This window comes from Triticum aestivum, chromosome 1B (genome assembly GCF_018294505.1).
Source record: "Triticum aestivum cultivar Chinese Spring chromosome 1B, IWGSC CS RefSeq v2.1, whole genome shotgun sequence".
In the NCBI taxonomy this organism is placed as follows: Eukaryota; Viridiplantae; Streptophyta; class Magnoliopsida; order Poales; family Poaceae; genus Triticum; species Triticum aestivum.
Window position 1 is genome coordinate 650,080,894 of NC_057795.1, and position 72,089 is coordinate 650,152,982.

Sequence of the window (72,089 nt, forward strand, 5' to 3'; positions counted from 1 at the left end):
AGTAGATATGATCAACATAGTGATGTTCACCATTGAAAACTAATCCATCTCACATGATGATCGGACATGGTTTAGTTGATATGGATCACGTGATCACTTAGATGATTAGAGGAATGTCTATCTAAGTGGGAGTTCTTTAGTAATATGATTAATTAAACATTAATTTATCATGAACTTAGTACGTGATAGTATTTTGCATGTCTATGTTGTTGTAGATAGATGGCCCGTGCTGTTGTTCCGTTGAATTTTAATGCGTTCCTAGAGAAAGCTAAGTTGAAAGATGATGGTAACAACTACACGGACTGGGTCTGTATCTTGAGGATTATCCTCATTGCTGCATAGAAGAATTACGTCCTGGAAGCACCGCTAGGTGCCAAACTCGCTGCAGGAGCAACGCCAGATGTTATGAACGTCTGGTAGAGCAAAGCTGATGACTACTCGATAGTTCAGTGTGGCATGCTTTACGGCTTAGAACCGGGACTTCAACGGCGTTTTAAACGTCATGGAGCATATGAGATGTTCCAGGAGTTGAAGTTAATATTTCAAGCAAATGCCCGGATTGAGAGATATGAAGTCTCCAATAAGTTCTACAGCTGCAAGATGGAGGAGAACAGTTCTATCAGTGAGCATATACTCAAAATGTCTGGGTATAACAATCACTTGATTCAACTGGGAGTTAATCTTCCTGATGATAGTCATTGACAGAATTCTTCATTCACTGCCACCAAGCTACAAGAGCTTCATGATGAACTATAACATGCAAGGGATGGATAAGACAATTCCCGAGCTCTTCGCAATGCTAAAGGCTGCGGAGGTAGAAATCAAGAAGGAGCATCAAGTGTTGACGGTCAACAAGACCACCAGTTTCAAGAAAAAGGGTAAAGGGAAGAAGGGGAACTTCAAGAAGAACGGCAAGCAAGTTGCTGCTCAAGTGAAGAAGCCCAAGTCTGGACCTAAGCCTGAGACTGAGTGCTTCTACTGCAAAGGAAGTGGTCACTGGAAGCGGAACTTCCCCAAGTATTTGGCGGATAAGAAGGATGGCAAGGTGAATAAAGGTATATGTGATATACATGTTATTGATGTGTACCTTACTAATGCTCGCAGTAGCACCTGGGTATTTGATACTAGTTCTGTTGCTAATATTTGCAACTCGAAATAGGGACTATGGATTAAGCGAAGATTGGCTAAGGACGATGTGATAATGCGCGTGGGAAATGGTTCCAAAGTCGGTGTGATCGCCGTCGGCACGCTACCTCTACATCTACCTTCGGGATTAGTTTTTGACCTGAATAATTGTTATTTGGTGCCAGCGTGGAGCATAAACATTATATTTGGATCTTGTTTGATGCGAGATGGTTATTCATTTAAATCAGAGAATAATGGTTGTTATATTTATATGAGTAATATCTTTTATGGTCATGCACCCTTTAAGAGTGGTCTATTTTTGTTGAATCTTGATAGTAGTGATACACATATTCATAATATTGAAGCCAAAAGATGCAGAGTTGATAATGATAGTGCAACTTATTTGTGGCACTACCGTTTGGGTCATATTGGTGTAAAGCGCATGAAGAAACTCCATTCTGATGGACTTTTGGAATCACTTGGTACTTGCGAACCATGCCTCATGGGCAACATGACTAAAACGCCGTTCTCCGAAACAATGGAGCGAGCAATAGATTTGTTGGAAATCATACATACTGATGTATGTGGTTCGATGTATGTGGTTCGATGAATGTTGAGGCTCACGGCGGGTATCGTTATTTTCTCACCTTCACAGATGATTTGAGCAGATATGGGTATATGTACTTGATGAAGCATAAGTCTGAAACATTTGAAAAGTTCAAAGAATTTCAGAGTGAAGTGGAAAATCATCGTAACAAGAAAATAAAGTTTCTACGATCTGATCGTCAAGGAGAATATCTGAGTTACAAGTTTGGTCTTCATTTGAAACAATGCGGAATAGTTTCGCAACTCACGCCACCCGGAACACCACAACGTAATGGTGTGTTCGAACGTCGTAATCATACTTTACTGGATATGGTGCGATCGCTCTTACTGATTTACCGCTATCATTTTGGGGTTATGCTTTAGAGACGGCTGCATTCACGTTAAATAGGGCACCATCTAAATCCGTTGAGACGACACCTTATGAACTATGGTTTGGCAAGAAACCTAAGTTGTCGTTTCTTAAAGTTTGGGGTTGCGATGCTTATGTGAAAAAGCTTCAACCTGATAAGCTCGAACCCAAATCAGAGAAATGTGTCTTCATAGGATATCCAAAGGAGACTGTTGGGTACACCTTCTATCACAGATCTGAAGGCAAGACATTCGTTGCTAAGAATGGATCCTTTCTAGAGAAGGAGTTTCTCTCGAAAGAAGTGAGTGGGAGGAAAGTAGAACTTGATGAGGTATCTATACCTGCTCCCTTATTGGAAAGTAGTTCATCACAGAAATCTGTTCCTGCGGCTCCTATACCAATTAGTGAGGAAGCTAATGATGATGATCATGTAACTTCAGATCAAGTTACTACCGAACCTCGTAGGTCAAACAGAGTAAGATCCGCACCAGAGTGGTACGGTAATCCTGTTTTGGAGGTCATGTTACTTGACCCTGACGAACCTACGAACTATGAGGAAGCAATGATGAGCCCAGATTCTGCGAAATGGCTTGAGGCCATGAAATCTGAGATGGGATCCATGTATGAGAACAAAGTGTGGACTTTGGTTGACTTGCCCGATGATCGGCAAGCCATCAAGAATAAATGGATCTTCAAGAAGAAGACTGACGCTGACGGTAATGTTACTGTCTACAAAGCTCGACTTGTTGCGAAAGGTTTTCGACAAGTTCAAGGAGTTGACTACGATGAGACCTTCTCACCCGTAGCGATGCTTAAGTCCGTCCGAATCATGTTAGCAATTGCTGCATTTTATGATTATGAAATTTGGCAAATGGATGTAAAGACCGCATTCCTGAATGGATTTCTGGAAGAAGAGTTGTATATGATGCAACCTAAAGGTTTTATCGATCCAAAGGATGCTAACAAAGTGTGCAAGCTCCAGCAATCCATTTATGGACTGGTGCAAGCATCTCAGAGTTGGAATAAACGTTTTGATAGTGTGGTCAAAGCATATGGTTTTATACAGACTTTTGGAGAAGCCTGTATTTACAAGAAAGTGAGTGGGAGATCTATAGCATTTCTAATATTATATGTGGATGACATATTGTTGATTGGAAATGATATAGAATTTCTGGATAGAATAAAAGGATACTTGAACAAGAGTTTTCCAATGAAAGACCTCGGTGAAGGTGCTTATATATTGGGCATCAAGATCTATAGAGATAGATCAAGACACTTACTTGGAATTTCACAAAGCACATACCTTGATAAAGTTTTGAAAAAGTTCAAAATGGATCAAGCAAAGAATGGGTTCTTCCCTGTGTTACAAGGTGTGAAGTTGAGTCAGACTCAATGCCCGACCACTGCAGAAGATAGAGAGAAAATGAAAGGTGTTCCCTATGCTTCAGCCATAGGCTCTATCATGTATGCTGAAAGAACATGCGGTGCCCCCATGTTTGGTTTTGGTAATTGATGACAATCTCTATGGACTAATGGTTGCCTTGAGTTATATTTGAAGGTTTTGTCCATAGGCTTTTCTTAAAGTCCATGTGCTGGTTTCAAGGAGTTTATGAGTTGACCAAGGTGCTATTAAGGAATTATCCAAATATTGGTCATGTGAGTGTTGAGCTTATTGCAAGCATGTCTTGAAGAAGAAGATTGTGTGATCATTCATGTTTACCTTCAAGACATCATCCAAATGAAGAGAGTTGGAAAGATTCAAGGTTGATCAAGACTAAGTCAAGAGTGAATCAAGTTGATCAACTCACAAAGCGTAGAAGATGTACCGAGAGGGATCAAGTGATCCCATGGTATGGTAAGAATTGTCCATTGCACTTTGTGTACTAACCCATGGTCTATGTGAGAGTTCTATGTGGGGTTAGGTATGTGTCCATGGGCTTGCGTCAAGAGGAAGATATCATACAACCCATGGAAAGGATGACATCAAGTGGTGATCGTCATCATGATTGCCGTGTGCAAGTTCAAGTGGAGCATCACGAAGAGATCAAGTGCTTGAATCTTGCCATCCTTTGTGGTGTCAATGGTCTTGTGAAGATGTGCCGAAGAGAGGCTCACCCATAGTGGAGTATGGGGGAGCAATCATCTAGTCTTCATCGAGCCAACGCAATCAAGAAAGGTGGTCCAACTTGAGGGAGTCAAGATCGTCATCATCTAGCTCAAGTGGACCATGTGCAAGGCAAAAGTTTGCCCTTGATAGGTTTTCTATTTTACCGGTCTCGTGGTGGTAGTTGGAAGACCGGGTTATAGGATCGTTTGTCGTACTATCAAGGGGGGCTCTCAAGTTGGTAGCTTGATCGTATCGTTAGTAGAGAGCTCAAACCATTGCATCCTTGCATCATGTTTCTTGGTTCTTGTTTGGTTCTCTTTGTGAGTCTTAGAGCTTATGGTCATCTTGATGACAAGCTTGAGTTCATCGAAAACGGAGTTCGCATGCGTCTTCTATGATGTTTTCGGTGTTGGAGGTTTTACCGGTCTTAGGAAGGGTTCTCACCTTTTTCTTATGGGCCTTTTCTAATTTGCTTCTTATTGATAGTTCTTTCAAGATTGTGTTAGCCCTTGTCGCTAGCTTTCCAACAAACTTGGTTTATTGTGGCAGTTTTAGTGTTCTCAAAAGGCTGCAGCGGTACTACCGCGAATTGGAGCGGATGTAATTTTTTACTACCGCTCCAGAGCGGTACTACCGCGGCTCCTATAGCGGTAGTACCGCTCCGGACCAAAAACTCGTCCCAAGTCCTGCGGTGGTAGGCCCGGATGTATTTTTTTAGTACCGCTTGCAAGCAGTAGTGCCGCTACCCTTTGCGGTAGTACCGCGATCCCTAGCGGTAGTACCATGAGGATGAGCGGTAGTACCGCTCCGGCGGTTCTACTGGCCTTTTGCCTCCTCGTTGTTATTTTTCAAAGGGGTACTACTGCCCTAGCGGTAGTACCGCTTCTTGGAGCGGTAGTACCGCTCTGTGCGGGCTGTGAGCATAACGGTTGGATTTTTCCCCACCTATAAAAGGGGGTCTTCTTCCCCATTGAACCTCATCCTTTGATCTCGTGTTCTTCCCCCATTGTTGACCTTCTTCGAGCTTGCTAACTCTCAATCCCTCCATGGATTCTTGCTAGTTTTTGAGGGAAAAGAGAGAGGAGATCCAGATCCACATTTCCACCAATCACTTTCTCCTCTATGTGAGGGGAACCCATTGGATCTAGATCTTGGAGTTCTTGGTGTTCTCCTTCTTGTTCTTCCTCTCATCTTCCTCCCTAGCATTAGTTGCTTCGGTGGGATTTGAGAGAGAAGGACTTGGGCACTCCGTGTGCCCTTGCCATTGCATTTGGTGCATCGTTTTGAGTTTTCCACGTGATACGTGGAAGTTACAAGTTGAGAAGCTTATTACTCTTGGGTGCTTGGTACCCTTAAGCTTGTTACTCTTGGGTGTTTGGACACCCTAGAGCTTGTTCCTCTTGGGTGCCTTGGCGTTGTAGACGGTTGGTGTTGTTCGGAGCTCAATCATTGTGGTGTAAAGCTCCGGGCAAGCGTCGGGGTCTCCAATTAGGTTGTGGAGACTGCCCCGAGCAATTTGACGGGTACCGGTGACCGCCCCCAAGGGTTGCCAAAGTGTACGGGTTCGGTGACCCGCCCCCAAGGGTCGCCATTTGTACGGGTTCGGTGACCGCCCTCAATGGTCCCTTAGTGGAATCACGACATCTTGCATTGTGCGAGGGCGTGAGGAGATTACGGTGGCCCTAGTGGCTTCTTGGGAGCATTGTGCCTCCACACCGCTCCAAACGGAGAATAGCATCCGCAATGGTATGAACTTCGGGATACATCGTCGTCTCCGCGTGCCTCGGTTATCTCCTCCCTGAGCCCTTTACTTATGCACTTTACTTTGTGATAGCCATATTGTTCTTTGTCATATATCTTGCTATCACATAGTTGCTTATCTTGCTTAGCATAAGTTGTTGGTGCACATAGGTGAGCCTAGTTGTTTTAGGTTTTGTGCTTGACAAATTAACCGCTAGGTTTATTCCGCATTTGTTCAATCCTAACCGTAATTATTTTAAAGCGCCTATTCACCCCCCCTCTAGACGACATCCTCGATCTTTCAATTGGTATCAGAGCCTCGTCTCTCTTTGTTGGGCTTAACCGCCTAGAGAGTAAAGATGTCGACTAGGAGATTAGTATTCTCCGACACACTTAGTTTCGATGGCACAAATTTTGATGTTTGGGTAATTCGCATGCTTAATCTCTTTAGGGTCATGGACCCAAATTTAGAGCGAATTGTAGATATGGGTTTTTCTCCTCCAAAGGATTCCCAAAGATTATCTTTAGAGGATGAGAAAAACTCTTATCTCAATGCTCAAGCTTCTAATGTGCTTTTAGATGCTTTGAGAAATGTAGTTATATTTCAACTCATGCCGTTCCGGGATGCTCATGAGTTGTGTACAAAGCTTCAAGATAAATATGGCGTGTCCAAGATTTGTAAGGATGATTGTTCTCCCTCCACCTCCGGCCGTGTTGTGTTCTCAACTTATTCTACTTCACCTACATGTGGTTTGCCACAAGGTAATGACATGGTGAGTAGTAGTGTTCATTGCAATGATGATAATGGGCTTATTGTTCATAATCCTTCATCACTTTCTTATTGCAATGCTTCATCTTTGGACTTTAACACTTCTAGCACTCCAAATGTTTCACATGCTTGTGTTGATAGTCCTTGCATATCATGTAGAAATTGCTTGACTAAATCTCATGATGATATGCTTGCTATGTCTTGTTGCCATGATAAAAATGCATCTATTTCCTTGAATTGTTGTGCTAACAATGTAGAGGAAACCGAACACTCCATGGAACAAGATGTGGTGTTTAATGGTGCCTCAAGGGATCCTACATCATCATCTATTGTTTTTTGCCTTATGGCTAAGGCGTCAAAGGTATCTCCTACTTTGTACCCCAATATGTCTCTTGATGATGATGTTGATGCTAATGATGATGAGGATAATGATGAAGAGAATGATAATGTTGCCTCCTTAAAAACTAAGGGGGAAATGATTTTTAAAGCTCTTCATAAAAATAAAAATGCTTGTTCCAACTTCATGGAAATAATGTCCATTGCCATTGATGGCAAGAAATACATTGAGGAGTTGGAATCTCATCTAGAGCCAAGATCTTCTGTGCCGCCCACCTCCACGTCACGCCTTGGCCTGGCCACAGAAGATCCAACATCTGCCACCAACAGCGAATCTGCTCCGGGATCGCCGAGAACTCCTGTAGCAGACCAGTCTTCAGGATCGTCTGTGACAGTTTCTGATGCAGTGGTGCAGCAAGTTCAAACCCCGTCGCGTACAAGGTTAAGAGCGGGTGTAATTCAACCTGTTAATTATAAAGTTAGGTTTGGTTTAACCTGCTCCACAGGAGAACCTAGTATGTTTCAGGAAGCATGCAAAGATGCAAGGTGGAGAAAAACTATGGAAGAAGAATTCCAAGCACTTCAGGAAAATAAAACCTGGCATCTAGTTCCTTCAGAACAAGGTAAAATTTTGATTGATTGCAAATGGGTATTCAGAATAAAGAAAAAGTCAGATGGTACTGTAGACAAATATAAGGCTAGACTTGTTGCAAAGGAATTCAAACAGAGATATGACATAGACTATGAAGATACGTTCAGTCCCGTTGTTAAAGCCGCCACTATACGTCTTGTTTTGTCTATTGCTGTATCCAGAGGGTGGTGCCTTAGACAGCTAGATGTGCAGAATGCGTTCCTTCATGGTGTCCTGGAAGAGGAAGATTACATGAAACAACCTCCTGGTTTTGAGGACAAAAGCAAACCTTTTCACATATGCAGGCTAGATAAGTCTCTTTATGGACTGAAACAGGCTTCTAGGGCATGGTATTCTCGGTTGAGTTCAAAGTTACAAGCGCTTGGTTTTGTTCCTTCAAAGTCTGACACATCCTTGTTTATTTACAATAAGTCACATACTTCTATTTTTGTGCTTATTTATGTTGATGACATTATTGTTACAAGCTCATCAAATGAAGCAGTGACAGCCTTGTTGAAGGATTTAAATTCAGAGTTTACTCTTAAGGACTTAGGAGATTTGCACTTCTTTCTTGGCATAGAAGTTAAGAGAAACAAGGAAGGTGGTCTTCATCTGTCACAGGAAAAATATGCAACTGATCTTTTGAACAAAGCTGGCTTGGAGGGTTGTAAATCATCATCAACTCCATTATCTAGCATAGAAAAGTTGTCTCTTGCAGAAGGAGAACTCCTGGATCAGGAGAATGGCACCAGGTACAAAAGTTTGGTTGGTGCACTTCTGTATTTGACCTTGACTAGACTTGATATTTCTTTTGCTGTGAACAAAGTTGGTTAATTTTTTAATGCACCTACAACATCACATTGGACAGCTGCCAAACGCATACTGAGATATGTGAAGGGTACACTAGGGCTTGGTTTGACTTTTTGTAAGTCACCGTCCACACTGGTTAGTGCTTTCTCTGACTCTGATTGGGCAGGTTGTTTGGATGATAGAAGGTCTACAGGAGGATTTGCCATATTCCTTGGACCCAATTTAATTTCATGCTGTGCAAGGAAACAAGCTATAGTGTCAAGATCAAGTACTGAAGCAGAGTATAAATCATTGGCAAATGCAACGGCAGAAATTATATGGGTTAAGTCCATGCTTACAGAGCTTGGAATACATCATTCTCCACCTCCATGTCTTTGGTGTGATAATCTAGGTGCCACGTATCTTTCAGCTAATCCTGTTTTTCATGCATGGACTAAGCATATTGAGATTGATTATCATTTTGTGAGGGAAAGAGTTGCAAGCAAAGAACTGGAGATACAGTTTGTACATTCAAAAGATCAAGTTGCTGATGGTTTTACAAAGGCGCTACCTACAAGGGCGTTTGAAGAATTCAAGCGTAATCTTAACTTAGTAAAGTTCTTATTATGGGAGGGTGTTAAACGTATAGGTTCAGGAGATGTGGTGCGCCGGTTTATCTGGCTGATATTGTTGTAACTAGAGATAGTTTAGATATTTTCTTATCTCTATTTTATACCTCCTGTAATCTCCTATACGGTTGATCTCCAACAACCTTTTCTTGTAACCTAAACCACAATATCAATATATAACATGTGGGCGCTCATGTATGGGCATTGAGACGCTTCGATACAATCTCACATTCCTTGCCCTTCGTGCTACCCAATTTCACACTAAGAATCTCTTAAGTCATGTTTATATACACTTGCTCATTTGCTTGTGTGTTAATTCATTCTTCAATCAGTCTTCAGATTAATTGAAGAAAATTATATTGTTAGTATTCATCTATCTTTCTTTCTTCTATGGTGTTATTCTGAATAATCAATGTCTCTCTTCTCAGTTTTTTCAGTGTCTCTTTTTACCATGTCAGTCACTGAAGAAAAGTGTACTTGTAGTCCCCATTCGTTGTTTCATCAGAGTCCTTTTGAGCAATCTTTCCTTCTTTTTTCTTTCATTCACTTTCGTTAGTCTTGTGGCTGTTCTCCCTTTCTTTGTTTAGTCCTTCTCATTTTTCTCATACTGTTTATTGAAAACTTTTCGTTTACTTCTTTCTTTTTCTTGTCATTGTTCTCCTTTCATTCTTCAGTTTTCATTTTACCTTCAATCCCTTTATTCTTAGTTTAGGCATTTATTCCAGTATCATTCTTCAGCCATTTGTTTATTCAGTTTGTTCATTCTTCATTTTGTTTTCTTCAGTCGATGTTTTTTTCACTTTAGTAACTTTCTTTGGCATTTTGCTTGCTTCATTCACCGTCTTTTAATTATTTAGTCATATTCTTGAGTTTTCAGTTTATCTCACCTTTTGTTTTTTCTCTTTTTTGTTAATTATTCAGTTTTCATTGACTCTTACATTTAGCTTTTTCTCAACTTCATCAGTTTTCGTCCGTACTTTTAGGGTTAGGTGTCATTTTGTTCAGTTCCGTGTTTAGTTTCAGTGTTAGGTGTCATTTTCTTCAGTTTGGGTTATCTTTTCGTTAGTATCTAGATTTTAAGCCCCTTTGTTTTTCTGTTTTTCTTAGTAAATGTTCGGTCAATCTTTACATCAGTAAAATCTGTTTCTTAGTCATTATTTTTTTCCTTTAATAAGTTATTTCATTTTTTAGTTCTGAACTACTTTCATTCTTCAGTCCAAGTTTTACAATGACTCTATTTCTATAACTTCCTGTTCACTTTTCTTCAAAAGCAAACTAGAATTCTGGGATTTTTAGCTTAAGAGTTTGTTGATAAAAAACAAGAATATGCAGATGGCTGATGGTAAATAGTTTTTTTTCTTGGGATTAGAGAGTTATATCTGCAGTCAGTGGTTTTGCATCAGTAATTTTCAGTGTTAAGGTGGCATTTTCTTCAGTTTTTTGAGTTACCACACATAGGTAGGTTAGTTATCTAGTTTAGCATGTTTTCAGACAATTTTCATTTCTATTTCCTTTTTAGTTTCGCAGTTTTCAATTCTTCATTTGCAGATCAAATAACGCGCTAGAAATGGTTTGAATGGGGGTGTCACTGGCATCCTAAGTCAATATTCAGTTTATGAGTTATCAAATTGTGTTTTCAGTCTATATTCGTTTATCATTTCAGTACAAGACCGCTGACAGCGGTGTCACTTCCAGTGGCTGTAGCAGCCAAGAAGGAGCTGCCTGTTGCCGGCGGGGCTCAAGCGGTGTTACTTTTTAGTGGCTGTAGCAGCAAAAACCAAAGCCCTGTATATTCTGATGGCTAAACTGGTAAGTATCTCATCAACGAAATACTTTATCCACGTATCTCGTCATCATGGTGCGTATGTGTGTGTTTAATAATGTGAGGCTAAGGTCAACCGTCCACCTAAATTTTTGGTACGCGTACAGCATTTTAGTCTTTATAGTGCACACTAAGTTTCTTTGTCAGTAACCAATTAGCCAAGAGAAACAGACATGCAAGGAGGGGAACGAGAGCATGCATGCAGCTAACAGTAATTGTTATTCTCTATTTATCATTTTAGTTATTTAGTTTTCATTGTCATTTGATAATTCTTTTTCTTGAATACACACAAGAGTGCATATTATGCATTAAAGAGGGAGTGGGGTAAAGAGCCCCTCCACGTTGGTGTTACATGATCAAATTACATGGAACCCAATTCCACACGAGAAACATCTAAGCCTATCCTCTCCCTGCAGCTCACGTTGTCAACTCTCCTAGGAAAGAGGCTACGTCTCCTTTCAGCAGCCCCGCTTGCTTCCACGCCCGTCCCTCGTCATCTATTCTACCAATTACATGACTTATCAAAGGTGTTGCACCGTCGAAGACAATTGCGTTGCGGTGTTTTCATATCTCCCACATTACAAGAGTGAGGATTGCCCAAATGTCCTTCCCGCTGCGCCCGGACCCGGTCTTGCTCTCACACCACGCGTGAAGTGCGTCAGACGGTGATGGAATCCAGTCCTGCTTGCCTGGATAGCCGTCCGGGCCAGGGGCCTTTCAGGGTACATCTTAAAAAGGTCACACTTCAGAACCAGTAAAGGGTGCAGTCAATTGCTCATTCATTGCCTGAGATACTTTCCGAGGAACTGTCAAGGGATCAATTGAGATCGATTCAAATTGGACAAAATTCAGAGTTTCATTTTTCTCCTCGTCTAGCAGAAACTAATCGAGCTCCGTCTGATCTCCCAGAAGCGGAAGCTGAATTAGTTGCAGGCTATAATGTCAGGGCCCTTCTCACCCCCTACGAGTCGTCCGGCGGAAAACTTTTTCTGAGTGGGGTAAAAGAACTTGGAATCGTCGATCTCTTCCTTCAAGATTGAGATGAATCGATGTTTCTTTTTCTAAAGATCCAAGACTGGTGAACGTATTGCATAATTTAAAGAAGCCCATTTCATTAGTCCGGTCGCGTCGGAGACATCTTTATCTGATTTTGAGGCTTCGTCGTTCGGCTCCTCCAAAATTATGTAGGATTCGCCTCCCAAGCCCAGGAGACCGAGTCTTGTGCTCCCTCTTGAAGGGACTCGTCATGGACTGCAGCCCAGAGGCCCAGGTATTCTTGGAGCAGGGGTCGAGGTGAGCTCCGGTCCACTATCACGTGCCCAACTTCCCCCCGAGAGAGCCTGATGTACCGTTCGCGTTGCTCTTGCCTTGCTACACACTTTCTTGTACTCCCTCCGTTCGGAATTACTTGTCTCGGAAATGGATGTATCTAGAATTCTGAACGGAGGGAGTATATGTTTGGAGCAATTTTCTGTGCTCTTCGCCCGTGCAGCCACCTATATCCTCCCAGAAGAACGTGTTCTTTCCGTCTCCCACCGTAGCTACCGTCGCTGCTTGGAAGAGTTGCTTCCACTCCTTCGGGACATTGATGCTAAACTCAGCCCAGGGTCTAGTGTGGTCCGAGCGCTGCAACCACGCCCATCTTGCTTGCATTGCTGTGTTCAGCCAGGCCAAGTTGGGGATGCCGAGACCACCTGCCCACGCGGGTGCACAGACCAAGTCCCAAGCCACCTTGCATTGTCCTCCGTTAGCCCTATCCTTGGCACACCAGAGGAAGTAATTGCATTATCAGTATGTGGTCGGTCAGTATCCAAAATTTATTAGAGCTTGTTGGAAGTTTCTGAAGACAACGGTCAACAAATTATTTCGAGTTCATGCATGAGATGCATCCTAGAGTTCTTCAGTACTTCATTCTTCCTGAGTATTCGTTGAACAAAGAGAGAAGATCAGTTTTCTTCTTTCTTTTCAGTTAGTCTATGTCCATTCATTCAGCCATCAACTCTGCAGTTTCCATTTATGTGCTTTTTGTTGTCAGTCTTAGATCGAGGTGGTGACTGGTGAGGGTTATAGGAGTTTGTGGGTCTTGTCTGCCATGTATTTTTATTCATTTTTTACTAGAAAAAGTATTTTCATTCATTTCAAATTGCCACCGATTTCCAATTTGTCCCTCGGGGTTCAGTTATTCTACGGAAGACACATAGTTCAGTTATTCGACACTTTTGTGTTTCCATATGCCTAGTTCTTTGATAGTTCATTTGGGAGTCAGCTTTCCTTTCTTCATTTTCTCTATGACCTGGCTAAGCTATCAGTCAGTGAGCTAGAGTCTAGTTCTTAGTAGTCTTTCATTCCTCCCTTCTTAGGGTTTGGCGCAGCGGTTCTGACCACCATCAAGAACAACACTCTGAATGAACTGAATATGATGATTGTCTTCGACACCATCTAATTAAGTAGCAGATTGTTCTTGTCTGTGTGGGACGGTAATAGGCTTTTGCAAGGGCTGAGTGCAAACATTTGCTTAAAGGTCTAAGACGGGAAGGTAGAATTCGACATGAAACCGGATGGAAAACAGACTTTTTCCAGACTGAGCATTGACTGAAATTACAACAATACACGTGTCACAAACTGACTGGACATAAAAAACGACCTAAAACGAAATGGAAAAACACATAACTGATAACTAGACACTCCCAGGCCACTCTTTTCCTTGGCTCATCTGTTCAAGACTGCCTCTACTCAAGTAAGTTAAATATTCAAGCGTATAAGTGTCTGACAAACGAAAATAACAGAGTATCTTCCAAATTTTGTGCAGGAACAGAGGGACGGTTCAGCTAACGGCTTAGGCTAGTTTCACTGCCTAAAAATGACACGAAATCACGTACGCTTTCTTTGCGACACGAAATCACGTACTGTATTTATATGATGTAAATTCTTAGTTCTTAAGAACGAAAATTTTATATATTTAGAGAATCAACAATATAAAGTGGACAAAGAGGAAACACAACAAAAACAGTATATAATATTCTATTCTAGTACATCATGTTCTAGCAATGGTTCCTGGATCACTTGTACAGATCGTCTTCATCCTCATCAGCTGCCGAGGTGGTGTCAGCAGCAGCTTCTGCCGCCTGTGGCTGCGCCAGGAAGCGGAACTCCGTGCCGAACCCCCTAGACTGCTGCAGCGTCTGCGCGAAGGCCTGGTACTTCCTGATGTCGGCATCGCTCACGCTCCTCCTCGCGTACTTCATCGACTCCTCGAAGTGAGCCGCCTTAATCTCTGCCATCTCCTCATCTTTCTGCCCGCCGTCCACATCCAGGGTGTCTTTCTCCATCCTCTGCCTCTCCATGTCCTTTTCAATGTCCTCCCTGATGGCGTACTTGCACGCTCTCTGGCAGATCTCCGTGATGTCGGCACCGCTGAAGCCGGCGGTGAACCTTGCCAGCGCGCCGAGGTCAACGTCCTTGGCCACGGGAGACTTCCTGAGACAGGCCTTGAAGATCTGGTGCCGCGAGGCCTCGTCTGGCAAGGGGATGTAGATGAGCTGGTCCAGGCGGCCAGGACGGAGCAACGCCGAGTCAATTATGTCCGGCCTATTTGTGGCTCCGATGATGAAGACCGTCTTCTTGGCGTTCATGCCGTCCATCTCTGTGAGAAGCTGGTTCAGGACCCTGTCCGCCGCGCCGCCGGCGTCGCCCATCCTGCCGCCCCTCTGGGTTGCGATGGAGTCGAGCTCATCGAAGAACAGGACGCACGGCGCAGACTGACGCGCCTTGTCGAAGATCTCGCGCACGTTGGCCTCACTCTCGCCGAACCACATGGTGAGAAGCTCGGGCCCCTTGATGCTGATGAAGTTGGCCTGGCACTCGTTGGCGATCGCCTTCGCCAGCAAGGTCTTGCCGCATCCTGGTGGCCCGTAGAAGAGGACGCCCTTGGACGGCGACATGCCAAACTTCTCGAATTTCTCCGGGTGCTCGACCGGGTACTGGACGGTCTCTTGCAGCTCCCTCTTGACGCCGTCGAGGCCGCCAATATCGGTCCAGCTGACGTTGGGCACCTCCACAACGGTTTCACGAAGCGCAGACGGGTTCGTGCCGACGAGAGCCGTTTTAAGGTGGTCATTGGTGACGGCCATGGAGTTCAAGATCTCGGCATCAATGGTGTCGTCCTCTAAGTCGATCACGTCCATCTTCTCCCTGATGCACTGCAGCGCCGCCTCGGTGCAGAGCGCGGCCAAGTCGGCGCCCACGTAGCCATGTGTATCCTTGGCAATCAGCTCAAGGTTGACGTCCTCATCCAGCTTCATGTTCTTGGTGTGGATGCGGAGCACTTCGAGACGCCCGACCTCGTCCGGCACGCCGATGTCGATCTCACGATCAAACCTTCCGAATCGCCTCAAGGCAGGGTCGATGCTGTTGGGACGGTTCGTCGCGCCCATGACGATGACGTGCGCGCGGGCCTTCATGCCATCCATCAGTGTCAGCAGCTGGGAGACGATGCGCCTCTCGACCTCGCCGTGAGTCTTCTCCCTGTTCGGAGCAATGGAGTCGATCTCGTCGATGAAGATGATAGAGGGCGTGTTCTTCTCAGCCTCCTCGAAGGCCTTCCTCAGGTTGCTCTCGCTCTCTCCGGCCATCTTCGACATTATCTCTGGCCCGTTGATAAGGAAGAAGAAGGCCCCGGTCTCGTTGGCCACCGCACGGGCGATCAACGTCTTGCCGGACCCTGGAGGGCCGTACAGGAGGATGCCCTTGGGAGGCTTGACGCCAATGCTCTTGAAGATCTGCGGATGCCTAAGTGGCAGCTCGACGAGCTCCCTGATGAGAGTCAGCGGTTTCCCCATGCCACCCACGTCATCGTAGCCGACGTCGTCAAGCCTCTCCTCGTCCTCCCGCTTGACCGGCTCACCCTCGCAGAATATCTCCGTGTCGGGCGCCACGACACAGTAGTCCACCGCGGGGTCGATCTCCATGACCTTGAACTCGACGCTCCGCATGCCGCCGCGCACGAGGAAGAGGTCGCCCTTGTGGACCGGGCGGAAGGCGTCCACGAAGTAGGGCTTGAGGTAGGTGTCGAAGAGGTTGCCCGTGATGCCCTCGACGGTGTCGTCCAGAGGGAGGATGTGCACGCGCTTACCGAACTTGGCGTCGTGGCACAGGTGCACGGACACGACGTCGGCGATGCGCACGCGCAGGTTGGAGCGGGCTACCTTGTTGATCCTGAGCTTGTGCCCCTCGCAGGTGTCGTCGGCCAGTGCCATGCAGACCGTGTTGTGGCGACGTTTGCCCTTGAGCAGCACGATGTCGCCCTGGAATATGGAGAGCTTCTCCATTGTGGCCGGGTGGAGGTTGCACACGGAGTTGTCGTCGTTGGTGGCGGCCTCCTCCACCACCAGCCGGTTCGCCGCCTTCTTTGACGCCGCCGCGCTCACCATCGCCTTCAACTCTCGTTGATCGACTTGCTGCGTGGTCTCTCGTGTATTACTACTCTCGTTGGATGTTGTCGAGCGCTGATTTGCGTTGGTGTTGTGGTGAGGTGAGGTGGAGACGTGGGGGTTGCACCCTTTATTGAAGGCACGGCCGACTCCGGTTGGAAGGCCGTGATCGTTCGCGTCATACTCGTACTCTTTGCCCGTGGTCCGTGCCGTAATAGGACGCTAACTCTTTTCCTACTACCTTGGCACGATCGGGTCGAAAGAACCCTTCGAACTCGGAATATTTGCACCTGCCTGCGCTAACAATGGCGTGTCCGTGCTGGAGGAGACTGCGGTCGTTCGTGCGATACGAGACGGACAGCACCGAGCCGCTCAGTCGCCGGCTGTCGGGTGCCAAGGAGGAGGCGGTCTCCGACGGCGAGGCACTCGGGGGAGTCATCGAGCGCGTGGCGCCCCTCCAGCGCGCCCTCGAGTCGCGGTGCTGCAGCGTAACGTGGCCGTGGCACTGATGCACGAGGCCCAGCGGCACGCGGAGGAGGCCGAGGCTGCGGTCCGGCGAGCTTGCCGCGGCGGAAGTGCGCGAGAAGACGTAGCAGAGCGCGGCGACGGACGCGCGCACCAGGGAGCTCGAGAGGAGATGCTAGTGCTACGTGATGGCGAACAATGGGCGCTGGAGGCCGCCGCCGCGGAGACGCGGGAGAAGGAGGGGGAGCCATGCATGGGAGGGGCGTGCGCGTCAGGAAGCTCGTGGAGGAGATGCTACCTGATGAGCAATGGGTGGTAGACGTGAACGATTCGTCCTGAGCTTGCCATTGCGGCATCGACATGTTTCGATTTTTCTTCACACTAGATGACTCGTTGCGCCAATGACGCAAAGGCCGACAGCAAGCTAAGTATTTTAAGGGTGGTGATAGAAAAACTCAGACACAGATCTAAAAATAATGAGTACTTACTGCTTGTTAATGTCTCTGTTCATGATTACTGTTTCTCCGAACAGTTTGTGCTAGATGATAGTGCTATGTCCCTTGAGTGGAAGGTGGACGCTGCCAGGTAGCGCATGCCTCTTCCTTGCTTAGCATATTTGCTGTTGCTGGTGATTACTCGATGTTTGAAACAGAGAAAGTAGTAAAAACAGATAATTATAGATAAGGGGGCATTATGCATATTAATAGATCAATGAGGAGCAATAACAAAGGTTATATAGGTAAAAGCATAGGTGGTAGCTGTTCAAAAGCAACAGATAGCATTGTCGAAAAACAGAGGAAGGTTCCATCCTATTATATAGCTTGTTTATTAGTCCTTAGAATGCTAGATGATATTTAGATACGACTTCCGTTGCTGTCGATGGTTCATCTAAAGGCAATGCACGATGAGAACCAGGGCGCTGCTTTGTGGTGACCTTGAAACGAAAGGCACATATGTCTCTTTCATGGATTTTTGCAAGAGGGCAAAACTCAGACCAGTTGGTTGTTACGGTGGCTCTCTTGTCGGTTCCTAGCATGATGCGACAATTGGCGTGTAGAACACTGTTTGCAAGCCCGACCTTGAGCGTATCATAATCTGGGTCAATGTAATCTCTTAGTTTGCTTTCAGTGTAGTTGACCTGAAAATACTGATGAGAAAAAGGGAATTAATTGAATGGATTGGAGAGTGTCTTGTCACTCCTACACCGAGAAGGTTTAAATATGGATAGTGACAACATTTATTAGTAAATAATGGCAGGAATCAAAAGAAGGGTGCATAGCATGCTACATTCCTTCCTACGTGGAGTATAAGATGTAAATTGGTTGTTTCTGTATGTATGGTACTCTAGTGAAGGAGAACAATAGGAAGGAAGAAAACATGTATATCAGACTCTATGAATATTAGTTTCTAAAGTTAAATGTAGAAAGTTGATGAGAATTGTTGTGCTGGTGCTAATAGCAGTGTATGCAGTTTTTTCGTTATTTCACAATAAAGTCAATTTGGTGAATCAAAAGCATACTGCAGGTTGTACTTCTGATGATTAGTCAGGTAAGTAATTTAGTTGCGAGGCATAAGTAAAGATAATTTTTTTTTCAATGAAGTGGAAGGAAGGAGTTCACCATCCGTTGGCCTGGCTTTGTGAATGTTTTGTTGATGGTGCAGACATAGTATTTGATATCTGGTTTTTTGCGGCGGAACATGGCAAACAACTTGTTCACATGGTGCTGACAGAGCTTCACTTCATTGCTCCAGTGACAATACCTTTCAAGTTCTCCGCGGTATTGGATAGCAAGGGGTGGTCCTGAATTTAGTTTCCTTTTGGTAAGATCGAAATGAAGTAGCACATGTAAAAAGGCTGAATACTACTTATTGTTAGGAGATTAAGCATTCATCAAGAGAAAAGTAGAATTAAGCTTTAAACCTATGGTACGAAGAATATAGTAAGCAAGATAATATAAGAACAGGATAATAAGCATTGTAGCCTAGCATTGGCTCACCGCGAATGATATACTCCAGATGCTCATATTCTTCATCCTGCATAAGTATCGTGAGAATTGTTAGTGCAAAAAATCAGAAACTTGTTTGCTGGCAATAACAATTGTGGGCGCACAGTTGAATTATGCACTTTAAAAGAGAAGTAAAATGGCATTTAAAATAAAATGACCTAATATTTTTTATGATTCGCTATACTTCTCCGACGCCAATTTTCTGCCTTAGAATGGAAAAAAACATATATCAGGCCAATCAACTTAACTAACTTGCTTAGTCTTTTAAAGTTAGGCCGAGTCTTGTACCTACTGCCAGATGGAAAGACAAAGACATGAAGGCAGTGGTATTAGGTAGTCATTGCTGAATGTCCCATCATTATCAAACATGATTTCATCATTTAACTGTACTAAGTGTGCGTCAGTTAATATGGATCGAACGAAGTAGTACAATTTGTACTGTACTTCATTTGATGGCAGTCTATCATTTAATATGTCATTCATCTTCAAAGCCAACACCCACATCTCTTGGTCCATCATGGTGTAAGAGAACTGCCCTGGTTATCACTCATCAGAACGACCGTCCAAGGAACAGATCATCCAACATCAGTGACAAAATTGAGCAGGCTACAATAGAGGCAAGGGTAGGCTCTAAGGGCAACTCCAATGCTGACACCGACTTTTTCAGCTCTGTTTAGTCCCACAAGCCAAGTCTGTCTTGATTGCTCAAGACATGATTGTTTCAGCCAGTCGTCGTCATCATCGCCCCTCTTTTTGGTCCAAAAATGAGGTTGCCTCCGCACACCAAGCAACATGACCATGATACCCCATTACATGTGTGCACACATCCATCCATCAAGTTCAGGAGCTGCTCATACCTGGAGTTAACCGACCCCCCCCCCCCCCCCCCCCCCGGCGTGGACGGCACGTCAGACAAACACCTTACGGTTCCCAGCCAACGTCACACCCGAATCCAACGGACGGCGGTTGCTGGCGGCAGTGCGGAACTGACCTGGCGGCCAACCGGCCAGCGATCCGGCAACGAGAGCTCGCCTGATTCGGCTTAGGGTTTGGGTTCAGGGGTGTCAACATAATCGAACATAAAGCTCTATGTTTTCCTCGATGATTTTTTGAAAGAAAATACAATATGCCTTTATTTACCATTGATTGATCCGCTGACGCTACCCCATATGAATGGATCAATCTTGTGGATTAATGGTACTTTTATCTATTTTTTTACAGAGCAAGACGATGTGCCAGGAAAGCTAAAAGTGGTATTTCACAGAGAATAATAATGTAAAGACAATATCGGAGGGAGCTACTGGGTGGGACACTAAAAAACTAAAATATATACAGCATCTCTAGAAGGCGCTCTTGAGTACGGATTTGCAACAATCAATTCATTAATGAAAGGTTGAACCATCTAAAAGCATACGGAAAAATAAAACTAACATGTCCAGAGTTCCTTCGGTATGTGTGTGCTTGACAGCCTCATGTGTAGTCTTGCCCTTGCATAAATATGATTCCATCAATCAATAGCAGAACAGGATTGCTTCCTATAGCTGAATCAATCAGCCATTCCTTCAGGCTGGAGATTGCACCTTCCTTCAAAGTCGCACAAAGTAATGAATATAAGCATTTCAGTATATCAAAGAAATCTGGGGAAAAACTAACTGGGGTGACACACATCACCACTCATCTTCTTATTTTTACCTACAGGAATAAAATGTTGGTGTGGCATGCAACAAATAAGTAAACTGTTTCAATCAAGTGTAATACATTATAAGTACAATATCGTTTTCTTCAATGGAACTTTGGTAGCTACACCCAAGCTTTCACTTTCATGGAATGAATGACTACCTTTGATAGGATCAATTTCCAATGATCTTTCCAGCTTGCACGCCCCAAATATAAAGCATGATTGTTTGGTAGCTCCTTCTCAGGCAAGCAGCATACACCTAACACGGAGTGTATACATACCTTAAAATTAGAGCAGAAATTATAAAGGAGCAGTCTGTATAAACTTGGTATGGAGCTTCCTTTACTTGGTGTGTGGTGTGCTGCACCAGAACAATCAATCAGTTGATCTAGTAGCTAGCTTGTACGCGTGTTGGCCAAAGGCATGGTCAAGCAGAGCTAGCTTGTACGCGTGTTGGCCAAAGGCATGGTCAAGCAGCAAATCAAATTGGTGTATGAAAACTCATCTACTTAGGCAACTGATCTGATCTACTCAAGTCGGCATGTGGCGCACACCTAACAGATTTTATACGTATACATCAGAATTTCTAGCAGAGGCAAAGCTGCTGCCTTGTGACCATGAGGTCATGGGTTCAAGTCCTGGAAACAGCCTCTTACAGAAATATAGGGAAAAGCTGCGTACTATAGACCCAAAATGGTCGGACCCTTCCCTGGACCCTGCGCAAGCGGGAGCTACATGCACCGGGCTGCCCTTTTTTTTACATCAGAATTTCTAGCAGAAATAGTAATGGAGCGGTCCACATACAGTTTTGTTGCGAATCTTCCTTTCTTTTCTCGGCGTGGCAATCCCTGATGAAATTTGATGGAAATGGTGACCGGTTAATTAATGGTTTTGGCAAGCAAGGCTTGCACTCGTCTTCCAAGCATGTACATGACGCGAGAAAAAAGATGTGACATGAGAGCACCTTGGTCAGAGAGGGCGCCACCATGGTTGCAGCGGTGTTCACCTCCATGTCGTCAAGCGACAGTGAAGATTGGTGCAGGCATGAAGAGGAGGGTTGGGAGGGAGCGTCATTGGTCGAGGAGTCGACACCGGAGCGCAGCTATACCCCTCGAGGAGGCCGACCAAGCCCAGCTGGAACGAGGCCTAGGGTTTGCGAGCGACAGCCTCTGCAACACAAATGGAAAGAATAGAGGAAGAACAGCTCAGGCATAGAATGCATGAAAATATATTAGATAACCAATGGCAGTACATATAGTTAGAGTTGAAGTGTTACCTGCCAAATTTGTAATCTTGAATATAAAATTTTCAGAAGAAGAAATGGTAATGTGATTCAATTTTCAGAAGAAACATGGAGATCGCAAGGCTGGTTTGAAGAAACTAAGGCTCAATGATCCATGGAACTTCAATGATGGTGAAGAATCTAAACTGAAATAGCATACCAGACGCACAAACAATCACAAAGAGATCAATTGCCAACGTCATATATTTACCAGTAACCACAAATCATGAAATCCATGTCAGAGGACCAAAATTGTCACAAGGTAGGGAAATAATGCTCTTCACCAAAACCTTGCCATAACTTATTCCTCTTATGTCTTTCTCAGAGCCACACATTGCAAATTCAGAGAAATTTTAGAGAAATAAAAGAAAGCTTCATGAAAGGGAGGAGTGGGCAGGCATATGAGAAATGAGCGCTTGCAGGCATATTCTTACTCCGTGAGAATTGCCACCAAGCCCTTCGACACCTGGTCAATGACCATGACCGCCTGTTTAGAACACTGTGTCAGGTTCCTTTTCTCTAACCCCGTGACCTACCAGCATCCGACGCCACCGAATTCGACCACTGCGCACCAGAACACCAAAATTATAATCTGAGACGACATGACAGGAGACCAAAAAATGATTTCTAACACTCCAAAATAGAATCATGATAAGTAGTAAAGTACCTAATATATGTAATAATCCATCACTCCAAAATAAGATCATGAGAATTAGTTCACAGTAAAAGCTAGACCCTTTCAAACAAAAGACCATGTTCTGAACGAAAGGCCATCCCTTCATATCTTTGCATTGTCCCCTAAAAATAGAGAATGAGAGTCAATATAGATCAAAATATTGTCAATTCATTACCTACTAATCGGCAACATATGCTTATAATATTTGAGGCTCTAAAGCCAAAAAAAGGCGAGAGAACATCTTACACACACATGAAAAGAGGAACAAAAAGGACAGGAAAAGCAGCCAAAGTATACCTACAGCTTCAATCCAATGGTCTGATTGAGTTCCTGGCCAAATCCTTCATTCATCCTCATCTACCTTAGATAGCTACAACCAATGAAGAAGATCAATTGTCCTTTACAAGCTAAATCCAAAAACATTATCACAAGATGGAGCAACTTGTGGTTTGTGGCATCAACGCCGGTGAAGCACGAAGGAAGCAATGTCCATATCAACATGTTCAGTTAAAAGCACCAGACCTAATTATGCACATTATTTCCTTGAAGCATAACATATAGAGTTATTTTCTATAGTAAGCAAGGTCTCAAATATGCACCTCTCTTTTTGCATCTGTATCTACCACCTCTCGATCGACCATCAACCAAAATTGGTAAAAAAAAGATAGATTGAGCACATTGCACACCAAGAAACATAAACTAAAGCATGCATTGAGCAGAAAAATCAAAGAACAAGCGGGAAAGAGTTACCTGCTTCTTGGAATAGCAGTTGAGTACCATAATAAAGGACACCTCTGCAAACAAAAGAAATATGCACACACATCTGCATCTTCCCCGAGTAGTCTTTTCATTCGGGCATTTACACAAACATATATTGTGCACACTTGCAACCTCTCAATATGGGTCAAAAAAATGTTACAGATTAGGGGCGCTGCTAGGAGTAGATCATCCACATGGACATCCGTCATTGTCGTGAACTTCCCATGGTGACGGGCGGCCTAGCACATGGGAAAGGGATCTGGCAACACGTAGAGCAGTAAGATGCTTGTTGTTGCTGGGATGGACACGGGGGAGGAAGAGACGAGCGACGACGACCATGCACGGGGGTCAGAGGAGGAGAGAAGTGGAGGGGAGGAGGAGGCGGCATAGTGGCGCAGATCTTGGGGATCTCGGGGGCGTGCGGCGGGCGGAGAGAGAGAGAGAGAGAGGAGGGCGACGAGGAGGAGGAGGCGAGTGGGACGGGAGGCGGCGAGGGTTTCTCCACGGGAGTGGTTGCGATTTATACCCCTGCATGTAAAAAGATCAAAATGCCCTCGGCAGGGCACATAATTTACAGGCGGTGGCAGCAGTACTGTTCATCGCGAATTAGGGGCGACGTGGAGGGCTTGGTCCTGCCTAGCAGTTCTTGAGGGTTTATATGTTCAATGGCAGCAGTACTGTTCATCGCGAATTAGGGGCGACGTGGAGGGCTTGGTCCTGCCTAGCAGTTCTTGAGGGTTTATATGTTCAATGAGCTGTCTAGCATCTCTCATACGGATATTAGATCTGATTTTGAAGAGAGAATATCAGGTGGTTTTCAAAGTGCCGCCGGTCTTTGGGTGAAATAAGAGAAATGTTGGCTATCAATATAATTTCTGCAGCGACGTTGTGGAGTATCTGTAACAACTGAAATGGCACATCTGGTCTCTGGCATGCAGGTCATATGGTGGCCGGCGACCTTGCCGATTGGTGAAGAGATGGCGTTCTCTGTTGCCCGACAAGCAGGCTGAGCTACCTGGACCAGGGGAGAATATCCCAGCGCTCACCTGCTGGGCAAAAAACACATATTTGACCTGTGGACTAAAACAATTCAAAATTTGAACTGCTTTCAAAAATATTCACGCTGCCGACCCTTTCATGTGGCGCCCGACAGCCAGGCGCTGCACCCTACTATGCAGCGCCTTTGCCTTAGGCGTCACACCCCCGGCCAGCGTGGCAGCCCGGGGTCAGGCACGGCCCCACAACCAGCAGTGCACTACCTAACCACTAGGTGCCACACAGTGTAATGTGCAGCGCCTATCGCTTGGGCGCCACACATGTAATGTGCAGCGCCCGGCCCTTAGGCGCTACACCGTCTGTTTGTCACTTAGGCTGGCCCCACCCCCTCACCCCACCCACCCCCACCCCACACACCCCCACCCCACCCACAACCTGAAGCTAAGCGTCCCCCTCTCCCCTCTCTCAAATCCTTCTCAAATCTTGCAAATCTTGAGTATTTGTCCGTGGATTTTGAAGCTAACCCCTCCCTTAAGGTAATCTCCTTTGATCCCCTTTTTTCATCCGTAGGAATTGTCACATTTGCTCAAACACACATAACCCTAGTTTTGGCTTGGATTTGGAAATTTGTGTTGAAACATGTTATGTTTTTTTGCTAATTTGGTAGGGTTAGGCTTCATACTATGCTAGGGTTAGGGTTATGTGTGTTTTTATGTTGGGGTTAGGATTATGCTATTGTTAGGGTTGTGGTTATTGTTAAGTGGGGGTTAGGGTTATTGTTTCATATTTATGTTAGGGCTTATGTATTTTGTGCAAATATTCGGTTAAGTACTTACTTGGTATATGTGTTTTTTTATTATTGTTGGGATGGGAAGAACATGTGTTTATGTTCATCATGTGGATAAAGAGGCCTTTTTGAAGGGCAATGTTGAGTCGGACCCGGATGAGCTTCACATGGTGTTTGAGAGTAGTCCTAGCTATGCGGATGTCTTGGAACAAGTGAGGAAGGATTTGAATTGGATGGACCCAAGTGACGTTGCTGAGTTCGAGGGAAGTCATAATGTTGGTTTTGGAATGCACATTCGTTGGAAGACAATGCATGTGAACTCCGAGCAACATTGGGTTGCATACAAGGAGACGGTTGCCGAATCTCTAGACAAGGCTCTTGAGTTATTTGCCTCCAAGAAGGTTGAGTCTAGTTTGCATTTGGACTTGAACTGGAACCCCTCCCCGTTGGTTGATAGTACTCTCCCACCCATGAATCAAGATCAAATGAGTGAACCACATTTGACGCAACAAGTTTGGTCAACATTGAGCCCGATTTCAAACAACCAAAATGAAGCTTTTCAAGAGGATAATGATGAGTACGAGGAGGATGACAGCGAAGTTGATCTCCATGACAACAATGTGGGTGATCTCGACCAATATCATGTGCAAGAGATAATGGACCATTCCATCCCTTTTTCCCATTCATATGCATCAGACTCGGATGATGATGGTCCCGATGAAGAAGTTGATGAGGAGGGGTTCACGCCAAAGGAGGCCGAAGCATTTAAGAAGGTATTCCAGCGAGATGACAACGCACCATTGTTCAAGGATCTTAGTCTCACGGATGAAGCCGTTGTAGATGGTGGCAAATGTATATCTCTTGGAGCTAGGCCAAGTTCTCACCGTGATTTGGAAGATGGCAAGAACGGGATATTTCCCGGTTGTGAGTTTGATTCCTTCTTGGAATTGAAGATGTGGCTCGACAACTACTCGGTTACGCATTATCGTCCACATAGAATGGCCAACTCGGACGTCAATGTGTGTTACACGGTTAAATGTGAAGTGCCAAGATGTCCATGGATTGTGCGTGCAAGGCCATGGAAAGGAGGTTCCACTTGGCGCATAGTGAGTTGTCTACCAATTCACATGTGCCGGAACAAGAATGTGGATGGCGAGCTTGTGTACCAACAACACAAACAACTCACGTCCGAGTTCATCGCTTACAGGCTTTCCAACCAAATATCCACACTTCCAACAATGAGCACTAAGAGTGTCATTGACCTTGTGAAAGCCATCTTTCATTACAAGGTCAAGTACGGCAAGGCATGGAAGGCGAAGCAAGCCGCATTCAAGATGTTATATGGCAATTGGGAGGAATCATACAACCGGCTCCCTAGGTTGTTGTTAGCTAGGGCTGCCACAAACCCAAGCATGGTTTACGTGGTCGAGCCTCATGGGCACCAAACATTGATTCACAATGGGAGGATCGTCCGAGTATTTGGCCATGCATTTTGGGCCTTTGAGCAATGCGTGAGGGCTTTTGAGCATTGTCAGCCTGTCATCGCCATTGTTGGCACGTTCTTGACCGGACAATACAAGGGCATTATTTTGGTTGCAATAGCAAGTGATGCCAATAACTGGGTGTTGCCTTTGGCTTTCTCTTTGGTTGAGGTGGAGAACAATGATAACTAGGAGTGGTTCTTGCGTCAATTAAGAACAAGGGTATTACCCGCTGAAAGGGAAATTTGTGTCATATCGGATCGCCATCCAGGAATTCTAAACGCGGTGGTGGTTGACATTCCCGGTCATGAAAAGTTGCACCATCAATGGTGCATGAGGCACTTTTGTGCAAACTTTTATAGGGCATGTGGTATCAAGGAGTTGGCCGATGATCTTCAAGATTGTTGTCTCACTTTCTCCAATAGGCGGTTCACCAACTTGTACAATGCATTGCTCACACACAAGAAACTTGACCCCGGTGGTCTTAACTTACTCAATAGGAACATTGTAGAAAGGGATAAGTGGGCACGTGCTTTCAATGAAGATGGCCGGAGGTACGGTCAAATGACAAGCAACATGGCAAAATGCTTCAATAAGGTGCTCAAGGGTGTACGTGCATTTCCCGTGACGTCAATATTTAAATACACATTTAACAAGTTGAACTTGCACTTTTTAAATTTCTCAATGGAGATGGATAAGCAGATTGCTGGTGAGAACAAGGAAAGGCACAAGTACAATTTCCCACCAAAGGTTGAACAATGGATGGAATTTCAATCACGGAAGGCAGACTCCCAAGAAGTTGTACTATATGACGACAACGATTGGATGTTTGAAGTGAAAGAGCCTGGGGGAACCACGAACAATGGCCACCAACACGGAGGCCGGGCTTCCAAGGTCTCCCTAACACGGTGTGATTGTACTTGCATGAGGCGAGGCCATCGTTGCTTCATCTCCCATGCTCGCACTTGTTGTACACATCCCGTGTTAGGAATGTGGACGTCAATCACCCTCTTATCGTGCGGGAGTCTGAGTTCTCAATCATGACGGTAAAGAATACATGGGCTCCCCGGTTTCAGCCATACTTGGACCAATCACAATGGCCGGAGTATCATGGAGTTCAACTATGGCCAGACCCGGAATTGAAGGTCATTAGACAAGGAAGACGTAAGACAAAGCATCTTAGAGGTGACATGGACGGATGGGGCCGTAGTGGCGGTTGAGAATCTGGCACCAGCCATCCAAGAGCCTCGTGAGCAATCCCATTGTGGGGAGTGCAATCATGGGGGACACAACACAAGAACTTGTCCCGAACCAAGAAAGAGATCAAATAAAAATGATGCAAGCACAAGCCAAGCAAATGGTATCCAACCAAGTCAACCAAGGAGTAGCCAACCAAGTCAAACAAGTGCCCAAGTGCCAAACCAATCAAATCAACCAAGCCAACAAGGAACTAGGCAACAAAGAGGGAGTCAACTAGGTCTTAGAAGAGGCCGTGGTGATGGTCTTGGCCGTGGTGGTGGTAGAGGCCGTGGTGATGGTCTTGGCCGTGGTGATGGTCACTAGTAGGAAAAAACCTATTAGTCCCGGTTCGTAAGGGCCTTTAGTCCCGGTTCATGAACCGGGACTAATGGGTCGTTACTAATACCTCCACTCATTAGTCCCGGTTCAAACACGAACCGGGACCAATGTGCCTCCACGTGGCCTATGCCCTGAGCCCAGTCAGGGGGGGCCTTTGGTCCCGGCTGGTGGCACCAACCGGGACCAAAAGTCCATGTTTTTTTAGAAAAGTGGCTGCTTTAGGGGTCTTGGGGGTTATTTTTAGGTTGTTATTAGCTAGCTAATAGAGAGAAGTGTCCTCTCTTATACCTTCCTCCTTGGTTTACCAACGCTGCTGCTATATATGTTCATTTCACCCGTTGATATAATAACTCATGCATGCTCGCATCATACATCATCATATATAATAACAAGTCCTACTAATCATGCATCATCATACAACTTCTACTCGTTATTAATAATAAGTCATACGATCATCATCCTCATAGTCATCAAACCCAACCCTACATAATTGTTCTTAGCACATGATCATCAGTATCAGGTAGGACCTAAACACCCTTAAGGTAAAATAGCATAAAACAATATAGACCCTGACTCTCCATTATGAAGAATGGCGATCATCCTGTCTCCAATTCTTGCCCTTCGCTGCTTTTTGCTTCCAAGAAGCTCCTTACGACTGTCCATACATTTTTTCCATTCTTTGATTGTGATGTCTCCACTTCTTTTAGAAACCCGGTATGGACAGTTGAGATTCGTAGGAAGACCTAGTTGTGTGTTCAAAACATGAAGGGTACCGTGCGTATACATCAGATGAGGCACACAATCATTCGGTATTATCTGTTGAAAAACATAGTAATAACTTCGTAGTTAGCAATGATGTACTAGTTGTAGAAGTGTGCAAAAAGATGCACGGATGTCGTAATAGTAAAAAAATCTTACCAGGGTATCTCCATGGTAGTTACTGTAGTTCAACACGTGCACTAGTGGCACGTATTGACCATAATGTTGAGGAGTTTGATTGTCGATATTGTAATTCTCAAGATCAGTACAAAATGCGACCAGATGATTTTTCTCCTGATAAGTTAATTCGGAGCCTTCGATGTAGTAGGTTATGTCTACCATCTTCCGCACATTCTTAGAAGAATGAAAATAAGCTGTCAATGGAAATAAGTTGTCAACTATTTTGAAATAAACAATATAAATTACTTAATAACTATGTTAAGCTCACATGGGGGAAGAATTGGAGGTGTATCCACAAGGACGCAAATTGAAGGTCTCTCTTGCTTGATTGTAGGATCACCAAGATCCATAGTGACAAGCATACCCTCATCAAAACCATACATCTTGCAAAGTGCTTCCCATTTTTGCAACCAAAATGGGTTACACTCTGAGTATTGTACAAGTTTACTTGAAAATCCACACCATGATGGGTACTTAGGATAATTTTTTTGGTTTCCATACTTTCATGGTCTTCAAAACCCATCCTCTCCAAGACATAGCGTCTTGCAAAGCATGGGATAAGCTAGTCGAATTGGAAAAGATGAAAAATACACGTTAAAATAGTTGAAGTCATGCTTAATTACGAAAAAAACTATTGTCGTCGTTGCGTACTGTATGAACATTGAAGGTCTCCTCGAGCTTAATGCTGAAGCGCCAATCTTCGTCCAGCTCAATGAACCTGTCGCACATACCTCGGTCGTCGTGGCACCAGTTGCACTCCCCCGGGCGGTTTTCGTCGTCCGAGTACGACATTTCCGGCCTATGTTCATAATTCAAATATTAAACTAGATCATTATTATTAATCACGAGTTAACTATCGGTGATGTACGTAGCTCCTCCTTTCATTCCCGAGTGCATTATTACACCAAATTGTCTAGCACACGGGAATGAAGGAGAACTTATCCAATATGATCATTCAATAAGCAAAACCAAATCATAAAATAAAGTAGTATCCAAATTAGCATGCATTCAATAATTATAAGCAAAAGTACATCATCTCTTGGTGTCCGTACATCATCGAATATTATCACTAATATAGCATCACTAATACAACTAGAACCGTAGCGCCCGACGGGTATCGTCGCGGGCGGTGGACACCCAAAGATAAGGAACCATCACATGATCATAACTCCAGTGAGATCCCTGAAGAAGCTGCCAGGTATTGTTCTAACCTGCCCTCCAATGCAACCATGTAGCGACGGACGTGCTCGTCCTCCTCGCTGACACGGTGACGTACCACCTCCGCGGTGTCCGGAAGTCTCAGCACCGTCACTGGCCCACACGACCGCCACCAAATAAGGATCAGGTCAACAACGGACTGCCTCCTCACCAACCTACGTCCCCCGAAAGGTAGCACCTCCCAATAACAGCCCAGCGGAGCCTAGTCCCGAACATGGCCCTGATCAAGCAGGCCTCCACCGCCGAGTCGACGACGACGAGGATGCGGGATAGGCATCGCCGACGTCGATGCGGGAACTACTTCTATATATAGTCAAGTAGTTTTATTAATTAAATCAACTATCTAGTTCAACTACTAAGCACTTACTATAAATAAATAAAGTAGTACTTACTAAAAACAAACTACTTCTATATATAGTAAAATAAATTAGTTTATTAAATCAACTAGCTAGTTCAACTATATATGAAGCACTTACTACAAAAAAAATAAAATAGTACTTACTAAAAATAAACTAGTATTTTTCTAACTAATTATATTAAACACTTTCTCTTCTTATTTTTTCCTTTTTCTAAATACTATGAACAAAAAAATCATTAAAATTCTATGAACAAAATTAATTACACAATCTAAATATCACCAAAAAATATATTAACAATAATATCACCAAACATGCATATATATTCAACAATAATATCACAAAAAAATCTATTAACAGAAAAAAATCTAACACAATACGAACAAATTAATTACACAATCTAAGTTAACATACTATGAACTACATATCTAAATTACTACACATCTAATCTAACAAAAAAATCTATGAACTACAAAAAAATCTAAAAAAATCTAACAAAAATCATAAAAAGTTGCTCACGGCAACGGCGACGGTGACGGCGAGGTGCGGCGCGGCGCGGCGATGGCGTCGGGGCGACGCGGGGCGGGGCGGTGACGTCGGGGCGCACGGCAGGGCGGGGCGGGGCGGCGACAACATCGGGGCAGGGCAGGGCGGCGACAGCGAGGTGGCGACAGGGGACGGCGCGCGGCGTCGGGAGAGGAGGAGGAGAGATCAAAGTGGGGATGCGGTTCTAAAATTTTCCTAAGTGCTAATTATATAGCAAAGGCTTTGGTCCCGGTTCGCGGCACAAACCGGGACCAATGCCCCCTTTAGTCTCGGTTGGTGGCACCAACCGGGACCAAAGGCCTCTTTTCAACAGCCCAAAGGGCGGGAAACAAATACCTTTGGTCCCTGTTGGTGCCGCCAACCGGGACTAAAGATGGGCATTGGTCCCTGTTTGAGCCACCAACCGGGACTAAAGAGAGGCATTGGTCTCGGTTGGCGCCACCAACCGGTACCAATGGGCCCGTCTAATTACTTATTTATTTTCTGTAGCTGTTTTTTAGTTGATTCTTTCTGCAGCTGTTTTTTAGTCCCACCTCGCCAAGCGAGAGGCACTCGCAGCTGTTTATAAGCCCTGAGTGCAGAGACGATGAAGAAGAGGCTCAATGCTCACCTGCACGTTGGTTAGCTTCAAGCCTTGTGGAATAGGGTAGACTGCACGTAGCTATGTGCAGTGCAGTTGACACTATTCCGAAAGGCTTGAAGCAAATTAACGAGCATTGCGCCTCTTTTTTATTTTTAATGACTTTTTACAACTCAGAAATAAATAGAAAATATATATATATATAGCAGAAAAGAAAAAAAACTATATAAAAAATTACTCAGAAATAAATAGAAGAAAAAGTAGTTGTGATTAACTTTACTAAAAAAATGAGCATAGATGCTTATTTTTAATGACTTATTACCACTCAGAAATAAATAGAAAAAAAGAAATGTAGCACAAAAGAAAAAAACTATATAAAAAACTACTCAGAAATAAATAAAACAAAAAATAGTTTTGATTAACTTTACTAAAAAAATGAGCATAGATGCTTATTTTTGATGACTTATTACAGCTCAAAAATAAATAGAAGAAAAAATAGTTGTGATTAACTTTACTAAAAAATGAGCATAGATGCTTATTTTTAATGACTTATTACAACTCAGAAATAAAAAGAAAAAATATAGCAGAACAGAAAAAAAAACTATATAAAAAACTACTCAGAAATAAATAGAAGAAAAAAAGTTGTGATTAACTTTACTAAGAAAATGAGCATAGATGCGCTTATAGAGAAAATTCAACCTAAATTCATAATAAATTTCTACTAACTTCAGAGAAATTTAGTATGAATTTAGGTCAAATTCCCTCTATAAGGGCATCTATTTTCATTTTGAGAGGAGCTCAATAAGGCAAAGAGGGAGGGGCTTATAAACCGGTGTGAGCCCCCTTCGGTTGGCGAGGTGGGACTAAACTCTGACCGCAACGAGGACCAACCCTTTAGTCCCGGTTGGTGGTATGAACCGGGACTAATGGGCGGCCTTTCCTCCCGGTTCATGCCTCCAACCGGGACCAATAGTGGTGGGCCAGGAGCGAGGACCATTGGTCCCGGTTCGTCCCACCAACCGGGATCAAAAGGTCCAGACGAACCGGGACCAATGGCCCACGTGGCCCGACCGGCCCCCGGGGCTCACAAACCGGGTCCAATGCCCCCATTGGTCCCGGTTCTGGACTGAACCAGGACTAATGGGCTGGCCCTGCCTGGACCATTGCCCCCTTTTCTACTAGTGGGTCTAGGCCGTGGTGATGGTCTTGGCTGTGGTGGTGGTCTAGGCCATGGTGGTGGTCTAGGTCGTGGTGATGGCCTAGGCCTTGGTGGTGGCTATGGTCGTGGTGGTGATCTTGGCCTTGGCGGCGGCCGTAGTGGAGGAATGTTTTCTTGGCTCAATGGACCATTGTCGTATGTGACTTACTATTATCTTGTTATTTGGCTCAATGTTTGTGTTGTCATGTTGCATTGTGTGACTAACTATTATGTTGCCATTTTCCTAGGTATGGCGTCATCCCAACCCAACAAAGCAACAATGAAGGGGGTGGAGGACACAGAGGGGGGAGGTGAGATGTTGGGGTGGTGGGAGGAGGAAGAAGAAGAGAGGAGGAAGAAGAAGGGACAAGGACCGTGACCTTCTTATGAACCAAGAGGACATGCCGAACAAGTGGGAGGACGCATCTTTGGACAAGGTGAAGGAGAAAGATGTCAACATCCCGCAATGTTGGTGTAGAGGTGTTTGCAAAGTGAAGGTGTCCACCAACCGAAAGAAGTGTTGGACGGAAGGGAGGAGATTTTTTGTATGCCCCAACTATGCTTATGATCGTGCGCTTCCAACTAACGCCTATGACCAACCACCGGTAAGCTAGAGAAGTAAAATGTTATTCTCAAATGTGTGTCAGCACTAACAAAAATTTTGTATGCAGTCACCGCCTCCTCTATGCAAGTATGTCACGTGGATAGATCATGAAGTGCCAGAAGATGTCCAAAAGGACCAATATCAAGATTGTCTTAGGCGCCAGCGACGGTTTGAAGAGGCTTGGAGGAAGAGCGTCGTCAAAAGGAGAGGATGGAGCGGAAGAAACGAGAGGAAGAGAGGGCACGCCAAGCGAAACTTGCTCATGAGAAGGACAAGGCAAGAAAGCTTGCAAAGGCTCGCAAGGCGCAAGAGGAGGATGAGGCACATGACAAGAAGGGGAAATGGCCTCGCTCGACTCAGTAGGGACTTTGCTTCAGTGCACTCGTCATGGAACCGGATGCATCCATGCCGTATTTGTCATGAACTATCTTCTAGGGCAAGAAGCTATTTGTCGTCAACTATGTCGTAGTAGGCCTAAATTTGTCATTTGTAATGAATATGTTGTGAACTTGTGAGGTTATGTGATATGTTGGTGAACTCTTAGTAGTGTGCTACTTGTGTTTGCGAAGTTGTAATAATGTTTGAATTGTCCTAAGTGATGAACTCATCGGCATATTACTTGTGTTTGTTCAAATTGCTGTGTAGTTCAAGTTAATATAAGTGTTGTGATGTTCAAGTGAATTGAAAGTGCTACCAAAAGCGCTTCTGTTTCTGCAATTTTGCAGCTAATAGCACTGCAACGCCCATGTCTCAGGCGCTGCACTATACTATGCAGCGCCCAACAGTTAGGCGTCACACAGTATAGTACATCGCCTTACACTAACTTAGAATTTTTTTGGCAAGAAATGTTGCTGCAAAGCTTCTGTTGCTCTCGGGATCCACATCCAGATGTGCAGCGCCTGAGGCCTGGGCGCTGCACTATACTGTGTGATGCCTGACCGTTGGGCGCTGCACAGTACAGTGCAGCGCTTGACGCCTGGGCGCTGCACTACTGTTAACTGTAGAAACAGAAGCTCTTTTGGCAGCAATTTCAATTCAAAATTATAGTGCAGTGCTGTAAACTGCAGAAACTGAACAAACACAAGTAATAACTTCAACATCACATCATTTAGGATAATTCAAACAGTACTACAAGTTTGCAAACACAAGTACCACACTACTAAGTGTTCACGAACACATCACATAACCTCACAAGTTCATCAACCAAATGAAACGGCGACAAGTGCAGTTTCATAATAAAAATGACAAGCACTAATGCCTTGCACGCGTGCTCCTGGTGCCACGCTTGCTGGAAATCTTCTTCCTCCTGCCAGGACGAGCCTCCTCTGCCTCCACTTCCTCCTCCACCTTATCATCCAAGCTCGCCATCCGTGAGCTCCCTGCGACCACCTTTGGGTTGCCTCTGTTGTCAAAGTCGGTGGGCGTATACCAGCGTATGGGCTGCCTACGCTCGAACATGTATGCAGACCAAACTTGAGTGTCCACCAAAGTAATGTCATCATCAATCTCATCAGCCTATCACACAATCAAACAATATGGTAAAGACCGGCGTCGTAATCAAGTGAGAATTATATCTAAAAGATTAGTCATACCTCTTGGGTGACCGCACCCTCATCATCCAGATAAGCATGTGAAGAACTCACATCGTCCCCCTCATGGTGAGATAAGGGGAATGATGGTGTACCAGACCTAGAGGCAGATGGTTCATCATATTCTGGGTCATGGAAACCGAGAAGGTTCGATAACCGCCTTAACTTCTGGGCCTGGTGCTGTAACATGAACAAGTGTATAAGATACCAAACTCCAGAAGATATGTAACATGGGCACATGAGTGTGTTATGTACCTGGAGAAATTTCCGTAGTGGACCTTCATCATTGCCTTCTCCAACCGATGTCTTCTCCAGAATAGACTCGCTTTCATCAGCTGATTTCTTGATCTGGTTACGCTGCAGATGAGAACGAAGTAACACATTAGCCATTCAAACATGTGTAATACGACAAATGGGAAAGTAAAGAAGGGAACACTTTACCACATAGTTAATCACCGGAATAGCAGGGACTCCTAGCCCTTCCGTGACATCTTTGTTGTACTTCCCCTTCGATAGATCCTCAAAGTTTATGGGTTCTTCAAGAATATCCTCATTGTATGCCAGTGGGCATATCTCAACTCGAGTATTTTCAAGAAGCCATCGTAGGTAGTTATCGAAAGCAAGTGAGCTATGCTCAGGAAGCTGGGCGTGTGCACTGTTACGAGCTTGTTCCACACAAAGATGGAAGCGGGTAACATACGAAGCATGATGCTTGTCCCAGTCCTTTATCTTCCGCTGCTTTCTCCTGTCCAACCTGCATGGTAGAAAACCAAACATTAGCACAATCAAGGAGTGGCGATGCTTAGTTAATATAGTTCATGCTCTCTTACCTATGAAGTGCTTTGTCCGTGTCCATCCAATCCGGCGGGTGAGGCTGGAACAGACCAAACTGACGCTACACATGATGTGGCAAGTGAAGCTCAACCGCCCAGTTGCATATCAGTGGGCACTGCATGAGCCAAAGATCCCTATCCCGCAAGCACATCGGGTTGATGGCAAACTCTGGAGTGTACCCTACTTTGTCATTGGCGCCATATGGCTGCCATTGCACCTATGAAATAGAACAACAACGAAACATTGATGACAATTATTCAGGCAAGCATGAGAAATGACTGAAGTAATGTCCTCATTACCTGCTCAGGCATAAACGTGTCCAACTAGGCAATGTACTTTTGGTACATGAGATTGACATCGTTCGTCATCTCGGAAACCACATCCCACTTGTAAGCCCAAGTGGGGCACCGTAATTCGTCATCTTCATCCCAAGGATTAAACTTGACGCTCTTTGGGCGTCCAACAGGCAGACACTCCTAGCTCCATACAGAAAGTAGAAGCATATTACCACCAATGCCTGCCCTATCTATGATCCTGCAACACGCATCGTTCGGCTACATATGAAAGAAAACAATGTTAACTTGACAGCAAGGTTGCATTGTTAATGAAGAAATGAGTTGATAACAAAACAAACCAACTACCTGTTGGTACAAGTAGGAAAGAGTCGCCGAACCCCAGCTCCATCTGCTATCGAAGACGGTCAATGCCTTCAGCCACATCCATGGAACGTTCTTGCCCATGGAGTCAGGAAACAAAATCCTCGAGACAATGTACCACATATAGACGCGAGCGTGTGTCTGGATCACATCATCAATGGCATCCGCGGGGCAATGGGCAAAGTGTTGGGGAACGTAGCATGCAATTTCAAAAAAAATCCTACGATTAGGCAAGATCTATCTAGGAGATGCAGAGCAACGAGACAGGGAGAGTGTGTCCATGTACCCTCGTAGACCGAAAGTGGAGGCGTTAGATTAACGCGGTTGATGTACTCAAACGTCTTCACGATCCAACCGATCTAAGTACTGAATGTACGGCACCTCTGTGTTCAGCACACGTTCAGCTCGATGACATCCCTCGAACTCTTAATCTAACAGAGGGTTGAGGGAGAGTTCCATCAGCACGACAGTGTGGCGACGGTGATGGTGCTGTGATCCGCGCAGGTCTTCGCCTAAGCACTACGACGCTATGATCGGAGGAGTAAACTGTGGAGGGGGGCACCACACACGACTAAGAGAATTCTTGGTGTGCCTTTGGGGTGCCCCCCACCCAAGTATATAAAGAACGGGGGAGAGAGGCCGGCGGCCAAGAGGGGCGCGCCATGGGGGGACTCCTACTTGGACTCCTAGTCCAAGTAGGATTCGCCCCCCCCCCTTTTCCTTTCTTCCACCAGAGGGAATAGGAAGGAGAGGGAGAGGGAAAGGGAAGGGGGAAGCCGCCCCTCCTCCTTGTCCTATTTGGACTCCCTAGGAGGGGGGCACGCGGCCAACCCCCGTGGGCTTCCCTCTCTCTCCCTTAGGCCCATGTTGGCCCAACACTCCCCTAGGGGGTTCCGGTAACCCCTCGGTACTCCGGTAAAATACCCGAATTACTCGGAACCATTCCGATGACCGAATACTACCTTCCAATATATGAATCTTCACCTGTCGGCCATTTCGAGACTCCTCGTCATGTCAGTGATCTCATCTAGGACTCCGAACAAACTTCGGTCACCAAAACACATAACTCATAATACAAATCGTCATCGAACGTTAAGCGTGCAGACCCTATGGGTTCAAGAACTATGTAGACATGACCGAGACACATCTCCGGTCAATAGCCAATAGCGGAACCTGGATGCTCATATTGGTTCCTACATATTCTACGAAGATCTTTATCGGTCAAACCGCATAACAACACATGCCATTCCCTTTGTCATCGGTATGTTACTTGCCCGAGATTCGATCGTCGGTATCCTCATACCTAGTTCAATCTTGTTACCGGCAAGTCTCTTTACTCGTTCCGTAATGCATCATCCCGTAGCTAACTCATTCGTGATATTGCTTGCAAGGCTTATAGTGATGTGCATTACCAAGAGGGCCCAGAGATACCTCTCCGATACACGAAGTGACAAATCCTAATCTTGATCTATGCCAACTCAACAAACACCTTCGGAGACACCTGTAGAGCATCTTTATAATCACCCAGTTACGTTGTGAAGTTTGATAGCACACAAAGTGTTCCTCCGATATTCGGGAGTTGCATAATCCCATAGTTAGAGGAATATGTATAAGTCATGAAGAAAGCAATAGCAATAAAACTAAACGATCATTATGCTAGGTTAACGGATGGGTCTTGTCAAAGGACAACACATGTCTATGGTTTTGGAAACTTAACCATCTTTGATAACGAGCTAGTCAAGTAGAGGCATACTAGGGACACTGTGTTTTATCTATGTATTCACACATGTACTAAGGTTCCGGTTAATACAGTTTTAGCATGAATAATAAACATTTATCATGATATATGGAAATATAAATAACAACTTCATTATTGCCTCTAGGGCTTATTCCTTTTTTCTTGAAACTAGTGGTCTTGTTAACCATCAACACTTGATGCTCGTTCTTGATTTCTACCTCCGCAGCCTTTAGCATCGCGAAGATCTCGAGAATTGTCTTTTCCATCCCTTGCATATTATAGTTCATCACGAAGCCTTTATATCTTGGTTTCAGTGATTCAAGAACTCTGCCAATGACACTATTATCAGGGAGATTAACTCCCAGCTGAGTCAAGTGGTTGTGGTTACCCAGACATTTTGAGTATGTGTTCACTGACAGAACTATTCTCCTCCATTTTGCAGCTATAGAACTTGTTGGAGACTTCATATCTCTCAACTCGGCCATTTGCTTGAAATATTAACTTCAACTCCTGGAACATCTCCTATGCTCCATGACGTTCAAAACATCTTTGTAGTACCGATTCTAAGCCGTAAAGGATGGCACACTGAACTATCGAGTAGTCATCAGCTTTGCTCTGCCAGACGTTCATAACATCCGGAGTTGCTCTTGTAGCGGGTCTTGCACCTAGCGGTGCTTCCAGGATGTAATTCTTCTGTGCAGCAATGAGGATAATCCTCAAGTTACGGACCCAGTCCGTGTAGTTGCTACCATCATTTTTCAACTTAGCTTTCTCTAGGAACGCATTAAAATTCAAGGGAACGGTAGCACGGGCCATTGATCTACAATAACATAGATATGCAAAAAACTATCAGGTACTAAGTTCAAGATAAATTAAAGTTCAATTAATCATATTACTTAAGAACCCCCACTTAGATAGACATCCCTCCAGTCATCTAAATGATCACGTGATCCATATCAACTAAACCATGTCCGATCATCACGTGAGATGGAGTAGTTTTCAATGGTGAACATCACTATGTTGATCATATCTACTATATGATTCATGTTCGACCTTTCGGTCTCAGTGTTCCGAGGCCATATCTGCATATGCTAGGCTCGTCAAGTTTAACCCGAGTATTCTGTACGTGCAAAACTGGTTTGCACCCGTTATATGTGAACGTGAGCTTATCACACCCGATCATCATGTGGTGTCTCGGCATGACGAACTGTAGCAATGGTGCATACTCAGGGAGAACACTTGTACCTTGAAATTTAGTGAGGGATCATCTTATAATGCTACCGCCCTACTAAGCAAAATAAGATGCATAAAGGATAAACATCACATGCAATCAAAATATGTGACATGATATGGCCATCATCATCTTGTGCCTTTGATCTCCATCTCCAAAGCACCGTCATGATCTCTATCGTCACCGGCTTGACACCTTGGTCTCCATCATAGCATCGTTGTTGTCTCACCAACTATTGCTTCCACGACTATCGCTACCACTTAGTGATAAAGTAAAGCAATTACATGGCGATTGCATTTCATACAATAAAGTGACAACCATAAGGCTCCTGCCAATTGCCGATAACTTCTACAAAACATGATCATCTCATACAACAATTTATATCTCATCACGTCTTAACCATATCACATCACAACATGCCCTGCAAAAACAAGTTAGACGTCCTCTACTTTGTTGTTGCAAGTTTTACGTGGCTGCTACGGGCTTCTAGCAAGAACCGTTCTTACCTACACATCAAAATCACACTGATTTTTTGTCAAGTGTTCTATTTTAACCTTCAACAAGGACCGGTCGTAGTTAAACTCGATTCAACTAAAGTTGGACAAACTGACACCCACTAGCCAGCTGTGCATGAAGCACGTCGGTAGAACCAGTCTCATGAACGCGGTCATGTAATGTTGGTCCGGGCCACTTCATCCAACAATACCGCCGAATCAAAGTAAGACGTTGGTGATAAGCAGTATGACTATTATCGCCCCCAACTCTTTGTGTTCTACTCGTGCATATCATCTACGCATAGACCTGGCTCTGATACCACTATTGGGGAACGTAGCATGTAATTTCAAAAAATTTCCTACAATCATGCAAGATCTATCTAGGAGATGCATAGCAATGAGATAGGGAGAGTGTGTCCACGTACCCTCGTAGACCGAAAGCAGAAGCGTTAGATTAATGCGGTTGATGTAGTCGGATGTCTTCATGATCCAATCGATCCAAGTACCGAACGTACGACACCTCCGTGTTCAGCACATGTTTAGCTCAATGACGTCCCTCAAACTCTTGATCCAGTAGAGGATTGAGGGAGAGTTCCATCAGCACGACGGTGTGGCGACGGTAATGGTGATGTGATTCGCGCAGGGCTTCACCTAAGCACTACGACGCTATGACCGGAGGAGTAAACCGTGGAGGGGGGCACCGTACACAGCTAAGAGATTTCTTGGTGTGCCTTTGTGGTGCCCCACGCCCACGTATATAAAGGAGGGGGGAGAGAGGCCAGCGGCCAGGAGGGGCGCGCCATGGTGGGTCCTACTTGGACTCCTAGTACAAGTAGGATTCGCCCCCCCCCCCCCTTTCCTTTCTTCCACCGGAGGGAATAGGAAGGAGAGGGAGAGGGAAAGGAAAGGGGGGAGCCGCCCCCTCCTCCTTGTCCTATTAGGACTCCATAGGAGGGGGCGTGCGGCCAACCCCCGTGGGCTTCCATCTCTCTCCCTTAGGCCCATGTTGGCCCAACACTTCCCCGGGGGGTTCCGATAAACCCTCGGTACTTCAGTAAAATACCATAATTATTCGGAACCATTCCGATGATCGAATACTACCTTCCAATATATGAATCTTTACCTCTCGACCATTTCAAGACTCCTCGTCATGTCCGTTATCTCATCCGGGACTCTGAACAAACTTCGGTCACCAAAACACATAACTTATAATACAAATCGTCATCAAACGTTAAGCGTGTGGACCCTACAGGTTGGCGAACTATGTAGACATGATCGAGACACATCTCCGGTCAATAACCAATAGCGGAACCTGGATGCTCATATTGGTTCCTACATATTCTACGAAGATCTTTATCGGTCAAACCGCATAACAACATACGTCATTCCTTTTGTCATCGGTATGTTACTTGCCCGAGATTCGATCGTCAGTATCCTAATACCTAGTTCAATCTTGTTACTGGCAAGTCTCTTTACTTGTTTCGTAATGCATCATCCCGTAACTAACTCATTAATTATATTGCTTACAAGGCTTATAGTGATGTGCATTACCGAGAGGGCCCAGAGATACCTCTCCGATACACGGAGTGACAAATCCTGCCAACTCAACAAACACCTTCAGAGACACCTATAGAGCATTTTTATAATCACCCAGTTATGTTGTGATGTTTGATAGCACACAAAGTGTTCCTCCGGTATTCGGGAGTTGCATAATCTTATAGTCAGAGGAATATATATAAGTCATGAAGAAAGCAATAGCAATAAAACTAAACGATCATTATGTTAAGCTAACAGATGGATCTTGTCCATCACATCATTCTTTAATGATGTGATCCCGTTCATCAAATGACAACACATGTCTATGGTTTAGAAAACTTAACCATCTTTGATTAACGAGCTAGTCAAGTAGAGGCATACTAGGGACACTATGTTTTATCTATGTATTCACACATGTACTAAGTTTCCGGTTAATACAATTCTAGCATGAATAATAAACATTTATCATGATATAAGGAAATATAAATAACAACTTTATTATTGCCTCTAGGGCATATTTCCTTCACAAAGTTCCTTTGAATCCACGTGAAAGCAGCTCCGACTGCTTTCCTTTCCTTCTTCTTCTTCTCCTGTTCTCCATCCTCTACATCAGGCTCAGCCTCGGTAGGAGCCATACCGATAAGAGCAGTCATCTTCTGGCACCACCCTTCAGAATTGGTGCTCATACAGAGAGGCCTCCCGTTGATAGCAACACCGGTGATCAAGGAGACATCCTCGAGCGTCACGGTCATCTCCCTAGTTTGAAGATGGAAACTGTGCATCTCGGCCTCCACCGATCAGCAAGAGCGGACACCAGTGGAGCGTTAAGGTTCGGTGTGGACCGGTTGACCAACTGAATCCACGGGAGGAGTCCTGCCTGCTGGATGTACGGTGTGTACCGCTCATCGTACGGCATGGCAGGACCAGAGACCCCATGATATCGAATCTTCAAAGGTTCAAGCTTCTGCAAAAAACAAGTAATGACAAATCTTAGGGCATGTCAATTTCAACTAAAGGCAGATTTGCTAAATATTTTGATTACTCGTTATTACCAGCCCCTTCTCGCGCATCATGTAGGCCCGAGTTGTGTGTCATAGGCATCGTCGAGAAGCCAAACCATCCTTACAAAGTTTAAACAATAAATATATATGAGTTCATCTCAAATATCGGTATACACTAAACATATCATATGTGTTCATCTAAACATCTCATATGTATTCATCTACAAGAATCTCAACATCTCCTTCTCAGACAATGAATAAATGATTGTAAATTCTCATATATATATCTTGTATGTCATATGTTTTCAAATAAACTCAACATCTCATATTTGAAATAAACTCAACATCTAATATATATCTAAAGAAACTCAACATCTCATATATAGCTACAAAACTCAACATCTCATAATTATCTACAAAACTAGGCATCTCATATATATCTAAAAGATAAACAATCTAGGTTTCACTAACAAGAATCATATAGTACCACTATGACTACACATCCTCCATCACAACACCCAATCTTGGACAAATAAAAATCCAAACTGAGCAAATCAAGGGTTCCACCGAATCTTGGACAAATCTCTAAAATGGCAACGAATTTACGGAGGAAAAAAAGGGAACGGAGGAGTTTACCTAGTACGAGGGATTGGAGATCGAATCCATGGCTTATATATTCAGATCTGAGAGGGAGGGGAGGATCCGAAGGGGGCGCCGCCGCTGCTCTCTGTTCCAGAGAAAAACTCCCTGAAGAGAGGGGAGAACTGCCTAGGAGGGCTAGCCCGATGCGGCTTAAGTCAGAGTGCAGCGCCCAAGCGATAGGCGCTGCACATTACACTATGTGGCGCCTACTGGTTAGGCGCTGCACTACTGGCTGTGGGGCCGCACCTGGCCCCGGGCTGCCATGCTGGCCGGGAGTGCGATGCCTAAGGCAAAGGTGCTGCAGAGTAGGGTGCCGCACCTGGCCATCGGGCACCACTCAAAAAGGTCAGCAACGTGATTTTTTTTAAAAGCAGTTCAAATTTTGAATTGTTTTCGCCCACATATCAAATATGTGTTTTTTGCCAGCGATCTGGTACCTGCTGAAGATTTAACTGTTGTGACCCGGCAGCTGCTGAAGATTGCCTACTGAACTTCTCTCACGCATGATTATCAACTAGAAGCATATGCGCGCCTTGCTACGCCGTTCTACTTTTCTACCGTTTATTTGTTTGATTGTTAATTCATGAAAGGTTGCTTGCTTCTCTATTTGCAGGTCGGGGGTTGTTGTTTTTTTCATTGGCCTTCTGTGTTTTGGCTTCCACAATTTTGGGGTGAGAACACCCTTTATTGCATTGCAGGATATGTCTAGATGCTAAGACACGTCATCATTTACTTGGTAGGATATTACTCACTTTTTTTACAACTATTGTTCTTCACAAAAATGGTTTGCCAGCAGCAGTGCCAAAAACATATCCAAAGTAGTGGTTGGCATCAAGCATGTCCCCGATCTGCAGGGTTAAACCATAGTACTGGATGGACATGATAATATCCATCTGCAAAACTATTGAAAACTATAATATCCGTAACCGAGGCTTCTGATTATAGTATTCCTCTACAACAATCATACAACTCTATGATTTAACCAATCAATATTTTGTAATTTACCTTGGCCACATACAAATAATACAAAACACCAACAATTATAGTCTGCAATAATGGTACAAGGGTAGTGAAAGTGAGAAATACTTGGAAGTCGCAGCACTGCACCAAAGTATATGGCTTCTGATTTTCAATATTCATCATTCATATGCGTAGTTAGAATCAAAATAGAAAGAACATATTTGAAATAAAAGCAATGATTTGCACTGACTAACTAACGACAGGAAAGGGAATGAAGCATGTTTATAACACCCTCTAAGAGGAAGAGACAGAAATGGGAGGATCAAGAGATAATAGCACAGGTGATTGGTCTCAGTTTTCACTTGAATGTAACATTACTGATGCATTAATAAGGCCTCATCAGCTATGTACATAAGCGACCCGGTGATAATTAACCAAACTATCTTCATAGGGAAACCTAGTTATCATCTTGTTTTATTGTTTTAGTGCCAATTAAGTTTAGTTAGAGACCACGTGCTCCTTAAGCTTGGAACCATATCCTAATTAATACTCCCTACGTTCTAAAATATAGTACATACTTTGTTTTGAAAAGTCAAACATAACGATGTTTGACCAAGTTTTTCAAAAAAATCAACATCCAGATGTACTGTTATAGTTTATTTATTTAATACTTTAGATATTGATAGTTTGTTCTAGAAACTTGGCCAATGGACATCTTTGACTAAAAAGAACTAATATGCACTGCACCATGGAACAGAGGCAACATAAAGCATGCCATGTATAAACTGCGTGAGGTTGTTAATCGACAAGCACGGAGATGGTACTTAAGCAGTGAAGCATGAGGCTTTCAAATTGAAACCTTACACAGTGAGATAAAATCCCGGTATAATCTACTACTTGTTTAGCACCGAAGCGATCGAGATTGAATTTGAATCAGGCTGCCAAAGAAGGAAAGGATGACAGAGGGAGAGGAAGGAGGTATCGAGAGTTGTACTGCAGATCTTATGGGCCATGGCGTGTTGATGAAGGTGACCAAGTTCCGAAGACAATAGTCATCTCTAGGCCCCGAGCATCGTCGTCGTTGAATGTTAATTACTGCACAAAAGAAGGGGAGAAAGATGGAGCGATGGGCGGGGTGTGCGGTGTGGTGGTGGACAAGCAAAGCCCGTGCAGCCTTGTGGTGCGTAGGAGGCGGTGTGGGACAGGCGCCCGTGCAACCGTGTGGTGCAGAGGAGGCGGTGATGGACTAGCTATGCCCATGCAACCATATGATGCGGAGGAGCAGGTGATGGGTCGGGTGCCTGTGAAACCGTGTGGTGCGGAGGAGGCGATGATGGATCGGGCGTACTGTCATGAGAGAAGGGGAGAAAGATGGAGAGATGGGCGGGGCGTGCGGCGTGGTGGTGGAGTGATAGCACCCATGTAGCCACGTGACACAGAGGAGGCAGTTATGGGCCGAGCTGGCGTTGACCGTGCTGCCATGCGATGGTACACCACTTTTATAAGCGTGGATATAGTTGGCCACATCATTAATTTTCCTCGTACCAGATATACATGAGCGACATGTAACCCTTTTTCTCTCGCAAAAATGTAGTCCCTCTGATCTAAAATAAATATTGTGGTTTTAGTTCAGGGAGTAAGTGACACATAACACATCAAGTGTTGGACATACGTAGTTGGATGGTTGACCCAAATAGTAAACAATACCTAATGTTGGATGGTTAGGAGGACATTGGTATCCCCTGCCACCAGAGTTGAAGTCCTACACTTGACATTTGTGCTCGCACTTTCCTGGATTTATTCCAAACCTTTCGGCGATGTGCGTTCAGTGGGAAGAGGTGTTTTCATCACCTACGAAGGTGTTTGTGGAGACTTCGTCAATCTCAAGATGATGTGCCGGCTCAGTCTCTCAAACATACTCATAGGGATATGATGTGCATGTGTGCATCCATAGGGATGAGTGTTTGCTCGTGTATATGAGCGAGTTCGGCTGTACTGTGTTCAAGAAAAAACATACCTACTTACCTAATAAAAGACCATAATTTTTCTAAGAAAATCAAAGTGATTCTTCTGAAAAAATAGGAGACGTGGTCACTTTGACCATCCTAGCCCCGGAGCGCTCACAACGTTTAGGCTGGTCACAGTGGGGAGGAACTTAGAAGTAACATCACACACTCCAATACAACTTTGCTTATGTGGCACGTATTTAATGAAGAGAGAGGTGCTTGTGGTAACTAGCTAAGTTACCGGAACATCACACACTCCAAGAAACAATGAGTCTATAACCTAATAAATACATCGTTGCATGACACTACATAGATGTTCCTACCCACTATGGAGGTAGTAACATAGTCTAGGGAAGTGTGAAGTTACTAGCTTATGTTCTTGCCCATTGTGACCAGCCTTAATTTCGATATTGTAGTGATGTTATGTTGGCCTGCGTGCCACCAATGCTTAGGTTACACGTTTTGCTGCTCTAGCAGCGTTGCTGTAATGCGGAATCTTATAACTTTTGTTCTGTGTTTCATGTTCAAAGAAAAGTATTGGGGTTTATAAATATATTTTGAATCTTTTGGCTTCTGGCGAAATGCATGGAGTAGCACAATTTAACAGCTTTGTGTGAGATTTGCACCAGACTTTGACCTCAAGTTATTCCCCAAATAGAAGTGCACTCATTTTTTAATACATGTTTAACATTTTTCAAATATATGTTTTGATGTCTATTTTCTCATACACATTGTACATTTTTGGTATAAAAATAAAATATTTTTACACGCATTTAATAATTTTCAAAAACATGATTAACACCTTTTCAAATACATGTTTTTAAGCACTTTTTCGAATATGTGTTAAACATTTTTCAAACACACATTGAAATATATTTTCAAACTATTCACACACTTCTTAATATTGTGTAGACATTTTTTAAATGTCAAAAACATGGTTTAGAAAAACATGTTAAAATGTAACATACATTATTTTTGAGTCACAGGAACTTCTTTTTCGATTTTAAAATGTCAAGTATATTTTTCTGAAACGTGTGAACGTTTTTAACATGTTATGAACATTTTTTGAATACATTTTTAACATTACACTAACAACATTTTTACACTGTTGTTAACATTTTTCTAATTTGTGGTGAATATTTTTGAATACTTAAGTACATTAAGTTTTTTTGGAATATATGTATTTATAATATTTTTTGCAAATGATTTTTTTTAATATGAACAATAATTGGTGTACGTTTACCGGCATGATTATGGGTTGGCCCATTTAGGGCATCCATGTAAAACCTCAATTGAAACTTTCCCGACACCCTCTAGGATTGATTCTTAGCCAGTGTGGACATTGTCATCAATGTCGTTGTCCGAACACCCATAGGCAAGCACTCGAACAACCGTGACACACTTCATCAGTGGGCTTGCACTTATATCTTCTGATGCACTCATCCTCAGTTTAAACCATTGATGATGCTCCTCAACAACTTTTGCAATGGTGAGTAAGAGAATTCGGTACATCCAAAAAAGTTGGTGAAAATACTTCTCATAATAGGTTGAATTGGGTGCAAAGTAATCCTTCGTAAGCTTGTCATGACCTACTGCTCTATACTGACTGATGCACAAACGGGCGAACTATGATCCTAGTCTTGGTCGCCAAAAGTCCTCGTGAACGATTATGTCAATGGCTATTTCAAAATCATAATCATCTTCTCAAGATTCATCAAAGAATATCTCCCTTAACCTATTCGTCTACACTATGGAATATTCGATATTAAAATTTGATTGCAAAAACAGTAAAATGCAATGAAAAGGCCAAGAAAATGCACCTAGGCCATTCATCGAACACTTTTGCAAGCGGAAAAGGTGACAGCCATCGCCGGTGGCGTTGAGGCGACGACGGGGTTGCGGTGGATGATGGGGTGCTGGGGGATGGCCTGCGGGCTCAGAGGAAGAGGACTCTCCTCCAAGCCATGCTCGCCCGTCGCCGACCAAGCTCGTCCCAACTGATCTCTGATTTTTTGGAATTTCCCAGCGTGGTTGCGATTCCAGCGCCGCCTAGCTCAACCACAGGTGTTGTACACCATCTCGTGGTCCGTCGGTTCCGATTTGGACGAAACAAAGCTTGGCGGTGGCCTTTTCATCCTCGAAAGCACGGCCGCAAAGATATGGACCGATTCTGGTAGCGGTGTCGTAGCGGAGCTAATCTAACTTGGCCCGAGAGGTCCGCGAGTGTGCACAGTGGCTGCTAGGAGGAAGGAAATCGGCGTAGACAACACCGGGATAGAGGGCTTCAAGCGATATGGAGGCGCCACACAAGAGGTTTTTTTCCTGCGAAGTTGCTTCGACCGCTCAAATTTGAAGTACCAACGACAAACCTCCTTTTTTTACGAGTTAAGCCGACTAAGGGTTGGGCTAGGTGCGGCTTAACTCATCAAAAGGGAATATTCTAAGGAGTTAAGCACTTTTGAGGGTTCGACTGGAGACGCTCTAACACCGCATCACAAACTTATTCTCAACATGACAACTTACTGGCATCACATCTTTAGACCCATGGATTTAACCAAAAGTAACAGGTCAGGTAACCGAGAACCAGCCGAGGAAAATAGCCATTTCCTTTACCATAACTATACAATCGAATCCCAAAATTGCCGCTCTACTATGTCACTGCCTCATGGTACGCGGATGACACAAATCGAGGTAAGCATAACCTATGACAGTAATAGGACGAGGAACAATGTCTAGGAGTATGGCAACATCAAGTTGAGTAGATGGGTGCGATTAATTAAAAAAAAATCTAGCCGAGCGTACTGTAGACTTGCGGCACAGTGTAGATTGAAGGGTGAAATTCATTTTATGCAATGAATACTTCGAGCTTTTCTTTGCCTTGCTCATGGCAAAATTAGAGCTTTATCCCGCAAAAAAGAGAGGCAAAAATAGAGCTTTTCATTGAAGTGCCACTACACAATGCAATGACAGGGTACAGTTTCTATAATGTTTACCTGCTTTTACAACCTCTGCCGGAGCAGTCGATATGTCCGAGTGGTTAAGGAGACAGACTCGAAATCTGTTGGGCTTTGCCTGCGCAGGTTCGAATCCTGCTGTCGACGATTTTTGTTTTCTTTCTCTTTGTGGGGACATTTGTTGTCAACTGCCCCATTCGTTTGAGATTTGAGGAAATGTTTTTATATGCTGCAGATAATATTTTGTTGACGCAATCTTTGCAAAAATTGCAACTATGTTCATCAAATGAACAGTGTGTTGCCTCAGTTAATTTGCTCTGAAACTGGTGTAAAATACAGGGCATCAGCTTCTTGAACTTTGACTACCACCATTGTCCCTCAACTACTCCCTCCGTTTCTTTTTAGTCTGCATATAAGATTTGATCAAAGTCAAACTTTGTTAACTTTGACTAAATTTATAGAAAAAAGTATCAAGATTCACTTCTGGCGAACTTTATAAAGTTTGACTTTGACCAAATTTTATATGCAGACTAAAAAAACGGAGGGAATATTTACTAAGTTGCGGTATCCCAAGTTTCTTGGTTTCTGAAGCTGCCCGAAACAATTGACTTCTGGCGAAAGGCGATATGCATCGAGTATCACAGTTTAACAGTTTTGTGTGACTTGTAGCAGACTTAGAGCCTGTTCGGAAACTCTCCCGACTCTCAACTCCGCTCCGCATGAGGAGCTGGGTTGGAGCCGCTCCGCGCGATTGTGCTGGCGCTCCCTCCGCTCCGGGAGCTGCAGTTGAGGAGCGGAGGGGATTCGAACAGGGCCTTAGAACTGAAAGTTGTCCCCCAAACAGAAGCCAGTGTGGCTGTGTTGGTACTAATGTTTGGTACAGTTGATCGTTACTTTCTTCTTTCACACGGTTCTTTTGGAGTATATATGGACAGGCAAATTAGAGGCATACATAACACAACATCGCAAACTTATTCTCTACATGACGACTCACGGACCTGGCATCTTTGGCCCACCGAAAACAACACGTCGGGTAAACTGGAACTATACGATCATATCCCGTAATCGCCACTATGATATGCCGCTGCCTCGTGGTTCATTAGTCAGACGCCGCCACCGCCTCGGAAACCCTAATTCGGTAGCTTCTTGTGAAGGTCTGGTCAGCTTGTGCTATTCAGTGTTTCTGTTATGCACCGCTGCACGATAATTCTTCTGCCTTGTCAGAGAAAAAGGCCGGGATTAATTTTTCTACGCAACATGAAAACAGATGAAGCTTACCCGGCCCTCTACCATCAACACCAGTTCTTGTTCCTCTACCATCCTTTTGGTTCCCATTTCTGTTCAAAATCTGATGGCCCCTGAACCGCCTTTTCCTGATACTGGCGGCTTTACAACATTGAGATGTCAGACAGTGAGCTTCTGATATCCGGCGAGACCTGTGTGCTGTCACTGGAATTATTGGCTCCAGAGCCATCCGCGTCAATGGGATCCAAAAGTAGCCGGTGCTGAGCTCTGCAGGATCTAAGCAAAGAATTAATGGAGCATATCTGAACCTATTTCTTCAAGTACCACACTTCTGTTCCGATCACTGCCATAACAAACGGCAACGAGAGCAGCAGCCAAGATGAGCATCAACTCAGGGTCGCTGAAGAAAGCAAAAGGCAGGTCGCGCACCTGTTTCTTAACTCGTCAGAATTGCCCAACAATCTCCAGCAATTTAAGAAAAAACATGGCTACACAAAACAAATGTTTACCTTGTGAAGCATTGTGGGGCTCCCAACCCATGAATAACTGCTTGATTCCCCGGCATGGAACAAAGAAAAGTAGCCGATAAGCAGTAAACTGACCTGAAAAAAGGAGCACACTCTTACAACATGAATTATCTGAAAATGTTTGCCTGAAATTTGTCTCCTTGCGAACCTGTGGCACGCCGTTAGTACTGCTCCCTTCCACTGGGCAACCTGAAGAGAAAAGAAAAGGAGCCACTGTAAACATCATAGCCGACCATCGAATAACACTATGCCAGCGCCAGAAATTTGCTTCATGCACATATCGATTTTTGTAGAATGGGTTGATATAATGCAAACTGTTCTGGTTAGAAATGACTTAAAAAGAGTACACAAATATCAGTACCCACTTTATTTTTCTACCGGCAAGGAATATCAGTCTGAACTTTGTAATTCTTATGCCTCCAATGACAAAAAAAAAAACCACAGCCTAATCAGTGCAAGACTACAGGTAATAATGAGCTCCACCTGTTAATTGCTACCATCAGCCAAGGAAGAAGTGATTTACACACGGGAAAAACTTGAAACCTGAAAGTAACTACTACAATACTTGAGTGAAACAATCAACTTCAACAAAAAATCACCACTAGCTTCAAAAGCACCATGGACAGGGCCCTCCAGGGACGAACATCCGAGAAAAGAACCATACATATATCACGCTAACTGCTGAGAATACACGGAAAATATGCTTGTAAATGCAATAGCCTACACACTACCTGATCGTTTGGTACTCTCCATTTATTCATGCAAATGCAATGACTCGGAATAAGACTGATCAAATGAAAGAATCCATATCCAGATCTGATCTAGCCTGAAAAGAGTTCATAACCAGTAAGAATACAAACTAGCATAGGTGGAAAAATGGACTGATAAGATCCCCGATACTCCCATGTTAGAATGTTATCAGTAGATTTTTTATGGATGATTAATTGTCTACTGACACTAAGTACTTAAAGATCCTTTTTTGTGTCTTCCAAGGCTACATTTTGCAGTTAGGAAATTCATCTACTCAGAGTCAAACGATGCATGCAAAACATCAAATAAGAAGCCAATGGCAACCGTACCCAGCCTTGGACACATCTTCTTACGTGTCCTACGGTCCTGCCCGCTTCTCCTATGGCTGTAAATAGTCAAAGATCCTTTTTTGCGTGTTCCTAGGCTACATTTTGCAGTTCGGAAATTCATCTACTTAAGAGTCAAACGATACATGCAGAAAAAAAAAGAAGCAACAAGGCAATAAGAATAATATCCCTGCCCACTTCTCCTATGGACATGATTGACCCCCTACAAGAGTTGTGCTCCAGCATTGTTGTAACTTTCAGTTTGGCATGTTCGACTATTTTCTGCCGAAAGGCATCTTGAACATTACGCGGTTCCACTGTCCAATCAGCATTGGGGCAACAATGTGACTTTGGAAGAAGGTCTAGCTTTTGCACCGACGAGAAGACACAAGGATTGGCATTGGAATGAGAATCAAGGAGAGTTGTTTTGCTTGGGATGCTGACACGGCAACCGAGCTGATCTGGTGCAGGAGCAGTTCCCAATTGTTTAACATGAGATACACCTGCGAATCTAGCTACCATAGCTGGAAACGTCAGATCAACTACTGTAGATCTTAATTCTACCTACAGATATGAGCAGCTGGAGGCTTCACACGGAGAGATGCGGCTTGATCGGCCGGCCTTCCTGGGTTTCTGAGCTGACCATGAAAGCTCACAGCTAGATAGATCTTCCATCAATTTGATGTGTACTGCTACGGGTCTGACACTGCTAGCTAATCATCTCTGAGGTCAACTTGATCGTGTGCAGCAGTGCTGTGCTGTGCTGTTAATCAACTCAACTGGGGCACACCTGGCATTTTTGACTGCTCCATTTGGAATCTGCCGACGCCACCCAAGGTCTGCTTCTCCTGGTCAACAGGTTACCACCCGTGTGGCATTAACTGTCAGTTACATGCATGGCCCTGTGATCTAGGCAAAGATGCTGTGCACGGGCACGGAGAACCATGGATCCTGCAAAATGTCAATGAAATCAGCAGAGAAACGCAGTGGATTGTACTGCCTCTTTTTCACTTATGTAATTCGTTCTCCCTCTTTCCTCTGACAGGAAACAGCTGGTGACGAGCTGACCTAAGGATTAACAAATGCAGGCCGGTGCAGTGCGTGCGTGACAGTGTCAGAAGCTTCTGCGACTCGGATCCAGCGAAACGTATAGCCATTACCAAGGTTACCACCACTATAAATGGCCAGCGTTGCTTCCCATTCTGCACAAACCCGCAAGCCAACAAGAACAGCTCTCTCTGGTCGGTATTTAGGTTCAGCGTTCTCATCCTACGATGAGATCACTGCTAGTTGTAGTTCTTCCCCTCCTGATTCTTGTGCTTGCTGCCCACGTATCCCAAGCTGATGACAAGGGCTCTGCGGGTGGAAATGGGAAGGCCTCCTATGGGAGTGGTGATCATAAATCCAATGGTGTAGGGCCAGTGAAAAATCCACATTGCCCCAAGCCAGGACGTGGCCCGAATCCTCACGACAAGGATGGCCCAACCAATAGAGGTCGGCCAAACAAGGACTGTGACGATGCAGAGACAACACCGTCATCGCCTGATGGAGCTGGGCCTTCCCCGGACCAAGGTAATGGTACCCCATCGCCACCGGCATCCCCGTCTTATTCTCCACCCATGGCTCCAACCGACCAAACTAATACCCAGCCACCTCCATCTCCATTAGATCCTAGTCCTACTACACCACCTGCCTACCAACCTAGCACTCAATCTCCTCCACCGCCATCACCATCTAGCCCCTCGCCACAAGCTCCAGCCACCCCACAAACACCTCCATCTCCTCCCCCTGTTACACCTCCAACATACGAACCTAACAATCAACCGCCACCACCTTCACTCAATCCTTCATCCATTCCCCCACCTCCATCGAGCCCACCCACAGCACCTCCAGTGGACCCAACTAACGAGCACCCTCCTCCATCATCGCCATCATCAAGCCCTCCACCACTAGCTCCTGCTACACCTCCACCCTACCAACCTAGCGATCAATCCCCTCCACCGTCATCATCATCTAGCACCCCACCACTAGCTCCGGCAACCCCACAAACACCATCTAGCCCCCCTTTTTCACCTCCAACCTATGAACCTAATGACCAACCGCCACCGCCTCAATTGAATCCTCCATCCAGCCCACCTATAGCACCTCCAATGGGTCCGACTGATGAGCAACTTCCTCCACCATCGCCATCATCTAGCCCCACACCAATAGCTCCAACCACACCTCCCCCCTACCAACCTAGTGATCAATCTCCTCCACCGCTATCATCATCTAGCCCACCACCACCAACTCCAGCCACCCCACAAATACCTCCATCTAGTCCTCCTATTACACCTCCAACATACGAACCTAATGACCAACCGCCACCACCTCCATTGAATCCTCCATCCATTCCTCCACCGCCTCCGTGTAGCCCACCCGCAACACCTTCAACGGACCCGACTAATGAGCAGCCTCCTCCACCATCGTCATCATCGAGCCCTCCACCAGTAGCAACGGCTACACCTCCACCCTACCAACCTAGCGATCAATCCTCTCCACCACCACCATCATCTAGCCCTCCTGTTACACCTCCAACATACGAACCTAACGATCAACCTCCACCACCACCTTTAAATCCTCCATCCGTTCACCCACCGCCTCCATCTAGCCCACCCGAAACATCTCCAATGGCCCCAACTAGTGAGCATCCTCCTCCAGCATCACCCACATTTAGCCCCCCACCAATAGCTCCTACTACACCTCCACCTTACCAACCTAGTGATCAATCCCCTCCAACACCATCATCATCTAGCCCCCCACCACTAGCTCCACCCACCCCACAAACACCTCCATCTAGTCCCCTTTTTACACCTCCAATATACGAACCTAACAATCAACCGCCACCGCCTCCATTTAATCCTCCGTCCATTCCCCCACCACCTCCATCTAGCCCACCCACAACAACTCCAATGGCCCCTACTAATGAGCAGGCTCCTCCACCATCATTGTCATTTAGCCCACCATCAATAGCTCCTACTACACCTCCACCCTACCAACCTAGTGATCAATCCCCTCCACCGCCGTCATCATCTAGTCCTCCACCACTAGCTCCAGCCACCCCACAAACTCCTCCATCTAGTCCCCCTGCTACATCTCCACCCTACGAGCCTAGCGATCAACCACCACCGCCACATTGCCCTAAGCCCGGACGTGGTCCAAATCCCCATGGCGGTGATGGCCATAGTAATAATGGTCGTGGACCACCAGAAAAGGATTGCAGTGAAGCAGAGACATCACCGCCATCACCTGAGCCATCCCCAAACCAAGGTAATGGTTCGCCATCACCACCGCCACCCCAATCTTATTATCCACCCATGGCTCCACCTCCATTAGATTCTAGTCCTCCTACACCACCACCACCATACCAAACTAGTGATCAATCCCCTCCACCCCCATCATCCTCTAGCCCCCCACCACTAGCTCCAGCCACCCCACAAACATCTCCATCTAGTCCCCCTGTTACACCTCCAACATACGAACCTAACTATCAACCGCCACCGCTTCCATTGAATCCTCCATCCATTAGCCCACCACCTCCGTCTAGCCCACCTACAACACCTCCAATGGCCCCGACTAATGAGCAACCTCCTCCACCATCATCGTCATCTAGCCCCCCACCAGTAGCTCCTACTACACCACCACCGTACCAAACTAGTGATCAATCCCCTCCACCACCAGCATCATATAGTCCCCCACCACTAGCTCCAGCCACCCCACAAACACCTCCATATAGTTCCCCTGTTACACCTCCAAGTTATGAACCTAACTATCAACCGCCACCGCCTCCACTGAATCCTCCATCCGTTCCAACACCACCTCCATCCAGCCTTCCTGCAACACCTCCAATGTCCCCGGCTAATGAGCAGCCTCCTCCACCATCGCCATCATCACCATTAAGTCCACCTGCCACACCTCCAACGTACCAAGCTAACCAACCACCGCCGTCGGCACTGACACCACCACCACCTAGTCCTTCAGCAACAACGTCACCACCTGGTCCCCCTACCGGTACTAATGGATGGGTGCAAGTTCATAACTTCCGTGACACTTTGTACTGGCAAATCGCGCGCTTTGCGGTATTAATGCACAAGTTGGTATACAAGAAGGAGATGACCCTTGTCGATGTGTTGTATGTGAGCATGCAGCCTTCGGGAATTGGCAACAACTACTTTCTTGAGATAAAAGCTGCGGATGAAAACAATAAGGTCGGCAGGTATCAAGTGCTCGTATGGGGTGTGCCTGGGTCAACAGCTCAACCATGGAAAGTACTGTCATTTAAATTTATAGGATACTAAAGCACATGGTGAAACTAAGAATCTAGCTAGTAGCCATGTGTGGTATTTCTAGGGAAAAGATATATAGAATTTTTGTGGTCAATGTGCGCCTGCATGTCTGTAGATTAGTTAATCTTTGTAGCACTTAGGGGCTTGATATACCAATATATGATTCTGATTTCAACGATAATTTTTTTCTGTGTTCTTATTCAAAATTGCCTCAAACTTATAAAATATGATTGGAAATATGATCATATATATACCTAGAAGCGTAAGCACGCTTCGCTGCGCCATTTGTTTGATGGTTACCCTGTACCTGTTAAAGTTTTTGCTTATTTGTAGTTCACTATTTGTTAGTTCTAATATTGCTACAAGTAGTAGTTGTTAACATTAATCGTGCCTGCATGCTGACAAGAAATATCCTAGGCAGTAAAGCTGCATGGATGCAGCTATCCAGAGCAAAGAAGAAGGTGAAAAATGCATGTCGTATGACGGTAGTAGCAGGTCAAAAAGAATTTGACTAGTAGTCTTTGCTGATCAGTAAGTGACTAGTTGCACAAAGAATGAGCTGCATGTAAGCTAGATGCCAAAGTCAATTTGGCTAGTCACTAAGTAACAGAACATGAATGAAATAACAGCAAGAAAATACACATAATTACTGACAGGTTGACTCAAGCCGGACCAAGTATATGCACAAAATTAAGAGTGCCAAGAAGTTGCATTTCCATGACTTGTTTTAGAAATGTAAGTGCAAGTGCCTAATCAGTAGCGTTGAAACTTGTACTCGGTTACATCAGCATAGCCATCCTAGACATAAGTTTATAACCAAAAAAGAGAGTTGAATAAGTAATCACCAGCAGCACATGGAAAATGATGGCTATCATGCTACATAGTTAAGAAGCGACTATTTTCAGTGTAAATAAAAAATAGGCAGTTGCAGCTAATCTTGATAGTAAGTAATAAAAATATCCGGTAAGAAAATGAGACTTAAAAAGGAGTATTGGAACTTCAAAATTGAAATCATAGAGGTACACCTTCTCATCAGCCAAAAAAAAAAGACTATGGCAAATAACTTAGTCAGGCTCAACTACAGGGCAAAACCTAAGCAACAGGATAGCCAACAGAGGGCACCCCAACACCTGCCACACAATCGAAAAGAAGAGCACCCACCATATTTAGCCAAAAGAATACCTACATGCTGCGCCCAAACGTTTAATCTTCGAACAATAATCTTATGAAATACACATGCAAGCAGTTTTTGTGTTCATAAACTTGACACAACCTGAACCCGAGTGTGGTTTTGTGTAGCTGGAGCTACACGGTACCCCTTATCTTAGCCATTCATTTTGGCATCAAGATCCGTGCAGGCACATTTGTCATTTTTGTTTCTCTCAAACGAAAAAACGTATAAACTTCACACTTTGCAGGACAACAAAACATTCTAATTACTACGTGGGAAAAAACTTTCAGATTTTTTCATGCATTTAAAATGCTTAAATTTATTTTTTTAATCAAAAAAATTCACATTTTGTATATTTATGTTGGTCCAAAAAATCTGAAAGTTTTTTCACACATTGAAGTTGTAAAGTTTGTTTGATCTGGAAAGTTTGAAGTCCATATGTTCTTTCATTTGAGAGAAACAAAAAAAAAGAAATCTGCTTGTTGCAAGTTAGTTGAAGAGTACGGATCTCAAAGCAATATTGAAGGGCTGAAGATAAGAGGTTCCATGTAGGACGAGCTACAAAGGAACTTTGTGCCCCCTGAATAAACAAAATGATCTAGGGGAACACAACATAATATGATATCATCATTTTTTGTGTTGGCATGATCGTATTAGAAGAAAATAATTCCACTCTTCAGCCGTCATTCAGTTTACAAAATAAAAGCATGAACCACACGTGCAGATTGTAACACCATCCCATGGCCTAACCGCCTCTTGTGATGCATATTTGATACTTTCTAAAAGGTACTCCCTCCATATCAAAATATAAGATGTTTTTTGACTGTCAAAAATTGTTACAGAGGGAATAAGAATCTGCAGCAGCTCCTTATGCCGCTTCTAGTCAAATTATATTATATGGCAAAGATTTAAAGCGAGTCTAAAGTACTAACAGCCTTTTGGCCTGCAATGCTGATCTACGGTGTAGGCACGCGTATTGTATTTGCAATTGTAAGTAAACATGGCGAAGGGCAGGTGTAACCAAGAACACTTACAGTAGCAGCTCTGAAATCACCAGAATTAAATTATGCCTCTTCCACAGGGTTAAAAACAAGAGGAAAAGCTGACCATGAGCAAGGCCTCGCTACGAGGATCTTATTTTCAGATGGTCGGTAAGCAGATGCAAATGCATAATATTATCCCTCCTCATGGTAAACACACGACCTTTCAGGCAGGGGGAAAAAGCTTGTTCATTCACAACCTCCCAACTAGCATCACCACACCTTACCCTGTACAGAACAAGAGTATTTTTTTAGATGATAGAATAAGAGCATTGGCAACCAATATGTTTATATTATAACAGGGATTATCAGTATAGTTGTAGAGAACACTTTCTATTTGGCCTTGTAGCAATATCTAGGGCTAGGCACGAGTATTGAATACTTCACTTGGTCACGACGACTCAATCAGATGCTAGGTTAGCCTCTTGTCCCCGCACGATGCAACTCCGTGCATGCTCTCGATTTTCCTCGTCGCCGGTCGTTTCCGCCCGGATCTGACGCTCGTTCACAAGCTTCTCGCGAAGCTGGTTCCTGCAGCCTGCTTTGCTGCTCGCCTCGTCCAAGCTGCACACGAGCGCTGCCGGCGGCCCGTGCGCCCGCCTCCCCCTGCCGCCTGCCTCTTCCCGCCGGCTGCTCTGCCTGGCTGCAGCAGTGCTGCCACCTTTGCTCGGCAGCGCCCACCACCTCCTCGGCTCGGCCGCCTCGGGCTCTGCTCGGTCCGCCCGCCCCCGGCCATTCCTCCGCCCGGCCGGCCCTGGCCATCCCGCCGACTGGCCGTCTCCTCTGCTCAGGTCCGGCCCCGGCCATCCCTTCGCTGGTTGCCTCCTCTGCTCTGGCTGTGGGCTCGCTCCCGCCCCTCCGCATCGCTCTCCCGCAGCCGCTCGCTAGTTTCGGGCTGTTTTCCCGATCCAGATCGGGTCTTCCCTGAAGGTTGACCAAAAAGAGAGAGAGAGAGAGAGAAAGGCAGCAATTCCTCATGTCTTCTTCGGGTTATATTGCCGTTCCTCGATGCTCAGTGATCTTCGATGGCACCAACTATGCTGAGTTTGTGGGTTTCATGCGCATCCATATGCGGGGTCTTCTTTTGTGGGGCGTTATCTCTGGCGAGGTTCCCTGTCCGCCCAGCCCTGTTGCTCCGATGGCTCCTGTTCCGCCGGTGCCGCCGGTGCTTCCTACAGATGCTTCTCAGGCTGATCGAGATGCTGCCAAGGCTCTTGATGATGCTGCAGTTGATGCTTATGATCAGCAGATATCCGCATATTCTGATGCTCTTTCTGTCTACCGGGATGATCCGTCTGCTTACACTCAGTGGTGCAATGATGATGCTCGAGCTGCTGCTGTTCTCACTGCGAGTGTCCTACCTCAGTTTGCTTCGGAGTTCATGGGCCTCGGCACTGTTGCAGCGATGTGGTCTTATCTTTGTCAGCGCTATCAGCCCTCTGGCGATGCTCTATACCTCTCTGTGGTGCGTCAGGAGCATGCTCTTCAGCAGGGTGACTCATCTGTTGATGAGTTCTATTCACAGTGCTCTGCCATCTGGCGTCAGCTTGACTCACTGCGGACAGTTGTGTGTGGCACTTGCTGTTGTTGCCAGACTACGAGGGCTGACTTGGAGTTTCAGAGGGTCCATGAGTTCTTATCTCGTCTCCGCTCTGAGTTTGAGCCTCGACGTGCTCACTTGTTTGCTCGTGGTCGTGTTCCTATCTCAGAGATACTTGCTGAGCTTCGTGCTGAGGAGACCCGCCTTCGTTCTGCTGGGTTGCTTCTGATTCCCTCAGTATTGGCTGTCAGGGCTCCTGTGTCATCTGCTCGCCTCACTGCTCCGCCGCTCCTGCCTACTCCTCCAGGGGGGGTGAGCCGTCCTCCTTATGCTGAGAAGGGCACGTCGCGCCGTGACACCGTCTGTGGTTACTGCTCCCGACAAGGTCACCCAGAGTCTGATTGTCGCCAGAAGAAGCGAGACCAGAGGCGCTCCTCCTCCAGTGGGATTCCTGTGTCTTTCTCGACTCCGTCACTCACTGATCAGGACATTGTTCGTCTCAAGCGTCTTCTTGCTTCCTTAGGCGCCTCGTCGACTGGCTCCGCTGCTGCTGTGACTGCATCCTCCTCCTCACCATCACAGGCATCTACACAGTCAGGTACATCTTCGTGGGTTCTGGATTCTTGAGCCTCCTTTCATATGTCTTCTGATTCTTCCGCGTTGTCTTCTCTCCGACCTCTTGATTCGCCTGTTAATGTTCTTACTGCCGATGGCACATCTCTTCCTGTTGCTAGTCGTGGTATTCTTTCCACCCCATCTTTTTCTGTTCCGAGTGTTTCACATGTTCCTCGTCTTACCATGAATCTTTTTTCCGCTGCTCAACTTACTGATTCTGGTTGTCGTGTCATTCTTGATACCAACTCTTGCTCCATTCAGGATCATCTCACCAAGGCTTTGGTTGGTGCTGGCCCCCGGCGCCGTGAGTCAGAGGGCCTTTGGGAGGTTGACTGGCTTTGTGTTCCTTCCGTTGCCACCACTTCTGCCAGCTCTCATGCTCTTGCTGCCTCTTCGTCTGCATCCTTCCAGCAGTGGCATCATCGCCTTGGTCACATCTGTGGTTCTCCTTGTCTTCCTTAGTTCGTCAGGGCCTCTTAGGGTTCTCCTTGTCTTCCTTAGTTCGTCAGGGCCTCTTAGGGTCTGTATCTGGAGATGTCTCCTTACATTGTAATGGTTGCAGACTTGGCAAACATACTCAGTTACCTTATCCTACTAGTGAGTCAGTATCTCAGCATCCTTTTGACTTAGTTCATTCTGATGTTTGGGGTCCTGCTCCCTTTAATTCGAAAGGTGGTCATCGCTACTATGTTTTGTTTATTGATGATTTCTCTCGCTACACTTGGCTCTACTTCATGAAATCTCGTAGCGAGGTTCTCCCTATATACAAACGTTTTGCTGCCATGGTTCACACCCAGTTTGCCACGCCCATTCGCACTTTTCGTGCTGACTTCGCTGGAGAGTATCTCTCTCAGCTGTTGCATGATTTTCTCGCGGAACAGGGTACTCTTGCTCAGTTCTCCTGTCCTGGTGCTCATGCTCAAAATGGTGTTGCCGAGCGAAAGCATCGTCACTTGCTTGAGACGGCTCGTGCACTGATGATTGTGGCTTCTCTTCCATCCCATTTTTGGGCTGAGGCTGTTTCCGCATCCACCTATCTCATCAACATTCAGCCATCGACTGCTCTGCAGGGTGGCATTCCTATGGAGTGTCTTACTGGTCGCTCTCCTGACTACTCGGCTCTTCGTATGTTTGGATGCGTCTGCTATGTTCTTCTTGCCCCCCGAGAACGCGCCAAACTGACTGCTCAGTCGGTTGAGTGTGTTTTCCTTGGCTACAGTGATGAGCACAAGGGCTATCGATGTTGGGATCCTGTGGGTCGTCGCTTGCGCATCTCGCCTGATGTGACTTTTGACGAGTCTCATTCTTACTACCCACGTTCTTCTTCCTCGAGTTTCTCTATGGACGACCTTTCTTTCCTTCTCCTTCCCGATACACCCTGCTATGTGCCTCATGTGTCACCTCTTCCTCCGGCAGCTCTCATTCCTTCTCATTCACCACCGACCCCGTCTTCTCCGTCCTCCTCCTCCACCTCTCCCCCATCCTCTCCAGTCCGTCGCCCTCTCTCACTGTTTCCTCTCCACTATACTCGACGATCTCGTATTGAGGATGTCTCCTCTAACGAGCCTTCCACCTCTGGTGCACCTCCTCTCACACCTCCTCCGGTTCATAACCTCCGTGCTCGGCCTCGTCCTCCGCCTGATCGCTACTCCCCTGATCGGTACGGTCTCTCTGTTTTGACTGAGCCCACTTCCTATCGCACTGTCATGACTCAGCCTGAATGGCAGCTTGCGATGGCCGAGGAGCTTGCTGCCCTTGAGCGCTCTGGCGCATGGGATCTGGTTCCCCTCCCTTCTGGTGTCCGTCCCATCACCTGCAAGTGGGTCTACAAGCTTAAGACTCGCTCCGATGGTTCTCTTGAGCGCTACAAAGCTCGTCTTGTGGCCCGTTGCTTTCAGCAGGAGCAGGGGCACGATTATGATGAGACATTCGCTCCTGTGGCCCACAGGACCACTGTCCGCACTCTTCTTGCTGTGGCTTCTGTTCGTCAGTGGTCTATCTCTCAACTTGATGTTCAGAACGCTTTTCTCAATGGCGAGTTGCGTGAAGAGGTTTATATGCAGCCACCACAGGGGTACTATGCTCCTGATGGTATGGTCTGTAGACTTCGTCGCTCCCTATATGGTCTCAAATAGGCCCCTCGCGCCTGGTTTGAGCGCTTCGCATCTGTGGTGACCGCCACTGGTTTCTTGCCCAGTGACCATGATCCCGCGCTGTTTGTTCACACGTCTCCTCATGGTCGGACTCTTCTCCTTCTCTATGTTGATGACATGATCATCACTGGTGACGACACTGATTACATTGCCTTTGTTAAGGCTCGCCTTCGCGACCAGTTTCTTATGACTGATCTTGGTCCACTTCGCTACTTTCTTGGGATTGAGATCTCCTCGACCTTTGATGGCTTCTACATCTCCCAAAAAAATAATATTCAGGATCTTCTTGCTCGCGCTGCTCTCAATGATGAGCGCACGGTTGTGACTCCTATGGAGCTCAACGTTCAACTTCGTGCCACCGATGGTGACTCTCTCCCTAATCCCACTCGCTATCGTCACCTCGTTGGCAGCCTTGTCTATCTTGCTGTTACGCGACCTGACATCTCCTATCCTGTCCACATCCTGAGTCAGTTTGTCACAGCTCCCACCTCCGTTCACTATAGTCACCTCCTCCGTGTTCTACGATATCTTCGTGGCACGATCTCTCAGCGCCTTTTCTTTCCCCGCTCCAGCTCTCTTGAGCTCCAGGCCTACTCTGGTGCTACCTGGGCTAGTGATCCCTCTGATCGCCGCTCGCTGTCTGCTTATTGTATCTTTCTTGGTGGCTCTCTCATTGCCTGGAAGACAAAGAAACAGACTGCAGTTTCTCGCTCGAGTACAGAGGCTAAGTTGCGAGCCATGGCTATGTTGACGGCTGAGGTGATCTAGTTACGGTGGTTACTTGAGGATTTTGGTGTGTCTGCTACTACCTCGACTCCCTTACTGTCAGACAGTACTGGCGCTATCAGTATTGCGCGTGACCCGGTGAAGCATGAGCTCACCAAGCACATTGGTGTGGATGCCCACTTTGTGCGTGCTGCTGTGCAGGATCACACTCTCGCTCTTCAGTATGTGCCCTCTGAGTTACAGTTGGCAGATTTCTTCACCAAGGCACAGACTCGAGCGCAGCACGGCTTTTTCCTCTCCAAACTCAGTGTTGTTGATCCACCATGAGTTTGAGGGGGGTGTTAGATGTGTATAGCCCCTTTTCGGTATATTCCCATTGTATAAGGGGTTTTCTGCACTTTGACTCACATGTATATGTAATGGCCTTTGGCCCTCAGGAAATACTAGTTGCCATTTATCCAACAGATCTATGATGGTCTCAAGAAAACATACATGTCTTGCTTGCAGAAGATGTAATGCACTACCAGTTTTACAACCGAAAGATGCATGGTTTCAGCCATGAAGAGTTGCCTCAGAATCTTGCTTAATGAGATCAGATGAAGGTTTTAGTTAGTGATATTCTAGATGATCTCTTGTCAATAATTGGTGGGTGCTGCAACCAAAATCAGTAATATAGTAAGCCTTAACAACTAACAATGCTGAACAATCAACCAAATCAATGGGTAACAGCCCACAAGACTTATCAACAGAAAGCTATATCCCAAGAAAGGAAGAAAATGAATTAAGTGACTATTGTTGCATCGTGCAGAGAACATTATTTAAACAGGCATGGTAAGAATGGCTAAGTAAATATAGGAGCAATAGCGTAGAATGGCTAAAACGGATGTCCAGAATAAAATGGTCTAGAACTTCTTACTTATTCACTTCAACCCATAAAAAGAGATACACATAAAAAAAGGCCCTGCACATATAGAAGTGTATATTCGCTTAGACCTGAAATTAACTATTCGTTGAAATCCTTACTGAACAAGTATTCTGTACAAGTGAACTGAGGTCCAACTTCAGTGTCTTACTCTTCCCCGACAAACAACTAAAAGACTAGCAGCTTGTAACAAAACCTTAATTGTATATACAGATATGGTAGCAGGTTTTCACCATCCTGCTTGGGAACTTTCAATGGATGACCATTTCGAAAGTACAATGGGACCAATCTATAAGTTGCTGAAATACAACTCACATTCTTCCCAGCGCAAAAATGAAATACATATAACTAAAAAAGTCGCATGGTGATTGCAAAAGAGAATAGTCGACAAAGAATACAATCAAGGTAAAATGAACGTACCATGTACAATATTTGTTATTATCGTAAAAAAACTACTGTATGTTATTTACCGGGGCCTTGACATGCCCATTTTTCACGCTAATCAAACTCAGCCTCTTGACGATTGCCAAAAATAAATAAATCCAGCTAGCCCATGTAAAAGCATGACCAAATTGGCGTGAAAGTAAAATTGCACCTTTTGTATGTGGTTTCTCTCGCTGAACCACAATGCCATCAATTAGCAAGACCAAGCGGATTAGAAGGCGTAGCCTGGCAGTGCATGGAGAGGACTTGCGACGGCGGTGCCAGCGGCGGCATGGCGACCTAGGCAGCCGCGAAGAATTCCGGCAAGAACGTGCGCCGACAAGGAGGGGTCCTTCTTGGGATGGATTCCACCTGGGGCCCGCCGGGAGAGTGCAGGGAGAAGGTTGTCTCGGGGGCGCTCCTGGACCGGAGTGACATGCCGCGGCGAATCGTCGAACAGGTGGTGCGCGTCCCGGAGCGGAGCGTGCGTGCTCCGTGGCGGCGGCGTAGGTGGCGTGCCGCTTCAAGCTGCGTGAGGGCGGTGAGATGGAGGATGAGCGGGAGGAGGCGGAGGAGCGGCGAGGGCGGGGGCGGGGGCGAGGGCGGGGGCGGGGGCGGAGGAGAGGCGAGACGGCCGGCGAGTGAGAAGGCACTCCTCCGTTTGAGTACCTCCTCTGTCTTCTTCCTTTATTTTTGGCAAATGATTTCCTCTTCATTTCAGGTTTAGGTCAAAACTTTGAACATAAACATATAAAACTATATTCTGGTTCGAATTCAAAAGAAGTTTGTAATGGTATACATTCTGATGCATCTGAATTATAATTTATTATTTAAATTTATGGTCAAATTTGATTCAAATTACAGGGATTTATAAACTCGGACGGAAGAAGTACTCGTGTGTCTGATTTGCGTCTTTATTTCCCCTCTAATGAAGAAACATACTACTCCGACTAGTGGCAACTGCTAAATATACCTACATTTATGTATATATTTCAAAAGAGGATTACACGATTTGTAGTGCTTTTGTTGAAAGGGGAACGAGATCCTCTAACATAGCAGCAACTACTGCAGAGGGACATCGATGTCTAGCGCCCGTCGATGCCTCATCCGATGGCACGAAGTTGGAACGTGGCAAGCACCCCAGCAATGCCTAAAGCCGTTCAGCCCATAAACGAAGCCCAATCGCGTAAGGGGAAAAACCTTCGAACCCCGTCGTTGTTCGCTCGCCGTCGCCATTGCCAGCGCTCGTCGCTCGACGCCGCTGTGAGACTGAGCTTCGCAATGCGAGAGAGGGTGACTGTTGCTGCCATGTCCGCACCTCCGCCATGAAGCCTAGCTGCTCAACCTAACAAGTTGAGGTTGAACTTGAAGTCTGAGATTTGAGATGGTGTTGTTTGTTATGATTTCAACCGGAACATGTTGCCACCCAAATTTGTTCATGTAGAGATAGCAACTGGACGCTTCAAATTTGTTCTGACACATCTGAATTATAATTTATTATTTTAATTTACTAAATATACCTACATTTCTGTAAGGTGCCTTGGAGGCTCTCAGTATGGTGTTATTCAGCTCTAGCGATCTTTTTGATACATGAACCTTTCTATCGGGCCGGACACCTTGCGGTGGTGATAGTCCTTTGGCAACATCTACTCATCCAAATCCTACTACCGAGCCTCACTCCGCGACGTCCATACTGATCCACATTGGAGGGCTATTTGGACATCTTGTTGGCTCCTAATGAGGCTAAGCTTCACACCTGGCTTGCTTGCCGTGGGAGGTGATGGACCTCCGACAGATTGATGTGGCGAGGTTTTGCCGCACTCCTTGGCATGTCAAGAGCAGGAGTCCATGGAGCACCTACTAGCAGATTGCTCCTTCCCGATGCAAGCAGCTTGGCACGAAACACTTTTGTCGGTGTGATCCACCAGCGAGCCCCCTTCATTGGTGACAACTTCCAGTACAACCAGGTGTCCTCCTGTGGCCTTTCTCTAGCTGTTCGGTGGAAGGGTATGCTCGCAAACCCGCTTCTCTAGAAACATCGAAACACAACACTTTCAATGGTGCGACGCCAGGCGCCAGCCGATTGCTTCGTGTAATTCAAGACGAGGCTCATGCTTGGTGTAGAGCTAGCATCCTAGGGTTATTTGAAACTAGATGATGCCCCGCACGATTGTTGCGGAAATATTTTGCAACATATTTCCATGTGATTCATTGTCTGAAACATGAATATTTGAAATAATAATATAAAAGGCTGAAACTAAAATACATATAATTTATTATGTGTGAGTACTATATAGTTGTAAAATATTTATTAAATATAAATATAAATAGAATGAAAATTCTTTTGTATGTTTGCATGTTGAGATGAGTCATTTTTCCATGCCTGTTTCATGATGAAATGACATGCTTGCATGTTGAGAGACATATGATAGTGGGGGTGGACCTTTTGTCATGCATATTGTGCGATGATGTGTCATGCTTGCATGTTGAGAGAAATAATTAGTGAGGGTTAGCTATTTACATACAGAAGAGCTATTTAAATACAGAAGATGACAATCCAATCCATTTGCTACACAAAAATATAAATATCCACATCACCAGAATATATCACCACATAAAAATCTTAGCATATACCGTACTGTTAATTATTTTTGGCTCTCTAAGGGTGTGTACAATGGTATATTACCTTGGTGATGCCATGTAGGGTAATTCGTGACGTCAAAGAGAGAGAAATGGTGAAGGAGACTTGTATTCTCTTAGTTAAGATATGACCACTTAATAAGAAAGATAAAGCATTTTCCAAACGTACTGGATTATTCTCCTATTTACATGTTTTCTAGTTTAATTTTAACCATTCCACTGTTTTAGGAACAACGGACGCCGCAGGCAGCCCTATTAGCTACAAGGGCGATACAATAGTTACAGTCCACGAAAGGTTTCTCGGCCACGCTCCAGGCCATAGAACAGGCTGCCTGGGGCCTGACGCCACCACTACATGAAAGCAATATTTGCTAGGGATAAAACTTAAGGACATATGTATGTGGCAACCGTGTGGCAGATTGTAAAACTGCCACACTGTCTCATCGACGTCCGTTTTGAATCTAGCGGAAATATGTATATGGCCCCAACAGTGGCGGTAGGCAGGGGGTGCGCCGCAAGGGGGAGCAGCAACCCCGCCTCATCAAGAGCCGCTCCGCGCGCTAGGTCACCGCGCTGCCGCCGCCGAGGACCTTCTTCCGCTCCCTCTTCGTCGGCGAGAGCGAGAACGCCATGCCCGCCTGCTCCAAACCCTGCTTCCCCCGCCGTCGCTGTCACAGCCAGTGGCTCCCACACTCATGTTGACGCCAGCGCCAGGCAGAGGTGTTGCTTTTAGCCCAGCCAGGTTCGACCTTCACCTGTGCACGGCCATACGCACTCCTTCCCAAATTCCTCCACTGTACACAGCCGCCAACTCCTTCCCCAATTCCCCAATTATGCCATCTGCTGTCCACGTCCAACGACCAGTACACGTGCAAGTGTTGGCTGTTGTCGCCGGCTAGCTAGTACTGGTTCCTTTCATGTTCATGAATCTTGACTTCATAATGGACAGCAGTAGTGCAGAACTCATAGCACAAGCATAGTACTTGTTCCTTTATGTACCTATATGATTGAAGGAAGAATGTGTTCACTCGCAAAAAAAAAAGGAAGAATGTGCAGAGGTGATGGCATGCTATTTCTAGCCGGGGTTCTTGGCAGAAGGTGCTGAATGTTATGCATGAGGTGGAGCAGCAGAACAAACAAGAGAAACTTGACAAGCAGCAACACAAATAGGAGAAACTTGAGAAGCAGCAGCGGCGTCGGTGGCAGTTGTGTTGAGTACTTTAGTGTTCCTAACCCTCAAGCAGAGGAGCTTCCTCCTACTGAAACCTCCCTTGATGAAACAACAGTATCCTTAGCCTAAGTATCCCTGCTACTCATAAACCTTCAGATGCCCGAACCAAACGCACTACCATTTCTACTGAACACAAAAAAAAAAAAAACTGCACCAGCCTCCGTCCAAAGTAATCCTAGAATTCCTGAAATATCTCCTTTTCCTGTCGAAAGAAGAATCATTTTTTACCCTATCTACCTCTCCTAATAAGTTCTGTTATAGGTCCATGAGGTCAAATTTTGTTGGTGGTACTATAAAACTGTTGGAAAAGAGAATGCATCCTGGTTCAGAAAAATAAAGTTTAAAAATGAATGCTACTTTTGTCGAGTACACAACTGCCTCACAGCCTGCTGCCTCTCGACGGTGTTTTTTGAGTTGCAAACATGGCGGTAACCTTTACCCGGGAATAAAACAGTTGCAAAAAAAGCACTCATAATTTCTCTAGTGGTTAGTAACGACAAATCTGTATGCGTCTTCTGATGACTGAAGCTATGGATGTACTTCTTCTAGGCAATAGTTGAACATTTGCGGAGAGCAAAAAAGAGAGAGATAAATTTGTTACTGGAAATTTGTTTGTCCATCCATCGCCAATTCTTCAATGGGGGGTGTATATATTCTTCTTGTACAAACCAAATTAGTCATGGGGCAATAATTTCTATTGCATGTAAAAATACTATTTTGTTTTTTTTGTAGTAGGGACTTGAGCAAGTTGTGGAAAAATTTATTCAACAATAACCAGTAACTTATGTGTAAATAGCATGATAATATACACACTGCAGACATGATAACTTACATACAAACATCGTGGTACTTCTTGACCGGAGAGAAAATATTTGACCCGAGAGGAATGGTTGTTGAAAACATACCCTCAGTAACTTCTATGTAAATAGCATGGTAATATACAGTCCGTAGATCTGACAACACTTACAAACACCACGGTAACATTGAAAAAAGGGGAAAAAATGTTGAAAAACATACCCCTGGTAACTTCAGTGAAAATTCCACGATAACTGACATGCCACATGTGTGGTAACTTATGTAGCCCACGTGCGGGGCCTTTAGGTTGGAAGAAACAAGTTGCTGAAAATACCCTCGGTAACTTCTGCATAAATAACATGGTAACATATGCACCACGGGCGTGATAACTTATCCACAAATACCTCGATAACTTTTACCCATGAGGAAAAAGTTGTTGAAAAATATACACTGATAACTTATGTGAAAATAACTCGGTAATATATGAACTGCATACACTGATAAATTACGCACAAATATCACGATAACTCTAAACCATGGAAAAAATTGTTGAAAATATACCATGAATAACTTACGTGAAAATAAGATGGTGATATATAAACCGCATACACGATAACTTACATACAAACACCACGGTAAATTTGACCAAGAATGAAGAAAATTGTAGAAAAACACACCATTGATAAATTATGTGAAAATAGCATGGTACTATATACGAACCGCACACTCGATAACTTACATAGAAACACCGCAGTAACTTGTTTTACCGAAAGAAAAAGTTGTTGAAAACATACCCTGGTAAATTAAATAATATGGTACTAAACAACCCATATACGCGATAACTTACGTGCAACCACCGTGATAACTTTTTTGACCATGAGAGAAAATTTGTTGAAAACATATCATGATAATATATGAACACATGCTTTATAACTTACGTACAAACACCGCAAGAAAGTTCTTGGATAATATAAGCTCGGTAACTCATGTGAAATTAGCTCGGTAACTTGTTGTTGGAAAACATATCGTTGCTAGCTTATGTGTAAAAGTATGCTAATGTACCTCCCGCATACTCGATAATTTACGAACAAAACACCGTGGTAACATTGACCAAGGGGAGAAAAAGTTGTTCAAAAATATACCTCGATAACTTATGTGAAAATAGTGTGCTAATATACGCACCGTTCACCTGATAACTTAGATATAAACACGGCAATAACTTTGACGAAGGGGGAAACAATTCTTGAAAAACATAGCCCGATAGTTTTCATGTAAATTGCATGGTAATATAAGAATTGCATACCTGATAATTTAAGTACAAACACCGCGGTAACATTTTTGACCAAGGAGGAAAAAGTTACTGAAAAATATAGCACGATAAATTCTATGTATATATCATGGTAATATACGAACCTCATACCCGATAAATTAAGTACAAACACCGCGGTAACATTTGATCAAGATAGAAAAAAGTAGTTGAAAAACATACCCCCGACAACTTCTATGTAAATAATATGATAATATACGAACCTCATATCTGATAATTTAAGTACAAACACTGTGGTGATTAGCATCTGAAAAAGGAGCGAAGGGGACACCCGAGTTTGTGAACCATCTGAACCGGTGTAAAATATACATAATTATTTTTGAAAACCCGGTCAAGTGAGTCTGTCGGTTTGCATTTTCGGTTATTGATCGCTCTCTTTCGTCGTTCGATCTCGTGTCAGGAATACAAGTAGTGTGCAAGTTGTACAAAATCACGTAAGGTGGCCTAATCCTGCTGGTTGTTGTAGCTCGATATACTGTTGGAGGTTGTGGGTTCGATCCCACTACAACCGTATTTCTTTTCCTTTTTTCAAACTACAAGCAGTGTGTGTGCAGAAGTGCAGAGGCCACTTCCCTTTTTCAAACTCCAAGGATGGCCCAGCGAATCGCGAGAAGAAGCGAAGAGGCCCAAAAAATCGGGAGGGGTGGGTCGGGGGAATCGAGGTGGCCCAGAAAATCGGGAGGGAGGGGTTCGTGCGGGATGTCGGGATGGCCCAGGGAATCGGGAAAAGAAGCGAGGTGTTTGGTGCGACGGGAGGGTGGTCGCTCTGGAGGAGATGGCATCGAAGGGAGAAGAGTAGTGTGGTACTTTTAGCAATGTGGCATACGTGTGTCAAATATCACAGTCCAAAACTTAAATATAAATTGTATAAACATGTTTTTTTACTTCTCTAGATAAATTGAATATATAAGATAAGATTATCTTATCAGCCACTTTACATGCCTTAACTTATCATAGTTAAACCACATCTAATAGTTTGTCAAACAAAAAAACTGCATCTTATGACTCTCCTCAATGCACACTCTTCTGAGAAAATATGCGAGGCTCAACCAAATAAAACTTACTAGTTAGCCGATGAATTCACGATATTGGCCTAAGGACATTCTAAAAAATATTGATCTAAGTCACGTATGCTTGCTGGAAATACAATCAGTGGTAAATATATTCATTGCAGCAAATATCATGTCTATTATATTACAAGTAGCCGACTA

The 72,089-nt window shown here is 44.8% G+C and overlaps 2 protein-coding genes, 1 long non-coding RNA gene and 1 other non-coding gene across 4 annotated transcripts; 2 read left to right on the plus strand and 2 right to left on the minus strand.

Moving 5' to 3' along the window:
• Positions 1-13,895: 13,895 nt before the first annotated feature.
• LOC123098600 (cell division cycle protein 48 homolog) lies at positions 13,896-16,447 on the minus strand. The gene has a single exon (XM_044520640.1). It carries the CDS (start codon positions 16,330-16,332, stop codon positions 13,963-13,965), a length of 2,370 nt encoding a protein of 789 aa, XP_044376575.1. The 5' UTR covers positions 16,333-16,447; the 3' UTR covers positions 13,896-13,962.
• A 32,740-nt stretch (positions 16,448-49,187) lies between these two features.
• On the plus strand, positions 49,188-49,269 carry TRNAS-CGA (transfer RNA serine (anticodon CGA)). The gene has a single exon. It is a non-coding gene; the product is annotated as a tRNA-Ser (tRNA).
• Positions 49,270-49,995: 726 nt separating this feature from the next.
• On the minus strand, positions 49,996-51,345 carry LOC123098609 (uncharacterized). The gene is made up of 4 exons (XR_006447890.1): positions 51,043-51,345; positions 50,877-50,969; positions 50,401-50,796; positions 49,996-50,318 (listed from the first exon to the last, which is right to left on the minus strand). It is a non-coding gene; the product is annotated as an uncharacterized lncRNA (long non-coding RNA).
• Positions 51,346-53,194: 1,849 nt separating this feature from the next.
• On the plus strand, positions 53,195-56,476 carry LOC123145454 (extensin-like). The gene has a single exon (XM_044564874.1). It carries the CDS (start codon positions 53,245-53,247, stop codon positions 56,305-56,307), a length of 3,063 nt encoding a protein of 1,020 aa, XP_044420809.1. The 5' UTR covers positions 53,195-53,244; the 3' UTR covers positions 56,308-56,476.
• The last annotated feature ends 15,613 nt before the right edge of the window (positions 56,477-72,089 follow it).

What these genes read in the sequence shown, in the direction of transcription:
- LOC123145454 (XM_044564874.1), top strand. Translation starts at nt 53,245, where the DNA reads ATGAGATCACTGCTAGTTGTAGTTCTTCCCCTCCTGATTCTTGTGCTT.
- LOC123098600 (XM_044520640.1), bottom strand. Translation starts at nt 16,332, where the DNA reads ATGGTGAGCGCGGCGGCGTCAAAGAAGGCGGCGAACCGGCTGGTGGTG.